At 45.3% G+C, this 72,089-nt stretch overlaps 3 protein-coding genes and 1 pseudogene across 8 annotated transcripts; 2 read left to right on the top strand and 2 right to left on the bottom strand.

Moving 5' to 3' along the window:
- The first annotated feature begins 30,306 nt into the window (after positions 1–30,306).
- Positions 30,307–40,385, top strand: LOC125541849 (putative disease resistance protein RGA4). Of its 6 annotated transcripts, none has more exons than XM_048705128.1 (5): positions 30,307–30,506; positions 30,965–33,110; positions 34,958–39,162; positions 39,328–39,441; positions 39,830–40,385. In XM_048705128.1, the coding sequence occupies exons 3-4, from the start codon at positions 34,986–34,988 to the stop codon at positions 39,435–39,437; spliced, it is 4,287 nt and encodes a 1,428-aa protein (XP_048561085.1). In that variant the 5' UTR covers positions 30,307–30,506; positions 30,965–33,110; positions 34,958–34,985; the 3' UTR covers positions 39,438–39,441; positions 39,830–40,385. The 6 variants fall into 6 exon arrangements, with proteins under 6 accessions (XP_048561085.1, XP_048561083.1, XP_048561081.1 ...); XM_048705126.1 differs by having other exon boundaries at positions 39,754–40,385; XM_048705124.1 differs by having other exon boundaries at positions 39,787–40,384.
- A 5,491-nt stretch (positions 40,386–45,876) lies between these two features.
- Positions 45,877–53,428, bottom strand: LOC125532481 (disease resistance protein RGA4-like). Its single transcript, XM_048696560.1, has 2 exons — positions 52,475–53,428; positions 45,877–48,171 (listed from the first exon to the last, which is right to left on the bottom strand). The coding sequence occupies exons 1-2, from the start codon at positions 53,314–53,316 to the stop codon at positions 46,125–46,127; spliced, it is 2,889 nt and encodes a 962-aa protein (XP_048552517.1). The 5' UTR covers positions 53,317–53,428; the 3' UTR covers positions 45,877–46,124.
- A 691-nt stretch (positions 53,429–54,119) lies between these two features.
- Positions 54,120–60,582, top strand: LOC125532504 (disease resistance protein Pik-2-like). Its single transcript, XM_048696548.1, has 3 exons — positions 54,120–54,880; positions 56,919–57,032; positions 58,829–60,582. Exons 1-3 carry the CDS (start codon positions 54,120–54,122, stop codon positions 60,459–60,461), a joined length of 2,508 nt encoding a protein of 835 aa, XP_048552505.1. The 3' UTR covers positions 60,462–60,582.
- A 1,612-nt stretch (positions 60,583–62,194) lies between these two features.
- Positions 62,195–63,403, bottom strand: LOC125532503 (annotated as a pseudogene).
- Between the last annotated feature and the right edge of the window lie 8,686 nt (positions 63,404–72,089).

Raw genomic sequence — 72,089 nt, 5'->3', positions numbered from 1 at the left:
TCGCCAGTGAACGAAGTCTGTGAAGGTTTGGGAGTCTACCTTGAAGACTTACCAGAGTGATTGGGCGAGGACTATGTGACCTTAGCTCAAGGAGAATACGGTGAGGACTTGGTGTCCTGAGCTGCGTGTTCAGGACTGGGTGTCCGGGACTGTGTGTCCTAAGGTTTAAATACCTAGCCGCTCCAACCAGACGTACAGTTGTCACAGCAACTGGAACTGGTCCAACACATCATTGTCTTCAACGAGTCACTGGTTTCATCTTCACTTCCTTTTACTTACTGATTACTCATTGTGAAGTCATTGCATGTCTGTTCTATCTTTTGTCTTCACAACGTGAGTGAATGATCTGTTTGGCTTCATAACATCTTCCTACCTGATCCTTATTACACTACAGCTATTTGTCACTGTGCTTTCACTCTGTTGATACTTGACCATGGCTTGCCTAGTGTAGTCTACCTTCCGCTGCATGGTAATAGGCATATCTCTACTGTTTGTCTTCATAACTTCCACGTTTTGAAGACTTTCATAAAAATCGCCTATTCACCCCCCCTCTAGTCGATATAACGCACTTTCAATTGGTATCAGAGCAAGGTGCTCCCTTGTTCTGTGTGATTCGGTTTAACCACCTGGAGTTTTAGCTATGTCGACTGCAGGGATAATTAAAGTCTCCGCTGCGTGCCCCGTCTTCGATGGAACTGAATATCCCTACTGGAAGAATAAGATGCGTATGCATCTTGAAGCCATTGACGTCGACCTATGGTATGTCGTCGAGAACGGCGTTCCCAAGGCTGGAGAAGGTGTCACTGCTGCTGATGTCAAGAAATTCGTTCAACTGGACTCTACTGCCAAGAACATCATCTGTGGTCATCTGACCAAAGGACAGTATGGCCGTGTGAGTGCCTTGAAGACATCCAAGCTGGTCTGGGACTGGCTCTCCAAGGTCAATGAAGGCATCTCAACCCAGAGAGATCAAAGAATCAGTGTCCTTCGCAACCTCTTCAACCGCTTCAAGCGAAATGACAATGAGAATGTCCAGCACACATTTGACCGACTCACTGACATCACAAATGAGCTTCAAGCCCTCGGCGCCACTGAGATTACCAAACACGAAGTCGTCAAGACACTGCTGAGATCACTTGATAGTTCGTTTGACATCCTGGCCCTGATGATCGAAGAACGTCCTGATTTCAAGACACTCGATCCGTCTGACATACTTGAGAGGCTCAATACACATGAGTTTCAGCTTTCGGGAAAAAGAGATATCTACGGTCCAAACTATGGGCGAACTCGTGCCTTGAAGGCAAAAGCTGTCTCCTCATCTGAAGAAGAATCTGATAGCAGTTCTGATGATCCTGAAGACATTGGAAGGGAACTTGCTATGCTTGTCAAGAAGTTCCAAAAATTCACGAAGAAGAAAGGTTTCAGAAAGTCTTCCCGATCAAGTTCAAGGAATGATGAAGCTCCTGCTCATGACTACAAGAAGAAAACATGTCACAAGTGCAAGATACTTGGCCACTTCATCTCTGAGTGTCCATAGTGGGACAATGAGAACAAAAAGAAGAAGAAGAGCAAGGAATATGACTCTGACAACAACAACAAGAAGAAGAAATACTCAAAGTCTTCTTCCAAGTGTTCCTCAAAGTCTTCATCACACAAGAAGAGATCATCTGGCAAGGCACGTGGGTTTGTTGGCAAGGAAATGGATTCAGAGGAGGAGTCTGCTTCTGAGGAGGCGGAGGTGGAGTCTGAAGAGGAATCCGACTCAGGCGTCACAAGTCTGGCTACAGCATACGTTGCCAAGTCCATCTTCAACACTGAAGACAATGACTTCATCACCGACACCGATGCAAATGACAAGGACTGCTCCACTTCTACCTACTACTTCATGGCACGCGGTGCCTAAGGTAAACACATGCACTACTCACTATCAAACATCTAGTGACGATGACTCTGATTGTGTTTCAAAACCTAGCTACAAAACACTTGCTAAAATTGCAACTGAACAACAGAAAGCTATGGAACATATTCAAAAACTGTTAGACAGAAGCAATGATCTGTTGGGTGCTGAAATGACTCGATCTGAATCCTTAATTGAAGACATAAAAAATCTTCACGTTAAATATCAGGAACTTGAAAATCGTCATGAAACTCTCTCAACAACTCATGAAAAGCTTTCCTATGATTATCTTCAAAGGAAGCAAGATCTTGAGAAATTGAGAGCGGTTCATGAAGATCTTCAAACGGAAAACGAGTCACTTCGCGCCAAACAGATCAGTCCCGCTCAGGAAGGATTTGAACCACCATGTCTTAAATGCATTGAGCGTGATAATGCTACTTCTGTTGCTGAATGTTCTACTGCTACTGCTGTTGCAATATCTTCAACTGTTGATGCGGTAACTAACCCCTCTGTTGAGGATACCACCGCTATTGCTGATGAGAATGCTAGGTTGAAGACATTGCTTGAAACAGGGATGTACAAAAGTCTTCAAGGGCATCAGACACTATGTGATGTCCTCAAAAAGCAGATTCTGAACCGAAACCCTAGGAAAGAGGGTGTTGGGTTCGTAAGGAAAATGAATGCAGATGGCTCTTACTGGAAACCTGAGCAGTACCCCAGAACCATGTGGGTTGCTGCAAAGGAACCTTCAGCAGATCCATCCAATCTAACTGGCTTCACTTGTGCTAACCCCATTATCATTGATGAATCCTTTGATGCAAACTATATACTGTTTAAGAATCAGAATGGTGAAGTGTTTGCCAGGTACATTGGTACTAACCGCAGGAATGGACCGCCTATGAAGAAGATCTGGGTTCCGAAAAAGTGTCTGGAAAATCTTCCTGTGAATGTCTTCATGACACCTCACTTGAAGAAGACAAACCTCAGACCAAAGGCTTCATACGGTCCAAAGGCTTCATACAAACAGAGGACTCACCTGAGTCACACTAACGCAAATGTTTTGCAGGGAGACCATACTCAGTCATATGAATATGAGAGCGGTTCATCAAACCGCTATGTTCATAAGACCAAGAACTATTCTGCTTATTCTTATGAGTACTATTGTCCACCTGCAAGACTGTTTGCTAAGGCTTCAAAGCCAAAATTCTCAGATGCTGCACTTAGACTTATTGCTTCTAAGCCACCCTTGAAGATGTGGGTGGTTAAGAAGGCTTAACTCTCTTTTTCAGGGAATGGTCTCCAGCAGAAAAACCAAATCGTCTGACGCTATTGCTGGGGACCTTAAACATCTTGTAGGGCGCAAGATCAAATGCCCAAATGGTCTTACTATGTACTTCGTACCTGAATCGCTTTCATAACCCACTGGTTCGTCAAATGTTTTTGCTTCACAATGCTCTTGGTGAAGCCTATCCCCCTAACTGCACTGTAGGGTACGACACCAGCGTCTTCAGAATGGATTATTGATAGTGGGTGTACAAATCACATGACTGGCAAAAGAAGTCTTCTTATGGACTCAACCTTACGTCCATCCGACAAGAGTCACATCACATTTGCTGACACTGGTAAAAGTAAGGTATTGGGTCTAGGTAGAGTTGCAATCTCAAGGGATCAACACATGGATAAAGTCATGCTTGTTGAATCCCTTGGCTTCAACTTAATGTCTGTCTCAATGCTTTGCGATTTGAACATGATTGTAATGTTTGGAAAATATCGTTGCCTTGTACTAATGGAATCTGACAAGTCTCTAGTGTTTGAAGGGCATCGAAAAGATGATCTGTACGTGGTAGATTTCTCAGCAGGGCCACAGCTTGCAGTATGTCTTGTATCAAAGGCTTCAGAATGCTGGCTATGGCATCGGAGGCTTGGACATGCTGGCATGAGGAACCTCCACACCCTCACGAAGAAGAAGCATGTCATAGGCATCGAGGGCGTCAAGTTCAAGAAAGACCATTTATGCGGTGCCTGTGAAGTAGGGAAAATGACGAGGGCCAAACATCCCTCGAAGACAATCATGACTATTACTCAACCCTTCGAACTGCTCCACATGGATCTTTTCGGTCCCACTCATTACTCAACTCTAACTACTACTGCTTGCCTCTATGGCTTCGTTATTGTTGATGATTATTCTAGATATACTTGGGTGCACATAATCCTTTACAAGACTGAAGTGCAGGATGTCTTCAAACGCTTCGCCAATCGTGCTATGAACAATTTTGGCGCCAAGATAAAGCACATCAGAAGTGACAATGGCACTGAATTCAAGAACACTGGCCTTGATACATATCTTGATACCTTGGGCATCACACATGAATTCTTAGCCCCGTACACGTCACAGCAGAATGGCGTCATCGAACGCAAGAACAGAACACTAATTGAGATGGCCAGAACGATGCTAGATGAATACAAGACTCCAAGAAAATTCTGGCCCGAAGCCATTGATACTGCATGTCATACAATCAATCGTGTTTATCTTCACAAGCTACTGAACAAGACATCTTATGAGCTCCTTACTGGCAAAAAGCCAAATGTCAGTTACTTCAGAGTATTTGGCGCAAGGTGCTGGATCAAGGACCCACATCACACCTTAAAATTTGCACCAAAAGCACATGAGGGTTTTATGCTTGGATATGGAAAGGATTCGCACTCCTACAGAGTCTTCAATCTCTTTCATTACAAAGTGGTTGAAACAGTGGATGTGCGGTTCGATGAGACCAACGGATCACAAAGAGAGCAGCTGCCAAGTGTGCTAGATGAAGTTCCATCCAGTGAATCAATCGAGCTAATGGGAACTGGAGAGATTATACCTTCTGAGGCTCATCCTGAAGAAGAACTTATCATTTCAGCACCTGATCAACATGAAGACATTGCTCAGCCTGAAGACATTCCTTCCAACAACGACAGTGAACAGCAAGAGCAAAGTCTTCGCCCTGTACATCCTCGCGTTGCCAATGAAGTGCAGATTGAAAGAATAATTGATAGCATCAATGCACCTGGTCCACTCACTCGTTCAAGGGAAACTCAGCTAGCAAATTTCTATGGGCACTTCGCATTCGTCTCAATATCAGAACCCAAGAAAGTTGAAGAAGCCTTCATGGAACCTGAATGGATTCAAGCTATGCAAGAAGAGCTTCAACAGTTTGAGCTGAATAATGTATGGGAACTGGTTAAGCGTCCTGATCCACGGAAGCACAACATAATAGGCACCAAATGGATATACCGCAACAAGCAAGATGAGCATGGTCAAGTTGTCAGAAACAAAGCTCGTCTTGTTGCTCAAGGATATACTCAAGTGGAAGGCATTGACTTCGATGAAACATTTGCTCCTGTGGCTAGGCTTGAAGCCATACGCATACTGCTGGCCTATGCAAATCATCATAACATACTTCTATATCAAATGGATGTGAAGAGTGCCTTTCTCAATGGCAAGATTGAAGAAGAAGTGTATGTTGCACAACCGCCTGGCTTTGAAAATCCAAAACATCCTGACATGGTATACAAGCTCGACAAGGCACTGTATGGCCTCAAACAAGCCCCTAGGGCCTGGTATGACACACTCAAATACTTCCTGAAGAGCAAAGGCTTTATACCTGGTTCCCTAGATCCCACTCTTTTCACGAAGACATATGATGGTGAACTGTTTGTGTGCCAAATATATGTGGATGACATTATCTTCGGCTGCACCAATCAGAAGTACAGTGAAGAGTTTGGATATATGATGCAAGAGCAATATCAGATGTCCATGATGGGGGAGCTGAAGTTCTTCCTTGGTCTTCAAATACAACAACAACGCAATGGCATCTTCATATCTCAAGAGAAGTATCTCAAAGATTTCCTGAAGAAGTTCGGTATGCAAGACTGCAAAGGCTTCACAACACCAATGCCAGCCAAACATCATCTGGGTCCTGACGACAATGGTAAAGAGTTCGATCAAAAGGTATACCGCTCCATGATTGGTTCTTTACTTTATCTATGTGCATCTAGGCCAGATATTATGCTTAGTGTTTGCATGTGTGCTCGATTTCAAGCGGCACCAAAGGAGTCGCATCACTTAGCTGTGAAGCGAATTCTTCGATATTTGGCTCACACCCCAACTCTAGGATTATGGTATCCAAAGGGCTCAGAGTTTGATTTGGTTGGATTATAGGATGCTGATTATGCTGGTGACAAAGTTGATAGCAAGTCTACATCAGGCACATGTCACTTTCTGGGACGATCACTTGTATGTTGGTCTTCAAAGAAGCAGAACTGTGTATCTCTCTCCACTGCTGAATCTGAATACATTGCTGCTGGATCTTGCTGCGCTCAGCTTCTGTGGATGAAGCGAACACTCAAGGACTATGGCATTCATCTGAAGCAAGTGCCACTTTACTGCGACAACGAAAGCGCCATCAAGATTGCCAACAACCCAGTTCAGCACTCGAAGACAAAGCACATTGAAATTCGTCATCACTTTTTCAGAGATCATGTTGTGAAGGAAGACATTGATATCATACACGTCAACACTGAAGAGCAATTGGCAGATATCTTCACCAAGCCCTTGGATGAGAAGAGGTTTTGCAAGTTACAGTGTGAGCTAAATATCCTGGAATCCTCAAATGTCCTATGATCAGGCACACATCCTAACCCTTATGCATATTGATGACTTAGATGTGCAACACACGAAGTAAAGTATATCTTCAATCAATGAAGACATACATTCTAAGTGTGAATACATTAATGTGGAATTTTACTTTGGAGCGCCACGATAATTATGCGCCGTGTCTGGGTCTAATACTTCCTATACGGTGGGCAACGCCACCACCAAACGTTCTATTTTGAAGTGTTTCTCTCATGGCGTTACCTTGCAATGTCTTCACATTTGGTTTGGCTTTGAACTCAACATATTTTCATGATTATCTTCACTATCTTGACTATATATATATATATATATATATGCTAGTGTTCTGTCCTCTACAACATTCACTTATAGCTATGTCTTCGTGTTGAATCTTTTGAACTAAGTGAATGTGATCGGACCCCAAACTTCTCTATGCTTTCTATCTCAAACTCTATCTCTCTAAGTCATATGCATTCTATTGAAACTATCAAATGTCTTCACTGCGTCCTTGTCAGCAGAAGATATGGAGACAACCATAAAGTCCGTTTTCAATGCTCATTCCTCCACATAAAATCCGGAGAAGCAGGAACGATCACCCGACAATCCAGGCGTGCGTGGGACGTGGAACAAACCCCAAACTTCCGCAAACTGGCCACGCGTTCCTCAGATGCGAATCGCCAGGGCACCTGTGTAATAGCACAGTGCCGCCCTTGTGCCTATAAATACACACTCACAGCGGTAACTATCTCTTCTTCCACCCTCGCACGAACCCTAGCGCCACCGCTAGCTCTCGACGACGCCGGAGACGAAGCGCTTCGCTGCCGCAACCTCTTCGACGCCGTCTTCACGCCGACCGCGGACATCGTCCTCTCCACCGTCGCCGTAGGTCTCCTCCGTCGCCAAGTTAGGGCACGGACGAGTGAACTGCTCGGCCTCATCTCTCGCTCCGTCTAGCAGTTCTTAGTGTGGTAAATAAAACTGCCTTTTTACAGCACCGTTGATCCTATTGATCTATCACTTTCTACCACAAGAAGTTTCTGTTCACACAAGCTAGATCTCTCTCAAACTGCATCTCATAACATGCCTAGTATATTCACTTGTGCTTCACAAAGTAGTTAGATTCCTCACTTGTACTGATCTGTGGATTCGTACAAATCTGGAACCAACTTCTTATCTATGAGTGAATGTTTTCGCACGATGAGGTCAATGTCTTCTACACTGATTTATCTTCAAAATCTTCTGAGAATCCATATGACCTCTTCCCCTTCCCTCGCACCTTAATGCTGTCACAGGTACATGTCCGTGGGAGAATCCTTTGGTTCTCATAGTCTGCATTCATTTGCAGAATTCTTACATCATCACATAAATTCTCCTGAAGCCAGTTCCTGTTGGTCCAGCAAGAGAAAGCCTTTGAAGCCTTTGAACGTCTTGAAGCCTTTCAAGTTAAAGTTTATGGATTCAGAGAAAGCAGCAAGGAAGGGGGGCAGAGGTGGAACATCCAAAGATCTGCCTGATGAACTCGCAGAAATGTATAAGATAGATCCTGAAGAGGATTATGGTCAGCGCAAGACCCGAATCCAATGGATTCGACGCTATTGGGCAGAACAATGGTTCAAGTACCGCTTCACAACCCAAGAGTATGCTGAGAAAAGCGCCATCAAAAGACCGTGGGGAGACATCTTATACAAGAATCTCCAACCCAAGTCCAGAGATGAAGCTATTGCCCAAAGCTTCTATCCATGCATGGTTCGTGGGCCACAGCCTGATGATGCACATCCGTCGTCACTACTCTGGTGTCGTGACGACAATCTGTTCAAGCGCAACTTCCAGTTTGCCCAAAACTCAGCGAAGCAGAACAAGAAGAAATTTGGGTTAGACTTCAACCCTGGTCCCTTAGCACCAAGGGCAGATGGCACACGAGAAGCAGAACCCAATGTCATCGGTCCGTATGCCAACGTTGAAGGCCTCATCACCTACATCTTGGTTCAAGGGACTGTAGTGAATGAGCCTGCAGCTGACACTGAGTCTGATGAAGCGCCTGCAGTGCCTACAGTGTCGAAGCCGAAGCAGTTGAAGAAGCCAAAAGCTTCAAAGCCAGCCCCTTCACCAAAAATCTCAAAGGAGAAGCCATTGGCGACTGCACCTCCTAAAGACAGTGTGCAGTCTGAAGACTTATCACGCGTCTCAAGGCACCAGAAGGCCAAGATGCCTCTGTCTCACACTGGCAAAGAGCTCATAGCTGCTGCCATCCTGCGCAGTGAAGCCATTGATCTGTCAAGTGATGAAGATCTTGGAGATGACGCTCTTGAGCAACTCATCAAGAGCAAAGAAGAAGCAGAAATCTTCAACAATCTGCCTCTCTTTGATGTCACCATCATCCACAACTTCATTGACGAGTGGTTTGCCACACCAAACATCAGCTTTGAAGATCTACAGCTGCCCGTTGGCCTCAGCGTCGCCTTCCAAGGCGCTATTGCTTCAGAACTTGCTATTGCCCAGCGCATTGTTGAACTGAAGCAGAAAATTGATCATGAAAAGGCTCAGTTCAAGAAGCATATGGCCAAGCTCAGCGTGCAAGAAGTGAAGAGCTTCAAGATCATGTTGCATGAGCTAAAGGAAAACTTTCTGAAGAAGCGTGTAGAAGCTCAGGGTTCACGTGAGCGGATGAAGACTCTGGCTGACAGATGTGTGCAAGCCTACAATGAGGCTGAGAAGCGCAAGGCACTTGGGCGTCATGGCATCGACCCCAAGATGGCCGCAAAGAAAAAGAAGAAGACTGTTCCAGCTGAACCAGAGGCACCAAGGCAGGAAGCAGTTCCGCTTGTCTTCCCAACTGCAACGACTGGCTCGAAGCCAAAGAGCCAGTCAACCGCTTCAGAGCTCAAGAAGACGAGAACTGCAGAGGCTGAAGCCAGGAAGAGGAAACACTCTGAAGCCTCTCCTTCTGCCCCCACTCAGAAAAAGCGAAAGATCAAGAAAGCTCGGGCTGCTCCCACAGAGCCCTTGATAGTTGAACCTATTTCTATGGTTCACCCTGACGCAGAACATCAACTGACGGTTCATGAGCCTGCTTCCACAGAGGCTCCTGAAGCTGAAGACATTCCAGTAGCTGATCCCATCGCTGCTGAAGACATTGGTCATTGTGACAATGTAGAAGATGATGCAGCCCTTCCTCAGTTAGAACACAGCGAACTCATCAGCATTGGTCGTCCACTGACGCTAATTGCACAGGATGCTTCATGGGCGGATCGCCCTCAAGAGGAAGAAGACTATGAGGCCCAGCCCACTCCAACCCCACAGGCGTCGTCTGCGTTCCGCAGGCTTCGCAAAGGTCCAAGGCCTCAAGTCTATGCTGAAGACATTCCGGCTGCATCAGCCACAAAAGAAGCACCACAAGAGCCCACTCCTCTGCTCCACCAAGAAACAGTTCTCCAGGAGAACATGCTTGTGACCGACCCTCCAGCTAGTCAAGCGGAGGATGAAAATCTTGAGGCTGCCATAACCAACAACGAAGCTAATGTGGAGCCCTCCCCAGCAAAAGCTTCAGAAGACAGCGAAGCCACTGAACCCACAACTTCTGTTCCTGAGTCTGCTGCAGGTCCCCAATTCAACTATCATGTTGAGCACAGGCCTCAGGTCCAGAAGCCAATCCCCAGACTGCCAAGGTTTCCAGGTCCTGCATCAGCACCTGGCTCCTTCAACATCAATGGCTTCAGGGCAGACAACACGTTCTTCGATAGCTACAAGAACACCTACTCAAGAGAAAGGATATCATCTGATCGGCTCTGGAGCTATCCTCAGCGAAGCTACTACTCTTGCATTCTTTACAACCAAGGTCGCATCTTTCCACACAAGTGCCTTGACGTTGAAGCTATAGCTGGTCTGCCCTGTCTAGAAGAAGCGTTGGATTGCTTCAAGCAAGTGGGTCTGCTGCAGTTTGTCACTGATGAAGAGCATTGGAATGAAGAGCTGCTGCTACAATTCTATGCCACCCTTCACATCAAAGGATACAGCAGAGATCCGAAGACTTGGATCCTGGAGTGGATGACTGGCAACGTCCATCATGAAGCCAATGCATTTGACATCATTGAGCTCACTGGCTTGCCCACTCCAGGCGATCTTTTTGAGCAAGGCTGTCAACTGCATGCTGAAGCTATTGAGAGCATCTTTCAGCGGCCAGAACCTAATATGAGCCAAATGCTCAGCATGATGAAGCCATTGCCCCCAGATGCTGCGTATCCCACAGAGTTCTTCGTTGAAGACCTTGAGTACCTGCCCAGAACCATCTATCACATCATCCGGCGGACTCTCTGGCCTATCAAAGGGCACTCTCCAAATGCCAAGCTTCAGGGTGCAATGAAGACTTTAGTCTTTAACATACTTCATGGCAAATGATTCAATGCACAGGACTTCTTCATACGCCAACTTGCTGCATCAGGAATGGATCTGTTTGGTTTGAAATTCTACGCCCCTTGGGTCATGCGGCTGATCAAGCTACACTCTGCCATCAAGTATCAGCCCTCAGCCTGCAACCATCGGATCTTCCTGCCTGACGTGGACATGTCAACTGAAGCCATATATTCTGAGCCTGGCAAGCAACCTCTAAGTCTTCAGAATGCAGAACATCAGAGCTTCACTCAGAATGTTGAAGGCGTTGAAGCAGTTTCTCGGGTGTATCCTTTGGCTGGCACTACACGTGCACCACACCCTGCTTCAACTGAAGCCACTGACAGTGCCACTGCTTCAAGACCCAAGAAGCGAACTCGCGTTCTCAACGACCGAGAGCTTCTTGTGGCCCTTCATCAGAAACAAGATAGGCATCATGACTGGCTGAAGCGTCAGATGAAAAGCCTCTTGGTGGATGTTAATCGCACTCGAAATCTTGCCACCAAGAACACTTTCGTTGCCCATGAAACCTGTCACCGCACATGGAAAGGGCTAACGATGATGCTTTCTGAAGCTGATCTTCAAGAGGATGGCTTCACTGAGAGATTCAAATTTGACTCCACACCTCCTCGAAGAGCTGTGCTGCTGGGGACTCCATCTCTTGAAGACTCTGAGTTTTCTTCCTTTGCTGCCACAGTCACTGCCAGAATCATTGAGGAAGAAGACGATGCTACTTCACCACCATCTGCTTCAGCACCTCCAAGCTCTTCTGCACCGCCAAACAACATCAACAACCCTGCTACTTCATCTACTCCTCATGGGAACGAGTACAGGCTCTATGTCTTCAAACCTTTTTGGTCATTACTGACAAAAGGGGGAGAAGCATATGAGATTGATAGTCTTCAAGCGGGTTCATATGGGCGAGTGCCTTATATTTTGCTTCGTGCTTACAACTCTCGTTTTTGCTACATTTGGTTCTTATGAGTTGTAACACTTAAACTAGATGGTCGTCTGCTACTTGTTCGCCACCCTGTTTTGCGAAGATAAATTCCGCATGTGCGACGATAAATTCCGCACTTATCTCATTCTGCAGACGTCCATTTTCCATTATGCATGTCATTATCTTCATATACTTTCACATGCATAGTGGATTGTCATCATAAGCTGAAGTGGATCTCCACAAGTACAACCTGCCATGTGCATTTGCATTCCAAAAGCAAATTAACTTATATGCACATCTTCAGGGGGAGCTCTTGCAACTTATGAAGACAATTCCTTATCCTTTACAATTTCACAGACTATATTCCCCGTTGAAAACTTCAACTAGTTTGTCATCAATCACCAAAAAGGGGGAGATTGTAAGTGCATCTAGTGCCACCCCTAGTTGGTTTTGGAGTATTGACGACAAACCTAGTTGAGGGACTAATGTGTTTGTGAGAATTGCAGGATAACACAGGTAGAAGTCCTTCATTGATTCGGTTTTACTACCAGAGATGACCCCTAAAAATGTATGAAGACATTGAAGTCAAAGGTGGTATATGAAGATATTCACATTGAAGACTATGACAAAAGAAGACATGATATGAAGCCTATGGAGCTCGAAGACTTAGATCTTTCGTAGTTCTTTTTCTTTTGTGTTGAGTCATAGGAACCACCGTACTGTTAAGTGGGGTCCAGGAGAACCAGTCGGAATGACTGAAGTGATGCCTAAACCAAAAAACCTATGTCTTCGAGTGAAGACAATGAGAGCGAATCTTGTCCAGAGCCGGACAAGTCAGCTTTGCTTGTAGCTCAAGTAAAGTTGCCATGAGAGTTTGAAATTTGACCGTTGAGACACATGTCAGTTCCTTAGTGACCCATGGTCATTTCGGACAAATCAGGTCGGGTTGCCAAGTGGCTATAAATAGCCCACCCCCTACAACCATAAACGGGTGGCTGCTCAGATTGAGAGTACGGCTTTTGTCGTTTGAGAGCAACCCACCTCAAAGCCTTTGAGAGAGAATTCCTTGCGAGGATAAAGCCCTAACCACCAGAGCCAGAGAGAATTGGGCATCACTTAAGTCTTCTTGTTTGTGTGATCTGAAGACTTATTACACTTGAGGACTGTGCATCCTCCAGACGGTTAGGCGTCGCGTTCAGAGCATCCAAGAGACATTGTGGATCGCCAGTGAACGAAGTCTGTGAAGGTTTGGGAGTCTACCTTGAAGACTTACCAGAGTGATTGGGCGAGGACTATGTGACCTTAGCTCAAGGAGAATACGGTGAGGACTTGGTGTCCTGAGCTGCGTGTTCAGGACTGGGTGTCCGGGACTGTGTGTCTTAAGGTTTAAATACCTAGCCGCTCCAACCAGACGTACAGTTGTCACAGAAACTGGAACTAGTCCAACACATCATTGTCTTCAACGAGTCACTGGTTTCATCTTCACTTCCTTTTACTTACTGATTACTCATTGTGAAGTCATTGCATGTCTGTTCTATCTTTTGTCCTCACAACGTGAGTGAATGATCTGTTTGGCTTCATAACATCTTCCTACCTGATCCTTATTACACTACAGCTATTTGTCACTGTGCTTTCACTCTGTTGATACTTGACCATGGCTTGCCTAGTGTAGTCTACCTTCCGCTGCATAGTAATAGGCATATCTCTACTATTTGTCTTCATAACTTCCATGTTTTGAAGACTTTCATAAAAATTGCCTATTCACCCCCCTCTAGTCGATATAACGCACTTTCAGAGATGCTTGCTCTAGTCCATAGAAGGATTGCTGGAGCCAGCATACCTTTTAGCATCCTTAGGATCGTCAAAACCTTTTATTGTATCACATACAACTTTTCTTACGAAAACTGGTAAGAAAACTTGTTTTGACATCCATCTGTAAGATTTCATAATCGAAAAATACAACTAATGCTAACATGATTCCGACGGACTTAAGCATCGCTACGGGTGAGAAATTCTCATCGTAGTCAACTCCTTGAACTTGTGAAAAGACTCTTTCCCACAAGTCGAGCTTCATAGACGGTAACATTACCGCCCACGTCCGTCTTCTTCTTAAAGACCCATTTATCTCAATGGCTTGCCGATCATCGGGCAAGTCCAGCAAAGTCCATACTTTGTTCTGATATATGGACCCTATCTCGGATTTCATGGATTCTAACCATTTGCCTGAATACGGGCCCACCATCGCTTCTCCATAGATCGTAGGTTCATTGTTGTCTAACAACATGATATCTAAGACATGATTACCATACCACTTAGGAGTAGTACATATCCTTGTCGACCTACGAGGTTCGATAGCAACTTGATCCGAAGCTTCATGATCACTATCATTAACTTCCTATTCAATAGACGTAGGCGCCACAGGAAACATCTTTCTGTGTTGCGTCACTCTCTGGTTGAAGTAAAGGTTCGACAACCTCATCAAGTTCCATCTTCCTCCCACTCAATTCTTTCAAGAGAAACTCCTTCTCGAGAAAGGACCCGTTCTTAGCGACAAACAATTTGCCCTCGGATCTGAGATAGAAGGTATACCCAACTGTCACCCTTGTGTATCCTATGAAGATGTGTTTGTCCCCTTTGGGTTCGAGCTTCTCTGGTTGAAGCCCTAAGCATCGCATCCCCAAACATTAAGAAACGACACTTTGGTTTCTTGCCAAACCAATGTTCATATGATGTCGTCTCAACGGACTTAGATGGTGTCCTATCTAAAGTGAATGCAGCTGTCTCTAACGCATAACCTCAAAATGAAAACGGTAGATTGGTAAGAGACATCATAGATTGCACCATATCTCATAGGGTTCGATTACGACGTCCGGACACACCATTACCTTGTGGTGTTCTAGGTGGCTTCAACTGTGAAACAATTCCACAATGTCTTAAGTGATTTCCAAACTCATAGCTCAGAAAATCCCCTTTTGATTAGATCGTAGGAACATGATCTTATTGTTATGATGATTCTTAACTTCACTCTGAAATCGCTTGAACTTTTCAAACGTTTCAGACTTGTGCTTCATTAAGTAGACATACCTATATCTACCCAAATCGTCAGTGAAGATGAGAAAATAGCGATATCCACCGCACGCTTCAATTCTCATTGGATCACACGCATCAGCATGCATGATTTCCAACAAGTCACTTGCCCGTTTCATTGTACCTGAAAACGTGGTCTTAGTCATCCTGCCCATGAGGCATGGCTCGCATGTGTCAAGTGATTCAAAATCAAGTGACTCCAAACATCCATCGACATGGAGTTTCTTCATGCATCTTACGCCAATATGACCTAAGCGGCAGTGCCACGAGAAAGTGGTACTATCATTATTAACTCCACATCTTTTTGCGTGAACATGTGTATTACCATGACCGAGATTCAATGAACCATTCACATAGGGTGCATGACCGTGAAAGGTATCATTCATGTAAACAGAATAACCATTATTCTCTAACTTAAATGAATGACCGTATTGCAATGAACATGATCTAATCATATTCATGCTCAATGTAGACACGTGATAACATTTATCTAGGTTCAATACTAATCCTGAAGGCAGATGGATCGTGCAATGGTGATCTCCTCAACTTTGGAAACACTTCCAACACACATCGTCACCTTGCCCTTAGCCAGTCTCCGTTTAGTCCATAGCTTTTGCTTCAAGTTACCAATAATAGTAATTAAACCGGTATCCAATACCCATGTGCTACCAGGAGTACTAGTGAGGTACACATTAATAACACATATATACTTTGAAGTTGCCAGCCTTCTTATCTACCTTGCATTTGGGGTAATTCCGCTACCAGTGACCGTTCCCCTTACAATAGAAGCATTTAGTCTCGGGTTTGGGTTCAACCTTGGGTTCCTTCACTGGAGCGGCAACTGGTTTGCCATCCATGAAGTTTCCCTTCTAGCCCTTGCCCTTCTTGAAACCAGTGGTCTTGTCAAACCATCAACACTTGATGCTCCTTCTTGATTTCTACTTTTGCGGTCTTAAGCACCGTGAACAGCTCCGGGATCAACTCCATCCCTTGCATGTCATAGTTCATCACGAAGATCTAGTAGCTTAGTGATAGTGGCTAGATAACTCTATCAATCACTATCTTATCTGGAAGTTTAACTCCCACTTGATTTAAGTGATTGTAGCACCCAGACATTCTGAGCACATGCTCACTAGCTGAGCTATTCTCCTCCATCTTGTTGGCTAAAGAACTTGTCAGAGGTCTCACACCTCTCAACACAGGCATGAGCCTGAAATCCTAAATTCAGCTCTTGAAACATCTCATATGTTCTATGGCGTTCAAAACGTCATGGAATCCCGATTCTAAGCCATAAAGTATGGTGCACTAAACTATCAAGTAGTCATCAGGACGTGTCTGTCAGGTGTTCACAACATCCACAGACGATGTTGTAGGGGTTTGCACATCGAGCGGTGCATCAAAGACGTAAGCCTTCTGTGTAGCAGTGAGGACACTCCTCGGACTACGGACCTAGTCCGCATCATTGCTTACAATATCTTTCAACCTAATCTTTCTCTAGGAACGTATTGAAGCAGAGAGCTACAACGTGAGCTATTTATCTACAACATATTTGCGAAGACAATTTAGACTATGTTCATGATAATTGAGTTCATCTAATCAAATTAATTTAATGAACTCCCACTCAGATAGACATCCCTCTAGTCATCTAAGTGAAACATGATCCGAGTCAACTAGGCCGTGTCCGATCATCACGTGAGACGGACTAGTCAACATCGGTGAACATCTTCATGTTGATCGTATCTTCTATACGACTCATGCTCGACCTTTCGGTCTTCCGTATTCCGAGGCCATGTCTGTACATGCTAGGCTCGTCAAGTCAACCAAAGTGTATTGCGTGTGTAAATCTGGCTTACACCCGTTGTATTCGAACGTTAGAATCTATCACACCCGATCATCACGTGGTGCTTCGACACAACGAACCTTCGCAACGGTGCAAAGTTAGGGGGAACACTTTCTTGAAATTATTGCGTGGGATCATCTTATTTAAGCTACCATCGTTCTAAGCAAATAAGATGTAAACCATGATAAACATCACATGCAAGCAAATAGTGACATGATATGGCCAATATCATTTTCTCCTTTTGATCTCCATCTTCGGGGCTCCGTGATCATCGTTGTCACCGGCATGACACCATGATCTCCATCATCATGATCTTCATCATCGTGTCTTCTTGAAGTTGTCTCGTCATCTATTACTTCTACTACTATGGCTAACGCTTTAGCAATAAAGTAAAGTAATTACATGACCTTTATGTTGACACGCAGGTCATAAATAAATTAAGACAACTCCTATGGCTCCTGCCGGTTATCATACTCATGGACATGCAAGTCATGATTCCTATTACAAGAACATGATCAATCTCATACATCACATATATCATTCATCACATCCTTTTGGCCATATCACATCACAAGGCACTGTTGGAAATATGCCCTAGAGGCAATAATAAAATGATTATTATTATATTTCCTTGTTCATGATAATCGTTTATTATCCATGCTAGAATTGTATTGATAGGAAACTCAGATACATGTGTGGATACATAGACAACACCATGTCCCTAGTAAGCCTCTAGTTGACTAGCTCGTTGATCAATAGATGGTTACGGTTTCCTGACCATGGACATTGGATGTCGTTGATAACGGGATCACATCATTAGGAGAATGATGTGATGGACAAGACCCAATCCTAAGCATAGCACTAGATCGTGTAGTTCGTATGCTAAAGCTTTTCTAATGTCAAGTATCATTTCCTTAGACCATGAGATTGTGCAACTCCCGGATACCGTAGGAGTGCCTTGGGTGTGCCAAACGTCACAACGTAACTGGGTGGCTATAAAGGTACACTACGGGTATCTCCGAAAGTGTCTGTTGGGTTGGCACGAATCGAGACTGGGATTTGTCACTCCGTGTGACGGAGAGGTATCTCTGGGCCCACTCGGTAGGACACCATCATAATGTGCACAATGTGACCAAGGAGTTGATCACGGGATGATGTGTTACGGAACGAGTAAAGAGACTTGCCGGTAACGAGATTGAACAAGGTATCGGGATACCGACGATCGAATCTCGGGCAAGTATCGTACCGATAGACAAAGGGAATTGTATACGGGATTGATTAAGTCCTTGACATCGTGGTTCATCCGATGAGATCATCGTGGAACATGTGGGAGCCAACATGGGTATCCATATCCCGCTGTTGGTTATTGACCGGAGAGTCATCTCGGTCATGTCTGCATGTCTCCCGAACCCGTAGGGTCTACACACTTAAGGTTCGGTGACGCTAGGGTTATAGAGATATAAGTATGCGGTAACCCGAAAGTTGTTCGGAGTCCCAGATGAGATCCCGGACGTCGAGGAGTTCCGGAATGGTCCAGAGGTAAAGAATTATACATAGGAAGTGCTATTTCAGCCATCGGGACAAGTTTCGGGGTCACCGGTATTATACCGGGACCACCGGAAGGGTCCCGGGGGTCCACCGGGTGGGGCCACCTACCCCGGGGGGCCACATGGGCTGTAGGGGGTGCGCCTTGGCCTACATGGGCCAAGGGAACCAGCCCCTAGAGGCCCATGCGCCAAAGGGACAAGAGGAGGGGAGAGTCCTAAAGGGGGAAGGCACCTCCGAGGTGCCTTGGGGAGGATGGACTCCTCCCCCCTTGGCCGCACCCTTCCTCGGAGGAAGGGGCAAGGCTGCGCCCTCCCCCTCTCCCTTGGCCCTATATATAGTGGGGGGAAGGGAGGGCAACCATACCTGAGCCCTGGCGCCTCCCTCTCCCTCCCATGACACATCTCCCTCCTCCCGCAGCGCTTGGCGAAGCCCTGTTGGAATCCCGCTACTTCCACCACCACGCCGTCGTGCTGTTGGATCTCCATCAACCTCTCCTCCCCCCTTGCTGGATCAAGAAGGAGGAGACGTCGCTGCTCCGTACGTGTGTTGAACGCGGAGGTGCCGTCCGTTCGGCGCTAGGATCATCGGTGATTTGGATCACGACGAGTACGACTCCATCAACCCCGTTCTCTTGAACGCTTCCGCGCGCGATCTACAAGGGTATGTAGATCCACTCCTCCCTCGTAGCTAGATGACTCCATAGATAGATCTTGGTGACACGTTGGAAAATTTTGAATTTATGCTACGTTCCCCAACAGGCATATGCTGCAAAAACAAGTTAGACGTCCTCTAATTGTTGTTGCAAGTTTTTACGTGGCTGCTATAGGTTTCTAGCAAGAACGTTTCTTACCTACGCCAAAACCACAACGTGATATGCCAATTTCTATTTGCCCTTCATAAGGACCCTTTTCATCGAATCCGATCCGACTAAAGTGGAAGAGACAGACACCCGCTAGCCACCTTATGCAACTAGTGCATGTCAGTCGGTGGAACCAGTCTCACATAAGAGTACGTGTAAGGTCGGTCTGGGCCGCTTCATCCCACGATGCCGCCGAATCAAGATAAGACTAGTAACGGCAAGTAAATTGACAAAATCGACGCCCACAACTGCTTTGTGTTCTACTCGTGCATAGAAACTACGCATAGACCTAGCTCTGATACCATTGTTGGGGATCGTAGCAGAAATTTAAAATTTTCTACGCATCACCAAGATCAATCTATGGAGTAATCTAGCAACGAGGGGAAGGAGAGTGCATCTACATACCCTTGTAGATCGCTAAGCGGAAGCGTTGCAAGAACATGGATGAAGGAGTCGTACTCGTAGCAATTCAGATCGCGGTTGATTCCGATCTAAGCGCCGAACCACGACGCCTCCGCGTTCAACACATGTGCAGCCTGGTGACGTCTCCTACGCCTTGATCCAGCAAGGGGAGAAGGAGAGGTTGGGGAAGACCCCATCCAGCAGCAGCACGACGGCATGGTGGTGAAGGACGAGCGTGGCTATCCTGCAGGGCTTCGCCAAGCACCGCAGGAGAAGAGGAGGATTTGGAAGAGGGGGAGGGCTGCGCCAGAACTTGGGTGCGGCTGCCCTCCCACCCCACACATATATATAGGGGCAAGGAAGAGGGGGTCCGGCCCCCTCAGATCCAATCTGAGGAGGGGGCGGCGGCCAGGGGGGTTGCCTTGCCCCCCAAGGCAAGGGGGGCGCCCACTGGTAGAAAAAGGGCATATAGTCCCAGTTCGTAAGGGCCTTTAGTCCCGGTTCCGGAACCGGGACTAAAGTGTCGGTACTAATACCTCCCCCCTTTAGTCCCGGTTAAATCCAGAACCGGGACTAAAGGCCCTCCACGTGGGCAGTGCGCAGAGCCCAGTCAGGAGACCCTTTGGTCCCGGTTGGTAGCACCAACCGGGACCAATAGGCATCCACGCGTCAGCACTTCTGTGGCTGGGGTTTTTGTTTTGTTTTTTGAAAGGGGGGGGGGGGGGGGTTTGGGGGTTTTGGGGGGTTAATTTAGGTGTTTCATATATTGTGTTAGCTAGTTATAATTAATAGAGAGAAGTGTCCTCTGTTATGTCCGTGCTTGGTCGACGCTACGTACTATACATACGTATAGAGAGGACTAGACACGCTAGCTAGCTAGTAAGCAAACGAAGGAAACAGAAGATCGTCATGAACATATATGCATATAGAGAGAAGTGATATCAACCACCTCTCCTTCTCCGAGAGATTAGTCGAACAACAAGTTCTCGTATATCTATCTGACACTACCGGCTACATATATACAATAATTATCTCTTACAAATATAATCATACGGACTCAGGGTCCACATAGAATTCTCCGTCTTCAGGGATCACGTGGTCAAGAAAGAATGTCGCCAATTCCTCTTGAATTGCTCGCATGCGAGCTGGTGCTAGGAGTTCATCCCGCTTCCGAAACATCTAATTTGAAGAAGGGGGTCAATACATATATATATATATATAAATGAATGAAACTCAACACAAATGATGGTAATAAAATAAAATTGTGAATGTTGTTATTTACGTACTTCATATTGTTCGTTAGAGTACCCGCCCCGCTCACAGGTCGTGTGGCGAATGGACTCGCAGATGTAGTATCCACAGAAATCATTCCCTTGTTCCTGCCACAACCACTTTACAAGAAATAGAGGTCAATCAAACTGGTAAGCAAGAATGCTAAATGGTATTGATGAAACTAGCGCTTGAATCACTAGGAGATGCGCGGAACATGCTACTATAGTACTTACTTTCGGGTGTCTAAATTCCAGCTCCTTCGGCAGTCCCGGAACTGTTTTGGTGAATTTTCTCCAAACCCTGCCGGACAAAGAAAACAATTACTTGATATCAGGAAATGAACAAAGTTGCTGATATGGTGGATAATGATCGATTTAACTTACTTCTTGAGGATTTCAGTCATGTACGCATACTCCTTGGGATCTTTTCGTTTAGAGTCCAAGACGGTTACTACTCCCTGCTCAAGCTTAATCTCTAGGAGAATATAGTGGAAACTGCACACACATGCATAACTCATGAATTACAATACTATAACCTTGACTAATATATAAGAGAAATCGAATATGCACAAGACAGTAACACTCACCTGAAGTTGTAAGGAAAGAGTATTATATCTTTGTTTTGATTTATTACGAACGATCGTAGCAAGTTGGCCTCGGTAGCTGCGGCATGAAGTTTAACCTGAGTTGCATCTATGAGATATGTGCTAATGAACCCAATATCACCGACTTGTCTTTTCTTCAATTCGGCGATCTTCAATCTGCATAATATAGTGAGGATGATTATAAATACATGCAATGAAAGAGCTAAGCTATATAGAGAAACTTAATGACAGAAGTAGTACTACTTACAGACAGTAGCAGGCGACCGTTGTTTTATCGAGGGCCAATTGATTGAAAAACTGATAGAACTCCTCAAATGGAACAGGCAACAGATCAATTCCAACGAGGTCATGCTCCTTTTTAACTTTCACATACAAAGTACTCCTCCCCCCAGAGTCTCTGCAGATTTTCAAGTACCAATCATGCAATCTTCGCATCATCGTTGATAGAGATCTTTCATCTTTGACGAGAGGCTTCCCGTACTCGTATCTTTGTATCTGCACGTCCATGGGTTCATAATGTACTTCGTCGGGCAGGTAATCTGCAAGATTGCTATAACCGGGCACCATCCTCGGATCATTAGCGACGTTGTGGCTAGGCACCTTGAGCGGGGGGCACGATTGCTTCGCTTGTTCGCCGAGCTAGGCAATTTGTTTCCCAGCTCGTCGTTCTTTCAGCCTTTGATCACTGACAGTACTTCCCGACCGCTCCGCTTCGGCAAATTCCTTTCCAATAATGCGGTCATAGTTTCCTTTCGGCGGATCAGACTTCGGTGGTTTTGTCAGGGCAGCCAGAGTGCGCTTCACTTTCACCCGATCTACCTTCTCCTCCGGAGGTGGATGTTTCTTTGCTTTCACCCCTTCAAAGAAGTTCCTCACTTCTTCTCGCGCAATCTCGGCGTTCTCCTCCAGGGTCCTCTCATATGGTAACTTCTCTGGAGTCTTCAGAGAAGGACCGAATCTGTATGTCCTCCTGCCTCTGGTTGTACTGCTAGACGCCGATCGAGCAGACGGAGCAGTTGTCTTCTTTACTTTCTTAAGAGGCGGAGGAGAAGGACTACGATGCGCCGGAGCAGCTGGAGCGGCGGCAGGTCTCTTCCGCCCTTGCTGACGAGGCGGAGAAGGAGGAGGCTGGTTGCTCGGGCGCGTCGGCGCAGGCGGAGAAGGAGGCGGAGTGCCGCCACGCGCCGAAGAAGGAGCCGCCCGAGGGCCCTGATCGTCACTCGCCGGAGGAGGAGACGGTGGAGGCGGAGTGCCCTGACTCGCCGGAGGAGGAGGAGGAGGCGGTGGCGTCCAGTTCAGAAGGTTGATGAGCTCCTTCCGCCATAGGCATGGAGTCTTCAGAGCAGACCCCAGCCGAGTCTCCCCTTCACCGGTAGGGTGGTCAAGCTGGAGGTCCTCAAATCCCTCCGTTATCTCATCCACCATCACCCTAGCATATCCTTCTGGAATCGGCCGGCAGTGAAAAGTTGCGCCGGGTTCAGTAGGATAAACAGAGCCAATAGCCGCCTTGACCTTCAAATTCATCCATTGCGTCATAAGGTGGCAATTTTGAGACTCCGTTATAGCATCCACGGGATAGCTGGCAGGAGCCGTCAAGGCATGCTCCAGCTGAAGCAGCTCGGTGGAAGCCATGCTGCTTCTGCGCTGAGATGGCGGGGTAGCTTCGGGGGAGGCTTCGGCAGTACGTTTGCTGCGATTTGCTTCTCGTTCCTCTATCGCGTCTACCCTTGCTTGCAGCGCCTGTATTTGGGTCTGCTGCACTTTTTTCCTCCTCTCATGGGATTTGTAACCGCCTGCGTCCGGAAACCCAACCTTCCACGGAATGGAGCCTGGCGTGCCTCGTGTCCGTCCAGGGTGCTCAGGATTCCCGAGGGCCATTGTGACGTGGGCGTCGAAGCCCGCGCCACTTGTGGGATGTGGGTGTAGTGTCCGACACCGACGGTACATGTATCTCACACCGACGATACTTTCTATTTAGGGTTTCTCCTCTACCGCTCCTCGACCTCTCGACGACCCTCGTTCCCGATAAAATAAAGAGGAAGAAGAAGAAGAAAAAAGAAGAGAAGAAAGAATAGAGGAGAAGACTTCCTCTTCTTCCTCTCCTCTTCTTCTCCCTCTTCTTCCCCTTCTTCCTCGCCTCTCTCATGAATGTCCGGCGTTATCGACCCCCCCCCCACCCTCGACCCCTAGGCGACCGTCGACCCCTCCCGATAAAAAAAGATGAAGAAGAAGAAAAAAAAGAGGAGAAGAAAGAATAGAGGAGAAGGCTCCTCTATTCTTTCTTCTCCTCTTTTTTTTCTTCTTCCTCTTCTTTTTTATCCTCTTCTTCCTCTCATGTTCGACGACCCTCGACCCCGATAACATTTTTTCCCCAATAACATTTTTTTTCTCCGAGATAGTTAGTGTTCCCGAGTGAACCGGAGGGGGACATTGGTCATATCGGATTCGTCATATTTTCTACGAATGTTCTGTATACATACATCCATCGATATCATTCCATACATACATATACATCTACATTATATATGAACAAAAAAATATCAAAATTCATCATACATACATGTACAGTATATATGAACAAAAATTATAAACTTTCTCCCCAACTCATACATACATACATACATCTACATCATATCAATATTTTGCAAATTAAGGAGCAGGGAAGGAAGGAAGGGGGGAGGATGGGGCGGTAGCTACCTCTCCCGGAGGGATCGGGTAGGAGACGCGGGCGGCCGGCGTCGGGGGCGACGGCGACGAGGATGGGCTCGGGGTCGGCGAGGGCGAGGGCGACGGCGGGGCGCGCTCGGCGGCGGCGGACGGGCTCGGGGGCGCAGGGGGTGCTCGGGGGCGGCGGATGGGCTCGGCGGCGCAAGGGGTGCTCGGGGGCGGTGGACGGGCGGCCGGCGACGACGGCGAGGCAGGGCGCGCTCGGGGGCGGGGCAAGGGCAATGGCGGCGACGGCGAGGCGAGCAGAGGGGCAGCCTGGCGGCGACGTTGGGGCGGGATCGAAGGAACTGAACCAAAATTTTCACAAGTGTGGCTTATATAGACGGAGCATTGGTCCCGGTTGGTGGCACAAATCGGGACTAATGCCCCCTTTAGTCCCGGTTGGTGCCACGAACCGGGACCAAAGGCCAATTTTCAGCAGCCCAAAGGGCGGGAAGCGGCGGCCTTTGATCCCGGTTGGTGGAACCAACCGGGACTAAAGGGGGGCATTGGTCCCGGTTGGTGCCACGAACCGTGACCAATGCCCCCCTTTAGTCCCGGTTGGTTCCACCAACCGGGACCAATGGCCTTTGCTGCCCCGAGCCCAAAAGTTCAGTCCCACATCGCTAGCTGAAGGGCGCCGGCACTGGTTTATAAGCGCTGGTGTGCCTACCCATTCGAGCTCCTCTCTAATGCAGGCTTTCGGGCCTAAACTTGCTACTGCCTGTGGGCCTATTGGGCCTTCTGCGGGCCTGAATGCTGGCCCATGTAGGGTTTCTAGTCGTATTCACGCCGTGGAGGCCTAGTAGGAGGCATTTTTTTTGATTTTTTCTTTTTTTATTTCTATATTTTTTTGGTTTTTTATTTTTTATTTCTACTTAAAACTAAATACTTACAGTTTTTTAGTGATTTCTTTTTGCTTTTAGGTCACAAAAATTATAAACTTTCTGTTAGTGCCATTAGTTTTAAATTTTAAATAGTTTAAATTTGAATTTTTAAAAATTTGTGTGAATCACTAGTTTATGAATAACTTTGCTATAAAAATAGATTTTTTTTCTATTTATTTTTTATTTCTAATTACAACTAAATACTTACAGTTTTTTAGTGATTTCTTTTTGCTTTTAGGTCACAAAAATTATAAACTTTCTGTTAGTGCCATTAGTTTTAAATTTTAAATAGTTTAAATTTGAATTTTTAAAAATTTGTGTGAATCACTAGTTTATGAATAACTTTGCTATAAAAATAGATTTTTTTTCTATTTATTTTTTATTTCTAATTACAACTAAATACTTACAGTTTTTTAGTGATTTCTTTTTGCTTTTAGGTCACAAAAATTATAAACTTTCTGTTAGTGCCATTAGTTTTAAATTTTAAATAGTTTAAATTTAAATTTTTAAAAATTTGTGTGAATCACTAGTTTATGAATAACTTTACTATAAAATTAGAAATTTTTTCTTCTTTGCTATTTATTTTTTATTTATACTTACAATTAAATACTTATAGTTTGATTTTAGGTCACAAAAATTATATTCTTTTTGCTATTGAAGAATATTATAGTTTTATTTTAGTTGATCATAACATAATATTTTAATTGATTGTTTTTATTTTCATAAAAGTTTTGTAGTTTATTCTGTTTGCTATTAATTCATTCTTTGAGCTAAATGACTCTGAAATTGGAAAGCATTTCAAAATGAACTCTGAAAAGGTTGAAAGTTGGCATGGTATCATCATTTCACCCACATAGCATGTTCCAAAAAGTAGAGAGGGTTACCACAAAAACTTGATGCACTTCGTGTACAAAATGGACAATCACTTTCGAAGTATCAACATTCGAAAGGATTAATGCCATCCGCGCTTAAAGAAAACCATACATTCCTTGGGTCCTTTGCAAACTCATCCCAGTACTTCCTCTCGATTTTTCTCCACTGCGACCCATCAGCGGGTGCTCTCAACTTCCCATCTTTCTTTCGGTTCTCACTGTGCCATCGCATCAACTTGGCATGCTCTTCGTTTCTGAACAGACGTTTCAACCGTGGTATACCACATCACCTTCGCAGGAACCCTCTTCCTGAGGGGCTCGACGTCAACATCACCAGGGTCATCTCGTCTGATCTTATACCGCAACGCACCGCATACCGGGCATGCGTTCAGATCCTTGTATGCACCGCGGTAGAGGATGCCGTCATTAGGGCATGCATGTATCTTCTCCACCTCCAATCCTAGAGGGCATACGACCTTCTTTGCTGCGTATGTACTGTCGGGCAATTCGTTATCCTTTGGAAGCTTCTTCTTCAATATTTTTAGTAGCTTCTCAAATCCTTTGTCAGCCATAGCATTCTCTGCCTTCCACTGCAGCAATTCCAGTATGGTACCGAGCTTTGTGTTGCCATCTTCGCAATTGGGGTATAACCCTTTTTTGTGATCCTCTAACATGCGATCGAACTTCAGCTTCTCCTTTTGACTAATGCATTGCGTCCTTGCATCGACAATGACCCGGCGGAGATCATCATCATCAGGCACATCGTCTGGTTCCTCTTGATCTTCAGCAGCTTCACCCGTGGCAGCATCATTGGGCACATCGTCTGGTTCCTCTTGATCTTCACCAGCTCCCCCCGTTGCAGCATCACTGTATTCAGGGGGCACATAGTTGTCATCGTACTCTTCTTCTTCACCGTCTTCCATCATAACCCCTATTTCTCCGTGCCTCGTCCAAACATTATAGTGTGGCATGAAACCCTTGTAAAGCAGGTGGGAGTGAAGGATTTTCCGGTTAGAGTAAGACCTCATATTCCCACATTCAGTGCATGGACAACACATAAAACCATTATGCTTGTTTGCCTCAGCCGCATCGAGAAACTCATGCACGCCCTTAATGTACTCGCGGGTGTGTCTGTCGCCGTACATCCATTGCCGGTTCATCTGCGTGCATTATATATAATTAAGTGTCCAAATTAATAGAAGTTCATCATCACATTAAAACCAAAGTGCATACATAGTTCTCATCTAACAACATATAGCTCTCCAGAGCATCTAATTAATTAAACCATACACTGAAACTATGTAAAACATTTCAATGCGAAAACAAATGCGATCATAATCGCAACCAAGGTAACAATTGATCCAACGGCATAATGATACCAAGCCTCGGTATGAATGGCATATTTTCTAATCTTTCTAATCTTCAAGCACATTGCATCCATCTTGATCTTGTGATCATTGACGACATCCGCAACATGCAACTCCAATATCATCTTCTCCTCCTCAATTTTTTTTATTTTTTCCTTCAACAAATTGTTTTCTTCTTCAACTAAATTTAACCTCTCGACAATAGGGTCGGTTGGCATTTCCGATTCACATACATCCTAGATAAATAAAATCTATGTCACGTTGGTCGGCATAATTTTCATAAACAATAAATGAACCAATAGTTATAAATATAATATACATACCAAATCCGAATCATAGACAGGACGAGGGCCGACGGGGGCGGATACCAAAACCATCGCACTATATAAGATGCAATAATAAATGTAAAAAAATGATACAAGTATCCTATCATACATACAAGTAAGGAATATTTTTCCTTTCAGAAAGAAGATAAGAACAGAGGCTCACCACAGTGGTGTCGGTGATGAGATCGGCGCGGGTGATCGACGGCGGTGAAGACGGGGACGGGGCGTGACGGACCGCTAAATCTAGACAAATCTCGAGGAAAATGGAGCTTGGAGGTCGAGCTTCGAGAGGAGAAAGCTTAAGTAGTGTGGCTCGGGCATTCCATCGAACACCTCATGTGCATAGGAGGTGAGCTAGAGCACACAAAGGCCCTCTCCCCCTCGGCCAGAAAAAACAGAGCACTGTGCTCTGCTCTTGCGCGAGGGGGTATATATAGGCACCTCATTGGTCCCGATTGATGACATGAACCGGGACTAAAGGGAAGCCTTTGGTCCCGGTTCAAGCCACCAACCGGGACCAATGGTGGTGGGCCAGAAGCGAGGCCCATTGGTCCCGGTTCGTCCCACCAACCGGGACCAAAAGGTCCAGACGAACCGGGACCAATGGCCCACGTGGCCCGGCCGGCCCCCTGGGCTCACGAACCAGGACCAATGGCCCACGTGGCCCGGCCGGCCCCCTGGGCTCACGAACCAGGACCAATGCCCACATTGGTCCCGTTTCTACACTGAACCGGGACTAATGGGCTGAGCCGGCCTGGACCATAGCCCTGTTTTCTACTAGTGGCCCCCCTTTAGGGTTTCCCCAAACCCTAGGCGCATGGGCCCTAGGGGGGGACGCGCCCAGCCCACTAAGGGGCTGGTTCCTCTCCACACACAGCCCATAAGGCCCTCCGGGGCAGGTGGACCCTCCCGGTGGACCCCCGAAACCTCTCCAGTGGTCCCAGTACAATACCGGTAACCCCCCGAATTATTCCGGTGACCGTATGATGACTTCCCATATATAAATCTTTACCTCCGGACCATTCCGGAACTCCTCGTGACGTCCGGGATCTCATCCGGGACTCCGAACAACATTGGGTAACCACGTATATCTATTCCCTATAACCCTAGCGTCATCGAACCTTAAGTGTGTAGACCCTACGGGCTCGGGAGTCATGCAGACATGGCCGAGACAACTCTCCGGTCAATAACCAACAGCGGGATCTGGATACCCATGTTGGCTCCAACATGCTCCACGATGATCTCATCGGATGAACCACGATGTCAAGGATTCAATCAATCCCGTATACAATTCCCTTTGTCTATCGGTACGATACTTGCCCGAGATTCGATCGTCAGTATCCCGATACCTTGTTCAATCTCGTTACCGACAAGTCTCTTTACTCGTTCCGTAACACATCATTCCGTGATCAACTCCTTGGTCACATTGTGCACATTATGATGATGTTGTACCGAGTGGGCCCAGAGATACCTCTCCGTTTACACAGAGTGACAAATCCCAGTCTCGATTCGTGCCAACCCAACAGACACTTTCGGAGATACCTGTAGTGTACCTTTATAGCCACCCAGTTACGTTGTGACGTTTGGCACACCCAAAGCACTCCTGCGGTATCCGGGAGTTGCACAATCTCATGGTCTAAGGAAATGATACTTGACATTAGAAAAGCTTTAGCATACGAACTACACGATCTTTGTGCTAGGCTTAGGATTGTGTCTTGTCCATCACATCATTCTCCTAATGATGTGATCCTGTTATCAACGACATCCAATGTCCATGGTCAGGAAACCATAACCATCTATTGATCAACGAGCTAGTCAACTAGAGGCTTACTAGAGACATGGTGTTGTCAATGTATCCACACATGTATCTGAGTTTCCTATCAATACAATTCTAGCATGGATAATAAACGATTATCATGAACAATGAAATATAATATAATAATAACTAATTTATTATTGCCTCTAGGGCATATTTCCAACACCGCGGACCACCGCCACCTCCATGATTGTGGGTGAGGGATGACAGTTCAATAATTTTGAAAATTTCATCGATTTTGAATTCTTTTCACCAATTTTGAAAAAAAATCACAATTTTGAAAAATGTTCATCAATTTTTAAAAAATTTACAAACTTTTAAAAATAGTTATTTTTTTGAAAAAGTTCATAAATAGTTCTTCAATTTTTCAAATTTGAAAAAGTTCACCGATTTGGTTTTTAGAAGAGAAACCATGCCCATCGGTAGAGCAGCCATGCCCAGCCCAGCTTTGCATCTCCCTCTCCGCTCTCCTCTTCGCCGAGCTGAGATGAGGACGCCCAGCCCGCCGGACCGCCGCCGGCGCAAGCCACCGCCACCTCCAAGTCCGTCCGTGCTGCTTCATGCTGTGGCTACTCGCCGGCGCAGTCAGTCTCCCGAGCTCCACCACCATCGCTCGCGTTCCGGCCGTCCGTCCATGGCCGCGACAGCCACCGGCATCAGCAGGGCAAGCGCGGCGGGGGGCAACGACATCGGCACCGAGTTTCGGCCTCCAAACCCACATCCCCCCCCCCCCCCCCCCCCCCCCCCCCCCGCCTCAAGGTATTCCGCACCAGTTCCCCTCCCCTCCCCTTCCTTTCCTGCCCCAAATCTCCACCCTAATCGCCATTTTCCCGCAGGTTCCTTAGAAATTAGCGAGGTGAGGTGGAGCGCTTTGGCCAGAGAGTACTCTGGTCCAAGTTTAGCAGAAGGAGGTGAACTAGATAGATAGAGGCTGGGAAATTTGTTTTGATCCCTAGGCTGGAAAATGTTGCTCAACTCTGCACATTCGAACCCAGAAGAGTCGTCCTCCAGATTACAATTGATTCATCATTGTTCATTGGGTATGTATTCTTTCCATTCTCCGTGTTCGATTTGTTCTGCAAAATCTACTGCAAATGTAGGTGATCGGTTGTCATCTGGTTGCCATCTAGCAGGGAGAAATGATATGTACTACTATGTTGATGAAGCATGCCTTTTCCATTTTCAGTCTGCTGTTCAATGGATCCAGTTTATATTTGTCATGCCACTAAATGATGCTTGATGCTTTCGTACATTTTGCATATGTCTGTGTGTGCAACTGTACATCCTTGCGAATCTGTTGAATCTCATGTGGCTTCTGGTGTGACCGACTAATTGTTCGAGACACAGGAGGAATTATGCTCTTGAAGATGCCGAGTAACCTAGTATTTATTTCAGCATGACTTCTTCTGCATGCAAACCACACATTTTTCTCATTCAGTAACACCAATTTAGTATGGTTATCTTTGCAATCAATTTTACTCTCGTTTTTTTGTACCAGAATCTCAAGCGAATTTCTATCGACCAGCCCCTGTACCATTATCGAGCGTGCTTGTCTCTGCGCAGGATCCTAAATTTGGAATGCTCTAATCCATCTGAGAACTCAAGCAGTTAAAGCTTGCTAGGGGCTTGACTCGTGGAATAAGTGATAGAGACCTGAAACCAACCTCAGATGAGCAAATGCAGAGTACAAGCTGCAGTTTCATTACCTTCTTTGTTTGTTTCTCAGTCACCTTGCAATCATCTGGTTTTGGTTTCATAAAATAGAGAGTCAGATGATGACGATTGACGATTGATATTACTTTCAAACCTTATGATCATCTAGTTTTGGTTTCAACAAATACAAAGTCAAATGGTGACGATTGACGATTAATATTACTTTCAATGGTTGCTAGTCTATTATGTTCTCCACATGAATTTAAGAGGCACACCCTTGACATGTATCGCCCGGTAGTGGGTCATAACACTCTGAGCAAGTCATTACAGTATAATATTCACCTCTAGTCACCCAGTAGTATTTTCAATCCATGCTAACTTGCCAATTAATCTCAATACAATACCATGATATATTATGCATTATCGAATGCTGCCATGATGTATTGCTGTGCCTGTGACTATATAGACTTTTTTTTAACCACACATAATCATGTATACATGTTTGAATATTTCCTGAATTATTGTTCTAAATCAGACCACGGTCAGCATTGGTGGTAGGTCGCTCCTCTGTTAGTCAATCGATTGTATTGGTCATGATGAGAATGCAGTTGCTTCAGTTTCGAAAAGAGCACTGACCCATTAGGCTGCATTTCTTATTCCTGTTTTTGTGGCTCGTGTATACGTAAATTAAGTGCTTACATGCTAATTGTTGTTCTCCTGCATAGATAGCCCACATTTAGCATATACACCATACCATTGTATACATCATTTACATTTTACGTTATTCAAACGGTTCCTTTAATGGACTGGTTGCTCAAACTGGAAACTGGTTCCTGCAACTGGACAAGATGAAGGGATGCTTGAATATATTGCTTCCAGTTCGTTTGCACAGGCAACTCATATTCAGGATCATAGATGCCCAGTAGCCAGTGTTTGGTTTTCAAATGACTTGTTAATTTTTTTTTCATTGAAAAAAGGTATTCTACGCATTCTGCTTCATTTCTTAAGTAGATTTGCTTCTACAGAAAGTTACACTCATTGCTTTTTTTTTTTTTGCTTGCTCTCGGAACATCACAGTGTTATTAGTTACATACAAAAGTTCCATCCTGGCGAAGATGGCCCTTTTGGTATATCTGCCAATGCTTGGAAATGCCTATAAAGGCTGTGCTGGTTACTCTGCCATGACATATGACGTGTGCTGGATACTGGTTTATGTTTGCCTTTTATGCTTAGAAATAAATATCGTTCAGTTCTCTCTAACTGCAGCAATCTTCAACTGTCAATCTTGTAGTGCTGGATCTCTGAGACCATTCTTTTTTGGCTTCAAAGAAAATTGAACTTATTTGCACTGAACTTCATTTCTCTGTTCTTCTGATTACTGTTCAGCAATTAAAGTGGATGTTTGTCGTGTTTCATTTTCTAAGGATTATATAGCGCAACTAGGTGTTTATTATTTCTGACCACTATTCTATTTATTAATACCTTCTGCATCATGTTGTTTGTCAAGCATGTTGGTGCTCTGTCCTGAAAAAAAAAACATCTCTTCATCTTCGCATAATACTACAAATGTAGTGGTTGGTTTCCATCTAGCAGGGATGCTATATCTTTTGAAAGTTGTATTGAGCAAGTTGTTGACGAAATATACCACCATAGTTAGTATTTTTGTTTTTGGTGTAAGCATTCCTTGTTTATTCACTCCACTGTTCAATTGGTCCAGTCTAGTTAATTGTGCGATTAAAAGATGCTTTCACACATTTCTATTGATCTTTATCTGTGTGTGCGCAAAAGCTGGTCCTAATGAATATTCTGAATCATGTGTGTTTCCTCTGATAACATTTATTTTGACCTCGTTTGTAAATGATCTGGTTGCTTATTTTGTTTAGGATAATGTGCAGGAGGCTAAGCAAGCACTTCAATTGACAAGAAAGTGGGGAACAATTGATGTAGCTGATGCACTAGAGCTTCTCTCACCAGATTCTGAAAGCGAGGAAGTAAGCTATCTAGCACCTCTTTGCGTGCTTCCATTTTTCTTAGATGTCTGTGTGCTATGAGGTTTTCAGATTTTATCATGGTTTTAAATAGCACGCTAAGGCTCTTAGCGGCGGACCTCTTCTCGCGCTATTTAAAATGCTTGTTCACTTGTTTGGACCAAAGTCTCTTAGCGCAAGACCTTCTGTAAACGCTATAGCGGGCTATAGCGGAGCTATAGCGGGCTATTTAAAACCATGGATTTTATTAGATACGTTGGCACGCTTCCTTGTGAATTAGTCATTAGTAATTATGCAATTTTTGTTGTGGAGTTTCTCATGAAAAATTGCTGTATGACAACATGTGTCCTTTCTTCAAGTCTGTATATCCAGTTTCCGCCATCTTTTACACTTTAATGCTCCCTTCAAATCATATTTTAGTAGAAGTAGGGATACTCACTTTTGTGAACTGTATCTAGTTTAAGCGCTGTTGCTGAGTGGAGACATTTACCTTTAACTTGTTCAGATGCTTTTTGAAACTGTGGTTTTATCCGATTCAATACTTGGGGAGAAATTCTGATAGCGATCTCATATTTGTACATGGGATGAGAGGCTTGCCTCAGTTGTACTGTTCACGCATCTTCTTCATTGATAGAGATAACTTACTGACCGGGGAGAAACCCTAGTGAACAATTTATGTGACCCCAACCCATCTATTAGCATCCCCTTTTCCAAAGAAGCACTCTTTGCCCAAGAAGAGCATCCCCTTTTTTCCAAGGAAGAAAGAATCGAATTCCTTCCCCGCAGGAGAGAGCACGTCTCCTCCAAAATACCTGCTCCCACAGATCCTATTCCCACCGACGACCCATCTGTAAGATAACTACAATTCCATTAGCAGCTAGTTAAACACGCCAAGAACTACACAATAACTATTAAAACGATTAAGAAAAATAATTTCAAAAAGGAAAACAAATAAAAGGAAACAAAAGGATGATAGAAGCAAAATAAGACAAGAAAAATACGAAAAAGTACCTAAATGCACCTAGAAGCTGGAACTGTCATTGCTAAATGTTTTCAGGTCTAATACTGACGGGAATGTTTTCAGGTTTAGTTAGCAACCTGACAAACCTGGAAGGAGAGAGTACTGCCTAGAAATAATATCTAGATAGAGAGAGGAGGATTGGCACTAAAATTTGGCTTTGATGCAAATAAATTCCTCCAACCGCATGACCCCATCCATCCGTCTCCTTTTCTCTTTGCCAAAGAAAGAATCAAATTCCTCCCCACAGACCACATGCATGTATCCCTGAATTCTTTTCCAAAGAAGAGCTTAGCTGCTTTCCCGAATCCTATTCCCAGCTTCCAAAAGCTTTGCTGCTCCCAGAAATCTCAGGCCCACGTATCCGCGCTGCTCTACCTTCACCGGAGCAAACACCTGGTTCCATGTCTCTGCGTCGGTGCCGGCCAGGTTCTGGGTACTGCTGCTGCTGCTGTGACTAGAGCGCCAGAGCCGCTCGGCGTCCACGCGCTGGTGAGGACCACGTCTTCCTTGCTGTTGCTGCGTTGCCGGTCCTGGTTGCTCAGGAGCAAGCTCGTGGAGGTAACTATGGCTGCAATATTTGATTTTGACTTGTAATTGGTTCAAGAACAGATGTCAAGCACTCAAGCAATATTTAGACACGTCTTGCTCACAAGACATCTAACTGGTTCAGGGTGTAGATTTAATTTTAGTATTTATTTCACCCCTGTGGATTCATAAATTTGGAAAAATTAACGAAACATTTCACAAAAAGTTTCAGCCAAGTTCAAATTTAGACAGCACAAATTACAGATCTTGCTGACAACTCTGTCTTCCCCCTTTAATTCTGCAGTGCATTTGTGTTGTGCGTGAGCATTGCAATGGCGGAGCTGGTGGCCACCATGGCGATCCGGCCACTGGTGTCCATGCTGCAGGACAAGGCGTCCAGCTACCTCCTCGACCAGTACAATGTGATGGAGGGAATGGAGAAGCAACACAGGATTCTGAAACGCAGGCTTCCTATCATCTTCGACATCATCACTGACATTGAGAGGGCGACGGCCCACAGAGAAGGGCCGAAAGCCTGGCTCGAGGATCTCAAGACAGTGGCCTATGAGGCAAATGAAGTCTTTGACGAATTCAAGTATGAAGCACTCCGCCGTGAAGCAAAGAAGAATGAACATTGCCGAAAGCTTGGCTTCGATGCGGTTAAACTCTTCCCTACTGAAAACCATGTCGTGTTCCGTCACAGAATGGGTAGAAAGCTTTGCAGGATTCTGGAGGATATCAACGTCCTGATTGCAGAGATGCATGACTTTGGGTTGAGGCAGACATTCTTGGTATCCAATCAGTTAGGGCAGACTCCGGTGTCCAAGGAGTGGAGGCAGACAGATTATGTCATCATCGACACACAAGAAATTGCCAGAAGATCCAGACACGAAGATAAGATTAATATCGTCGACATACTACTTGGTCAAGCTAGCAATGCAGATCTCTCAGTAGTTCCCATTGTTGGAATGGGGGGGCTTGGAAAGACCACATTAGCGCAACTCATATACAATGAACCTGAAATTCAGAAGCATTTTCCGTTGCAGCTCTGGGTCTGCGTCTCTGATACCTTTGATGTGAATTCGGTGGCTAAGAGTATAGTTGAAGCATCCCCCATGAAAAATGATGATACAGACAAACCACCACTGGATAGACTTCAAAAACTTGTCAGCGGGCAGAGGTATCTCCTTGTATTGGGTAATGTCAGGAACAGAGAGTTCCATAAGTGGGAAAGGCTGAAGGTCTGTCTTCAGCATGGTGGCAGGGGTAGTGCAGGGTTGACAACAACCCGTGATAAACAAGTTGCTGAAATTATTGGCACAGATAGAATCTACAATCTCAATGTTTTGAACGATAACTTCATAAAGGAAATTATTGTGTCTAGAGCATTCAGTTTACAGAATGAAAAGCCTCCCGAGCTACACGAGATGGTTGGTGAGATTGTGAACAGATGTCATGGCAATCCTTTAGCTGCAACTGCACTGGGATCTCTGCTTCATACCAAGACCAGCGTGAAAGAATGGAAGGATGTATCATCTAGAAGCAGCATTTGCATCGAGGAAACTGGAATTTTGCCAATACTAATGCTTAGTTACAACGAGTTGCCATCACACCTGAAGGAGTGCTTTGCTTTCTGTGCTCTGTTTCCCAAAAATTACCAGATTGATGTGAAGAAGTTGATCCATCTATGGATTGCAAATGGCTTGATCCCAGAACACAAAGAAGATAGTCTTGAAACCATTGGAAAACATATTTTCAATGAGCTGGCCTCAAGGTCATTCTTTCTGGACATAGAGGAAAGTATAGACATCTATGGGTATTATTCAACTACATGTAAAATCCATGATCTTATGCATGCTATTGCAATGTCTGTTATGAAGAAGCTATCTGTTGTTGCAACCGATGAACCAAGTCAAATCCAATGTCTTCCAGATACTACTCGGCATTTATTTTTGTCACGTGACGAAGCAGAAGGTAGATTCTTCTCACGTGAGGAAACAAAAGGTATTTTGAATGAGTCTCTGCAGAAAAGATCCCCTGTTATCCGAACACTAATATGTGATAGTTTTTCGGGAAGCTCATTGAAGCATCTGTCAAATTACAAGTCTTTGCGTGTCTTGAAGCTCCATATAGGGAGAGAATCCTTTCTACCAAAACCAAAGTATTTGCGTTACCTAAGGTACCTTGATCTCTCCAACAGTTATATCAAAGCACTTCCTGAAGATATAAGTATTCTGTATAACCTTCAAATGTTGGACCTTTCCAACTGCTTTCATCTTGGTCGACTCCCAAGGCAAATGAAGTATATGACTTCCTTGCGTCACCTCTACACTCATGGATGCCCGAAGTTGGAGAGCATGCCTCCAGAACTCGGAAACCTCACTAAGCTGCAGACACTTACATGTTTTGTAGCAGCAGTTACTAGCCCTGATTGTAGTGATGTTGCAGAGCTGCTTTATTTAAACCTTTGTGGTCAGCTAGAGGTATGTCAGGTAGAGAATGTTATAGACGCAGAGGCAAAAGTGCTAAACCTTGGAAACAAGAAGGATCTCAGAGAACTGACACTAAGATGGAATTCTGTTTGTGACAGCAAGGTGCTCGACAATTTCAAACCACATGGTGGGCTGCAGGTTCTGAAGATATATTCCTATGGAGGAAAGTGCATGGGTATGTTGCAAAACATGGTTGAGATCCATCTTTTTCGTTGTGAAAGATTGCAATGTTTGTTCAGATGTGATACATCCTTCACTTTTCCAAAACTGAAAGTGCTTATGCTAGAAGATTTGTTTGGTTTTGAGAGATGGTGGGAAATAGATGAGAGGCAAGAAGAACAGAGAATATTTCCTGTGCTTGAGAAGTTGTTTATTAGTAATTGTGGAAAGTTGGTAGCATTACCTGAAGCACCATTGTTGCAAGGACCTTGTGATGAAGGTGGTTATACATTGGCACGCTCAGCATTTCCTGCCCTAAAGGTGCTCAAAATGAAGAACTTGGAGAGCTTTCAGAGATGGGATGCAGTCAAAGAGACTCAAGGTGAACACGTAGTGTTTCCTTGGCTAGAGGAACTATCAATTGAGGAATGCCCAGAGCTGACAGCATTACCTGAAGCACCATTGCTTCAAGAACCATGTAGTGGGGGTGGTTATAGATCGGTACGCTCAGCGTTTCCTGCCCTCAAGGTGCTCAAAATGAAAGACTTGGAGAGCTTTCAGAGGTGGGATGGAGTCGGAGGGACATTGCTTCCTCAGCTTGAGAAACTGTCAGTTCAGAAGTGCCCAAAGATGATATATTTACCTCAAGCACCAAAACTCATTGTGTTGGAAGTTGAAGATGGCAAGCAAGAGATCTTTCATTTTCTAGACAGATATTTGTCTTCATTGACAAATCTGATTCTGAAGCTAGAAAACATAGAAACAACATCAGAAGCTGAGTGCACTTCAATTGTACCAGTGGACATCAAGGAGAGAAGGAACCAGGAATCCCCTCTTACAGTTATGAAGCTAAGATGTTGCAACTCATTATTTGGAGTAGATGCACTAGAGCCGTGGGACTATTTTGTGCATCTTGAAGAGTTGGAAATTAATAGTTGCGATGTGCTCATCTACTGGCCAGAGAAAGTGTTTGACAGGTTGGTATCCTTGAGGAGATTAGTGATTAAAAATTGCAAAAATCTGATTGGATACACACAAGCTCCTCTTGAGCCATTGGCGTCCGAAAGGAGTCAGCACCTGAGATGCCTGGAGTTTCTTAGATTACAATTTTGTGCAAGTTTGGTCGAGATGTTCAATGTCCCGACATCACTCAAGAGCATTTCTATTTGGGACTGCCCGAAGCTTGAGTACATATTTCGCAAGCAGCAGGGCATGTCAGAGTTGGTCCAAGGATCTTCTTGCAGTGAGGAAATCATGCCTGCAGCTGTATCAGAGTTGCCATCCTCACCCATGAATCAGTTTTGTCCATGCCTAGAAGATCTAACTTTAATAAGATGTGAAAGCTTACCAGCGGTTCTAAATCTGCCTGCATCCTTAAAGACCTTAGGAATTGATGGCTGCAGTAGTATTCAAGTCCTATCATGCCAGCTGGGTGGGCTCCAGAAACCAGAAGTCACTACCTCCATAAGCAGAAGTCCTATCATGCCAGAGCCAGCAGCAGCAGCTGCTACAAGAGAGCATTTACTTCCTCCCCATCTCGAATCTCTAGTAATATGGGACTGTGCTGGCATGTTGGGTGGGACTCTCTGTCTGCCTGCACCCCTCAAGAGACTAGACATTATTGGCAACAGTGGGTTGACATCGCTGGAGTGTCTATCAGGAGAACGCCCCCCATCGCTGGAAGCCCTTTATCTTGAAAGATGCGGTACCCTGGCATTCCTGCCAAATGAGCCACAAGTATACAGGTCTCTCTTGTTTCTTGAAATTAGAGGCTGCCCTGCTATAAAGAAGCTCCCTAGATGCCTGCAGCAGCAACTGGGAAGCATCAACTACAAACGACTAGATGCCTGTTATGAAGGTATGCTTGCAGCATGTCCAGATGCAGTCATCCATTCCATTAAATCTACCACACCAGCATGTCTGTACAAGTTTGTTCTCCATTATTTTACTTTCGTATGGCATAAATTTTTATGTTACATTAGTTAGTACGTGTTTGTTCTGATGCCATTTGCGATATGTGCAGTGATGGCACTTAAACCAAAGACATGGAAGTTGATGCCAAGGCTAGTCCGTGAGCGGAGGAAGGCCGCTCGACAAGCCAGGGAGTGCCAGCAATCCGCCATGCAGGAGTAAACAGGTCGGAAACCACGTAGAAACGGCATGGATTTTGATTCCTCTGAACAATGTACAACATCATGTCGTCACTGTGATCAATAGGCTTTGTTGAGCTTTGGCCTCTACCTTGTTGAGATATTTGTAACACAAATCAAACGGATTTCCCCGGTTCAGTAGAAGTTAGGATAATATACTCACATTTGTGTCGGCGAGCTATCTATGTATTTTTCTGTTTTTTCTTTGCTTAGTTAACTGAGAAGACACTAGCCTTTAACTTGTTCAAGAAACTTTTTCAACTGTGGCTTTATCTGTGGATTTTCTTGGATGATGATAGGCCTGATACCTGGTTGTTGCTCTGCTCTGCTAGGGGAATGGCATGTGATTGCTTCTACAACTTAACTGTGCTGCAGGCACTCTTGGCCGAGAACTGTCGGAGCCTGCAGTTTAGGGCTGGCGACTGCTTGGCGTCGAGCCGAGCATCTTTGAATCAACATCCTAGGCGGAGAGGATCTCATCTTGATCTGGTTTGCTGCTGCCCAGTCAAGCAGAGGAAAACAGGGAAGAAACAACGTAGAAAGGGCATGGTAGTTTCTTTTATTTTTCTTCAGAAATTGTACCAATTTATGTCACGATTGTTATCTGCTCCGTTAAACTCTTATCATTTTCTTGTTAAAGATTCAGATACCTGCCATGTTTAGTAGAAGCTGGGGTACTTGTAATGTGAGCTATATATGTCTTGTTTCAGCCTCGTTGCTTTAGTTCAGAAGACGATGGCTTTTAACTTGTCCAGATGGTACTGCAGTAGTATTTAAACTGTGATTTGTTTATTTGCTCCGGTGCCTTTTCCAAATCAAGTACGAGCTGGGAAAGGCTGAGGTGGTGTTGAACTTCCTGGCCCTGCTTGCTTGATGAGAAGTTTTACCGGCATATAGTGAGGTGCCGGAGCGGGATGGATGCCATCATCTCTGGATTATGCAGATATAATATACAGACAATTAAGCAGCAGTTTCATCTTCTGTATGAGAGGCATTTCCCCTCCTGTGTAAGATGGTTAAGCAGCAGCAGCAGGTGTCAGTCAGGCCAGCAATTGTTGAATGTGATGGCCTATTTACCAACAAACTTACTATAACCTGCTGCTTAACAGTTTCATGTGGCAAGGAGTGACAGTTAAAGTGCTGTGGTGGTACTGAAACTGTATGTTTGCCTGTGGAGGAATGAATTTCAGTTTCAGAATTTGTGATCTACTCCTATCTACGTATGTATGTACTATCTAGTTTCAGCTTCGTTTAGTTCTGGTTGAGTAAACAGTGTTGTTTGACCTTTTAACTTGTTCAGAACACAACACCTGCTATCTGAACCGTGATTTTGTTTTTCTACCTGTTCGATGCTTGTGTGTACAAATCAAGTACTAGTACAAGTTGGGGAGAGAAAAAGCTCAGATCCGTGAACTGTTTGGTTCTGTCTCCTGTATATCAAATGAGTGATTTGTTCATGGACATTTCACCAGGTTTAGTAAGACTTGAGGATATGTACTCACACTTGTGAGCTGTCTATGTGTCTCAGCATCATTTTTTTTTTGAGGAAAGGCCACAGCCAAGACATTATTAATTTTATTTTTGAAAAGGATGATAGCCCTCGGCTTTTGCATCAGAACGATGCATGCAGCCTAATATACAGATTGGAGAATCACACTAAATTCAGATTGGAGAATAGATTGGACATCAGCAACCAACATGTGGTTACCATGGATTCTGGCATGTGCCGCAAGCCCTGATCAAAACAGAACGGAAGTTCCTCATCAGACCTCTAGCATCAGCAATGATAGGAAACAGAGTGGACTGGTTCTGCAATTGATCAGTTTCAATGCATGAGGGGCAATTATATTTTTTTTCTTAGCTCTGAAAGGCCATAGCAAGAACATATTTTTTGTACGAACATCTGCACTACATGGGTCAAGTAGGTTCTGCAACCAGTCCTTTCCAGTATTCCGAAACTTTTCCTCGCCTGGTAATCCCCAAATATCCCTCATTTCCTTCCTTAGTGCTCTACTCTTTTTTTGCATGATATAGTAGCAAGAAATGCATCTTCTTCTTCGTTGCCGCAAATAATAAATGTGCTGTACTTTTCCGGAGTACGTTTCCATTTGTTCTTCTTTGTAGCTAAAGTGCCAGCAGCAACTCTCCACCCAAAGACTCTGATTTTTGGTGGGACTTTTGCCTTCGAGATGATGTCCCAGATGACCGGATTATCCGCATCACAAGTGGAACTCGAGGCTGGTGGGTCGGGTTATCTTGAGATTGAATCAATGTTTGAGCGTCATATTATTAGGTTGAGAAGACAGTGATTAGCCTTCAACTTGTTGAGAAACTTTGTTGTACGGCTTCAGTGCTGGTTACAAGGGAGATAGATGTTGGGGGTTTCTGAGTAAATGGCTGAATCAGCCTTTTGCAGAAGGTAATACAGGTTCAACTCGTTGATAAACTTTGCTGATGGTGGCTCAGGGAGGACGGGCGGCGTGCGGCAGCATTGCCGGCCGCTGCTGGTGGCGTGAGTGGAAAGAAGAAGAAAGAAGAGGGATTTTACTGAAACTGGAGAAAAAAAGGTCGGTCAATTGACCCATAGGTGCTTCTTAGTGCAGGCGTTCGCTGGGCCATCCCTCCCAGCAAACGTTCCCCGGTTAACAATACCGATCTATGTTTCATCTAATTTGGTCCAAATTCGATGTAATGTGTCCGTGATAATTCCGGGGGAGAGGATGTGGATCTTGGATTACCCTGTTTCTGGAGTTTTGTGGCACATGCATACTGTAAGTGCATCATCGTCTATTGGCGGACTGATTCAGTTTCTCTTCCCAACATTGCTGCTGCTACATGCATCGCACGTAGGAGTAAACATAGCCATGGGTGCATAGCATAGAAATCCAATCAATGCACTGAAACACATATGGCAAGTGGATACATGTCGACACTGTATGATAATCATCATTCGCATACAACACGTGCAATCCAAATAGAATAGTAATGGAACATCACAATCACCCTGTTTCCGGAGGTAGATATCACATTAAAGTTTGTTGCTCGACGAGCACAACGTACACAGCCTTACAAATTACTTTATGAATATAAGTATGCTTGGTGGTAGAACAATTAAAACGCAGACCGATGGATCAATCCAACCTGAATACAGGAAGACAGGGGAACGAGACACCCAGCCATGACTTGAGTTTTTTTTTAACGAACCATGACTTGAGTAGCCACACCACAATTTGTAGCTGGAGAACTTGAGGAACAATCATACCTGCTGCTTCTCCACGGAGATCAGATGCTTCAAGGCCGGCGTCGAGGTCGAGACTGGCTGCAAGCTACGCCTCCTCCGCACAGGTCGCGGTGGAGAATTCGCCGCCGCCATGTTCGCCGCCTACTGCGCCGATGAGGGCTTGGGGTGCCAGCTGACGGCGCCCTATTCCCCGCGGCAGAACGGCGTCGTAGAACGATGCAACCAGACCATCGTTGCTGCGGTGAGATGCCTCATGAAGGCGAAGGGGGTGCCGGCGAGATTCTAGGGAAAGGCGGTGGCCACCGCCGTCTATCTCCTCAATCGATCACCTATGAAGAGCGTGGATGGCAAGACTCCCTACGAGGTATGGCATGGGCATAAACCTAATGAGGATCACCTGCGTGTTTTCGGCTGCGTGGCGCATGTCAAGGTGGTGAAGCTGCACGCCGCCAAGCTCGACGACCGGAGCACTCCCATGGTGTTCCTGGGATGTGAGCCTGGAACGGCGGGGTATCGTGTCTACGACCCAGTCCGCAACCGTGTACAAGTGTCTCGTGACGTCGTCTTCGACGAGGCCGCACGGTGGGACTGGGAGAGCAAGGGAGCAGATCCGGTGGCCGTGGAGTTCACCGTCGACACCTACTCCTACACGGTGACATGGCGGCGGCACCGTCTTCATCAAGTGGAGGCGCTCCAAAAGTGGCGAGCGTGGGCTGCGAAAGCGTTGCCCCTGGGACGGCCTCGCGAGGCCCAGTGGAAACGCAGCCGCCGAGCCCAGAGCCCGCCTCGGAGCAGGGCGGGGTTGCAGGCGCCTCCCATGCCAACAATGACGAGGCGCCACGACCACGTCATCCCATGACGACCCGTGCACGAGACGGAGTTGTACAGCCGAATCGGCAGTACGAGGACTATGTTATGCTTGCCCACGATGACGAGCTCTACCTCGGCGAGATTGATGAGCCCAAGACGTTCGCTGAAGCCGAGGGGAAGGGAATCTGGCGCCGCGCCATGGATGAGAAGATGGCCTCAATCGTCTCCAACAACACCTGGTGCCTAGTTGATCTCCCTGCAGGCCACAAGTCGATCGGGCTCAAATGGGTGTACAAACTCAAGCGCGATGTGAACGGCGACATCCAGAAACACAAGGCGCGTCTGGTGGCTAAGGGCTACGTCCAGAGGTAGGGAGTCGACTTCGAGGAAGTGTTCGCTCATGTGGCGAGCCGTGCGGTTGCTGATTGCGTTCGCCGCGCACGAGGGATGGCAAGTTCACCACATGGACGTCAAAAGCGCCTTCCAAAACGGCAATCTGAAGGAGGAGGTGTACGTCGCGCAGCCACCGGGCTACGTCGTCGAGGGCCAGGAGCACAAGGTGCTCCGCCTCGACAAGGCTCTCTATGGGCTGCGGCAAGCACCGCACGCGTGGAACGCGAAGCTCAACCGCTGCCTGCTGGGCCTCGGTTTCAACAGGAGCCCAGCGGAGCACGCCGTCTATGGACGGGGAATGGGGGCGGCGCGCCTGCTCATCGGCGTGTACGTCGATGACCTGATCATCACTGGCAACAACCACGTCGAGATCGGCAAATTCAAGATGGAGATGCAGAAGCTCTTCTACATGAGCGATCTGGGTCTGCTGAGCTTCTACCTCGGCATTGAACTGAAGCAGACGACAAATGGCATCTCCCTCAACCAGGCAGCGTACGCTGGCAAGATCATCGAGAAAGCCGGCCTGCTGGGCTGTAACCCGTGTCACACTCCTATGGAGCTGCGGTTCAAACTCAGCAGGGTGAGCACAGCTCCGGCCACGGACGAGAAGGCGTACAGAAGCGGCGTGGGCGCGCTGCGTTACCTGGTGCACACGCGCCTGAACCTGGCCTACTCTGTGGGGTACTTGAGCCGTTTCATGGAGGCGCCGACGATGGAGCATCTCGCGGCTGTCAAGCAGATCATCAGGTATGTCGCTGGAACACAGCACCACGGCTGCTACTATGCAAGGGGAGCGACCGGGGCATCTCTGGTCGGGTTCAGCGACAGCGACATGCCAGGCGACGTCGACACATGCAAGAGCACGACCGGCGTCCTCTTCCTCCTCGGACGGAGCCTGATCAGCTGGCAGTCACACAAGCAACGGGTGGTGGCCCTGTCCACCTGTGAGGTGGAGTACATCGCCGCCGCAACGGCGGCTTGCCAGGGCGTCTGGCTCGCTCGGCTGCTTGGTGACATCAAGAAAGAAGAGGCCAACCAGGTCATGCTGAAGATCAACAACAAGGCAGCTATCTCCCTTAGCAAGAATCCCGTCTTCCATGATCGCAGGAAGCACATTGATACAAGGTTTCATTTCCTGCGCGAGTGCGTTGAAGATGGGCGTGTTGAGGTTGAGTTCATCGGCACCAGAGGACAGCTCGCCGACATCCTGACAAAGGCGCTCGGGCGCGCCAAGTTTCGGGAGCTCCGAGAAGAAATTGGTGTGGTTCAAATCCAGTAGTGGTTCAGGGTTTAGGGAGGCAATGTCAGTTAAACCCTGAACCGATCGTAGCTGAGCCGGTTTCCCCGGTTCATTAGTTTGCTTTGCATGTAATAAGGTGCATGGTCGCGGTCTGCGCGTGCCATGCGCGACTAGGAGTAGGAAGTGGCCGCGGTGAGCATGCCCTCTTTGTGAACGTGGGATGGCACGTTCGAACGAGCGGGGTGGTGGCATGCGAATCGTCGGGCCTGTTGGGTTCTTACAGAATAAGAGGAAGCAAAAAAACGAGAAAAGCAGCAAGTTGTGCGCTGCGCAAATCATCGTCTCCTCAACTGAGTTCACCGAGAGAGAACACGAGAGCGAGTGAGTGCGAGAGCTGCCTGACAGGTACCTCCCGCACAATGCCCGGCTGCAGCTCCTGTCATGGGGAATCAGGCCATTGGCGAGGTGTGGCCCACCGACGTGCGGGCATCCCTAGGGCAGACGAGCCCAAGAAGCGCATCGCTGATCTGAAGATTGAGCCATACTGTAATTAAGTAAGTGCATCATCGCTTATCTGATCTATTCTGGTGGCTTCCCTTCGCGTGTGGTGAAAAAGAGCCATGGATGAATAGCACGCCAATCTAATCAATGTACTGAAACACTAAGGCAAGTGTATATATATCGATACTCTGGGTAGTTATATTACAGTTCATTCGTATAAAATGCATATAATCAAAATAGAGTAGTCATTAACCAGCATGATATAGTTTACAAACACAATTACCCTGTTTCCGGAGGTACATATCGCATTACTCAAAGATCAAAGTACAATTTTTTTATGAATAAATATGCTGGAAGGTAATTAAAACCCAGATTGATGGATCAATCCAACCTGAGTAGAGGAAGACACGCAAGTAGAGGCCCCGAGGAAGATCCATGAGTTGTCACGCGGCACGCCATAAATTTATAGAGAACTTCAAGAACAACTATGCATGTTTCTTCTCCACATATGGCCTGTTGATGTGTCCCTCTACGAATTTTTTCCATCCTTTCACTGTATCATCAGTAGCATAACGGTGGAGTATCAGCTCACTGAGGTTTGACAGATGTGTTATGCCCGAGACTCCACGAAGTACTGGACAAAGCAGCTCAAGAGAACCCAGAAGGTTCATAGCTCCTTCGTCGATCAGTATAGGCGGGAGCTTTGACGACTGAAAGCACAGCCAGACGAGGCTTTCGAATCCACCAGCTTTCACATGGAAGACGTGATTCCATAATCCATCAACATCCTCTGCGAGCTTGAGATATTGCAGGCAATGCAAGTGCTGCAGCTCTGACAATTCCTCGCTCTTGCGACCAGTTGAGAAGAGGTGCAGCTTCTTGAGATTACTCACCTGTTTTAACTCGGCAGGCTTAGGCAGGCTTCCCAATCCTTGACGAAGTTTGATGGCACTTATAGTGCCGCCGGTCTTGAGAAAATCCAAAAAGGCATTTGGGACACCATTGAAATCAACAGACACAGAGTCGAGATCCATAGAAGGATCCGAATCGATAGAACGCTTCTTAAGAGTGGATTCCAGACCAGTGTGAACCAGATTCCTATCACCAGGGATTGGTTCTGGTATAGAAGTGGCAGGAACTGTGCTGCTCGGAGCTTCCTTGTACCACACCTTTACCTTCTTCAGCTTTGTGGCGTGTTGTACTACATCTACAACAATCTCTAAACATGGTGTCTTGTGGACAGATATTCCACCAAGAGTGTGCAGTTGACTTCTCTTTTCTGAAAAAAACTTGGCAACCTTGTCTCTGTTTTTGTTGTCCACGTTGGTTAGCTCAAACTTACCAAACAGGTAGGCAATCCGTGGGAGCATGATGACTTCCACAGGCAATTTTTCCACCACTGTGCCCCGAGTGTCCAGCGTCTCTAAACATTGGAGCTCCTTCACATTTTCGGGAAGCTCCTTGGTATCTGAATTTCTGAGGCTGAGAAACCTGAGAAGCAGCAACCCACATATGTTACCAAGAACCTCCTTTGTAAGCCCAGTGCAACCTTCGAGGTCCAAGATTCTCACCAGCTTGCATTCCTCAAAATCCAGAATTCTACTATTGAATATTGCCAAGGACCTGAGAACAGACAAATCCATTCCCTCTGGACGTGTGGTGCCTCGTACAAGGGAGCTGGACTGAACAGTGAGCCGGCGGACTTTGCCGGTTCTGCTATGCAGAGCCTTGTCCTCGTGAATCAGACTCGTGAAGTTTCTGGACACTGCTATCTTGATGGTAAACTCGAGCATTATACTATGCACTCGGCACCTCTTGGCAACGTTGGTATAGTTGCGAATGGGAACGGGCTCAATCATACTATGGTCCATCAATTTCCTCAAACACTCGCGGACATCTCCAACAATCAACTGTTGATCTTTGGCTACATCGTCATCTCTAGGAAGCAATCCTTCAGCTATTAATCTTCTGACTAGGGAATTGGTGGTTGTCTGATGACCATGGGATAATATGCTTACATAAAGTAAGCATTCCTTCTCACCATGTTTGAGGTTCTCGTAGGGTTCAACAAGCGCCCTTCTCATTTCCGCAAATGCTGAGAAATCCTCAGAGGAGGTCTCACGACATGCCAGGCAGTCACGAAGTTCTTGGCTCACTTGCTTAAAATCTTTAATTGTCGGATCTGGTCCTTTCTGACGCAAATATTTAGCTGTACTGATCAGCGCCATTGGTAGGCCATCACACTTTTTGGTGATGATATCAACATCATTGTCGCGCAAGTCAAATTCATCTTCGGCTGAGTAGGCATCATCTTGCCAGAACTTTGCCCGGAATAGTCTTCTTGAATTTTCTTCGTCCAGACCTTTCATTGTGTACATATAACTGCCAGGTCTGCCACAGCTTCGCGCCCTGGCGACGGATGGAACGATTGTGCTCAAAATTATTCTGCTGTCCATGACATTTCCGCGGAATGCATTACTTATGTCCTTCCATGGTGTCACTCGCTCCACGTCATCAACAAAGACCAGGTACCTAACAATATTGAGAATGAGTATATCCTTTTATGAGAGCATGTACAAAGATATATATGTGTACTTGTGCAGTATAGCCTACTGATATAGTATTCAAAATGTATCTGTATTATGTTTTATTTACGCAAAAAAGTGGCCGTGTCTTGTCCAGAAATAGTTTCTAAAATCTTTTGCACAACTGCCGTTTACTTAGTCCTGCTATTCATACTTCTTTGGTGTAATTAATTTCAAAGTATTTTTTATTGATTTCTTCTCAAGATGGCAACGGGGACGAAACCCACCGGGTTTTGCTTGCCTAGACCCATCCACGTCCCCGTCAACGTGCGCGGGGTTAAATTTTTGCTCGTCCCCTAAACCCGTCGGGTTTTCTAACCCACGGGAAACCCGTCCCCACAAGCAGTCAATGAAACAACAACATTTAAAAGAAAAACAGGGGCATATTACAGTAGCAGGCGACGACTGGGGGACTTACGTTTAGGTTTAGGTGTTGTGTTGTGCGGGAGAGAGAGGCCTGAGCGAGGGGTTGGTTTGTACTCCAGGGTCTCGACATTGTGGGGCTCGGCCTCTCGGACTCTGTGGCTTTGAAACACCTGAGTCGACATGGATCAGTGCATGCAAAAAAACGTACTTTGACGGGTGTTTTGGGTTTGGGGTTCGGATAGTACTCAAACGGGTTTAAACCCGTGAGATATGCCGAGTTTTATAATGTACCCACGAGCAGCCCCCCGGGGATAGAAAGTCGCACATCCCCGTCCCCTAATAGGGCAAAAACCCGGGGGGGGGGGGGGCGCGGTTTTCGGGGCCTCATTGCCATCTTGAGTTTCTTCTAGATGGGTGAATAGTTTGGACCCTAAAGAACCTATCACAAATTTAGAAGCCAATTTGATCTAGATGTTTTCTGAACAAGGAATGTGAGATTTTGAACCTTTTGGCACAAGTATGACCTTGAACTGACAAAGTTACAGCAAGATATTTAATGTCACACCGAGCTACCTAAAAAGTGCACATGGACCACCTAATTTCGTGTCTGAATGATTGTACTTAGGTTTTTCATTCTTTATCATGGACCACCTAACGACGGGTGAATTGATCTAAATTTCTAATTAAACTTCAAATTGAAAGTGGCATTTTCCCTTTAGATTCATTAGCGGATAACAAAGGAAGGAGGAAAAGATGCAGATTCAATCCCCAGAGGCCTTGTTTAGATTAAATGTTGATTAGGTGCCTCAAAAAAAATGTATTCTAACATTTAGCTTGAATAATCTACTTCTGAGGCAACAGGTCCGTAGAAGTAACTATTTAGCAATATCCCTATCTTTTGAATTACGTGAGCTCCCCAACATGATTCCATCCTCCTTTTGACGATCATATGAGATGCCAACATTGATTATGGTAACTCTATCTTTGATTGTTTCATTATGCTTGATTGATATAATTTTGTTATTATGTTTGAACGATTCAAGGATATATGTGGATATTCAGTTTGGAGCCGAGTTCAGATGCTCATGATATCGGTACCTGTGAGTCATCTTCGAGATTCGAAGGACATGATGTATTACTTTGTGTAAGTCGTATTTCCTCAAAACTGAATTTGGCTCACATCGCCATCCTCTAATCAATGTTACAAATAGCAAGAGCATGTGAGCTCGGGAGCCCAAAACGCTCCCCTCGAATATATGTATATAGTGTATCCTTATTGTCAAGGTTAACCTTGGGCATGCTATGTTGTGTTAACACAAAGAGACGTGTGCATCAGATGAAGTGCATCGAGGGATGCGAATTGCCAAATTGAAAGGACATCTTAGCCCCTAATTTCGTTTTGGTGTTAATGGTGAGTGATTAGTGGGACTACTGTCTTAGCTAGTGTTCAAAGATGATTAGTCCCAAAGCATTGAAAAAAAAGGATGGAGACCTCACAAGCGAAAATCGATATGTGTCGGTGTGTAAATTTCCATCTTTTTTGTTTATTTGAGTCGTCTGAACGTTGCATCATTAAGAGGGTGAAATAAAGTTCAAGGTGGTGTATCATTGATACATATACATCCCATGATATGCATATGGCCTTGATATATTTTTCACCGAGTAAAGGTAACTACTCCAAAGCCTCATTACAACTGTTTCAATGAAGGTCGGGTAGCCTCGGATAGTGATACCTCTTGGATTGGCCTGGAAGTATATGGCATGAGTTACAGATCCTAGGGAAATCCCTTGCTATTTGGTCCAGATTTGAGCCCAAAGGAAGTTGGATTTAAATGGGGGACATTGATGCCCTCTCATGGATCTAGAGGCTGAGGACAAGGAGGGGGAGGTTGTCCAGGCCACGAGGAAGGACAATGTCCCCGAGGAGATTGAGGACAATGACACTGACGACGATATTGTTGGGGCTTTGTCTTATCCTTTGCACATCCCTTGATCTTACAGTGGCAGGCGGCTGATACATGGAGTGATCAAATGCCACACCCTTGGGATGAGTACAAGAGGTATGGCGGTTGTAAAGCTGTAATGATGCATTTAGTTGATAATCTATGAAATATGTTTACTAATCCCTACAAACTCACTAATTAGGGGGGGGGGCGTCACTGTTGTGGTATACACCATCGACGTTGGACTAGTGATGGGTGCCATCCAGAGTTACTGGTGGTATGACCTGCAGTAGTGAGTGACGGATTTTGATTGAATGTTGTGTCTTCTGGACATAACGGAATGTTGATGTGAATACTTGTGAATGCTGATGTCAGTTCTGTTCTGCTAGTTGCAGGAGATATGGCCACAAAAAGCAGGGGAGTGGCGATTTGGTGCTCCAGCACACATGGTCCCAATATCTGGAATGTACATGAGGGCATTGGGACATGTTCCTGGCTGTTTTGGTGGCAGGTACTGTTTGGTAGAAAGTCGATTTAATATGTGGATATGTATGTTGCAGTGGGGTACGATGCTCCCAACAGTGCACTCGTAGTTTAGCGGGTGGTTTCCGTGGATGCGTCACTAGCACGGTGGCATTTGAATTGTGGAAAGAAATACACGGTGCAATCCGCATCTTGAGGGGAGTGTATGGTCCAGATTCCATGTGCAGGTGAGCTCAAGAACCAAATGGAATATCCGACCAGTTGTAGTTATTTTCAACAAATTCCAAGTGAAATTTGTGAAATAAAAGTTGCTTTGGCTCTCTCCAGGGCTGTCATGCATCAATCGTGTAAGAGCATCTACAACGGTCGACGCTAATTTAGGCGCTTACAGAGGGGAAGTGTATTTCAGAAGTTTAAAAACAATCTAAGCGCTCTCTTTCATTGTAGGTTCCGACAAGAGGTGCTAAATATGGATCAGAAACAAGGCCAAGCGCTATCTTGCTTGTGCGTGAAATAAAAGGCAACCGCTCGAAGCATTATTTAGTGATGCGGCCATGCCATGAATTGATGGACACAGTACCTTTGAGGTATTAATCATGAATAAAAATCCATCGAGGTGGTCCTCCCTAAAAGTTGCGCATCAGGAAGTTATAGATACAACATGGTTGTGGGTAGTGGCCGCAAAAGCACCTACCATTATGCAACTGAATGTCATTGTCGGTCGATCAAACTGCCTTACATGGCCTTTTGTGTCCACCTCGGAAAGACTATGTATTAATGAGAAAATTTTCTTTCAATTATGAATTCAAGGGTATAAATTTTATCACACATAACCTATATTTGACTGATTTAATTTATGATCAAACTTTAATTTTACAATCATGTGCATCTTATTCATTGGAATGGAGAGAATATCTATTATGATCCTCTTTCTAGTATGTGGCCTGGTTGGGGCTTCCGGCTTTAGATGTTAGACATTTGTGCGATGTTTGTTTGGTACTAGACTCAAATTATCGGCACCCCTTCATCAAGTCGATATGAGTAGCGACATATGTTGCTAAGATGATGTACTACTATTAAGGTCTTTGTGAATAATTAATAAAATGGCTGCCTCCATCTCCCAGATGCAGAGGCATGGGGTCATCCTCCTTTTTGAATAAAAAAGGTCTGAATCACTACAACAATATTTTGCAAGAGGTAAAAACTACACAAATCTAAATATGATTTTCAAGATATGATCGTGTGTCCTAGCACATGGTATTTTTTTCGTGAACAAATTCAGTTTCTTCGATCTATAACCCTCTAGTTGTAGCCATGTGAGAGATTTTACCTACTTATAATATTAGCACATTATTTGCTCTTTAGTTTTGAATCCTGTGTGATAGATTTTACCTTGTTTTATTATTTTTCCTGAACTAGACGCATATGAGAGAGAGAGAGAGAGAGAGAGAGAGAGACCTTTTGTCTTTTCGGAAATGTTGCACAGCTTTGGAGGTACTCCAGGGGGCTGGTGATAGACGAACCACTCGGAGAATCATGTTTAAAAAACGTTGCAAAGCTTGGGAGATTCTTCCAATTAGTGATGTAGGAATAACTTCTTCGAGGATCTTGTTTAGAATACCCGCAGGGATGTGGTCGGAGGCCACAACCCATGCCTTGTAATGGAAATCCTTGGTGACAGCATCATCTTCATAGAGTGTCCTTGCGAGGGCAGTCTTCCCTGAGCCGCTACATCCGATGATGGAGATGACGCTTAGTCTCCCTCGATTGGGCTCAACGTGTGGCGAGAGAAGCTCCTTAATCTCCATTTTGGGTGCTTGGATGCCCACGAGATCCACCTCTTGAGCATAAGAAATTGGAGCTCTAGTCGATGACGGTGGACTGGCCAACGTTGAAGTTCCCCCGGTCGGTCGTGGCATCGGTTCAAAGCTTTTTGGCAGCTCTTCTATCAGACTCTTGATGCGATCCTTGAAATCGCCAATGAGCTGAATAAGTTGAGGACAAGAGTCTAACCCCACCGCAGCGAGGAAGAAGGAGCGACATGGTCCGGGAACCCAGAGAGCTTGTATGAAGTCATCGATATCAAAAGCCAGCTCCTGCAGCTGCAATTGCATTCCTGGTGCCAGTTGCAGCTGCTTTCTCTTGAAGCGCCCTTCAACATCGATGAGTATCTGGAGATTATTCTTCATGGAAATGAGGCCAACGGCAAGCGAGTCTCTGCGCTCGATGTTTTCCTCTATAAGGTCAGCCAGCGTCTTCATGCACCCCATCACGCTCTTGATCAGGCTGATGACCTCCATTGTTCTCCACTCCGCACATCTCCCTCTCACACCCTATGAGGAAATGACTTCCATCAAGCGTACAGGATGTACACTCAGTAATAGAGGAACGATAGACTGCATATATAAGGAGCATGAGAGTATTATGCCAATCACAATTCTAGCCGGTTGCAAGAGTTCTACATAGATTCTTTTATATGCATTTGTAATTCCTACATAATTTAGTTATCAATAAGTATTTGTAATGAAAATTTACCTTTTTTTTTGCTGCTTTCTCAAAACTTCCTTCCAAAGCAAGGTTGATGGCTGATGTAAACTACATTAAAAATGATCATGCCTAGAGAGAGAGAGAGAGAGAGAGACATAAAGCAAACTGTGTGCGCCAGCACGGAATCTAGTCCTTATACGTGATTCTTTGATAAATCATGCACCATCCCGCAAAATTCTTTGTAGAATTTTCATCCAGGAAAGGTATGTACCTGCACTTAAATGTATCATGCATTCAGGGCCATCTTAGAAATGGTTCCCATAGAACGTTATATTGCTTCAACTCGATGGATATCCCTTGCTAAGTCCACAGCTGCACTTCGTTAAGTAAACATTTTCTAATTAGCGCCCACTAAATACAACTCCCACATGTGGACACACCATCACCCACGCTACGTGTGAAGAATAATCCCATAGGTAGGTTCGTCACCACATGCGAATCACTATGGATATGCTTATATGAACTTGAAGTCTTCATTATAGATACAGCCACACATCCGAGACCGAGAGACAGAGAGAAATAGAGAGGCCAGTAGAGAGAGATTGAGATCTAGATCATGGAGGGTCTACCTTTGGTGTGCTATTCGACAGGGACAATAAATTCCCTTTTGGCCAAGCTCACAAAACTGAAGAATCATTCCAATCCAACAGAAGAGTTTTCCGACCTGACAGAAAACTTCAAGAAAGCTGTGCGGAGCCTTAAGGAGGATTTCTGCGACAAGCTCGGCGTACCCACAGTGTGTATGAAGCAAGTCAGGGAGCTGGTCTTCGAAATCGAAGACTGGATTGATCAGAAGCTGGAGACCGACATGTTGGATCCATCGGACACAAAAGAAATCCAATATTTCATGACCGAGATCAGGGAAGCGCATGAGCGCTTCACATGGTATGGCGATCTTTTCAAGGAGGTGCTCACCGAGCCCGGTCTTGATGTTGTTGCACCCAGCAAAATTACCATCAACCCTCGACTGCCCATCGAGGAGAAATCTTGCCGTGGTATTCTCGATGGCCCAAGACACAAGATCGTCAAACACCTAACAGAAGATAAGGAGGAGATGAGAAAGGTGGTGTCTATTGTCGGAATGGAAGGCCTTGGTAAGACTACTCTTGCCAAGGAGATCTATTCGGAGCTTCAACTTCATCGGCAGTTCGAGTGCCAAGCTTTCGTCTCTGCTGGCAGAAGACCTGCCATGAGGGAGATACTAAATGATATACTCTGTCAAGTAAAGCCTTGGAGTGCTAAATTACGTAGCTACGAGAAAGCTAAGGATGTGGAAGAAATTATCACTGAGCTCCAAGAATACTTCGGCACTAAGAGGTACTAGCAATTACTCCTACATTGTTATATGGTATACCATTGTAACTTCATTCATGGTTCTCCAAATAATGAGATGGTAAAAAACAGATATTCGAAAACAAAATTATTAGGTTCATTATTTCATATTCCCGCCATCCGGAAATACTTGTCGAAGAAATGAATGTATCTAGACGTATTTTAGTTGTAGATACATTCATTTTTATCCGTTTGTGTGACAAATAAATTGGGTCGGAGGGAGTATTAATTTAGCATTCCAATGCCTGATTTTGTCCACCTGAAGTTCATCATAGCCCATACTTTCTCTAAATATGCAGTGGCAGGCCTTGAGGTGAATATCAGTTTACAAAGAAATAGATTGCATAATGTCAAATTTCCGGTTAGGCATTTGCTAGACGTGATATGCAGTACTGTCTTCGTTGGCAAATTTGGCTACTGAACAACATTTTATTATTTTTAGTTAATTATATTTTTTCTCCCTTCTTTTGTTGTGAGTTCGCATGTGTGGTGAGGTGACGTGTCTGCTTATTGAGAAAAATAATATTATTGAAGATCAACTATTTAGGTATACTAGAGATCATACCCACGCGTTGTTGTGGGAATTGATTGCCATTTCAGTGAGATTTGGTTGTATGAAGAAACATTAACATTTTAGATCAATAATATAAGAATTAAAAACAAAATACATATATATATATATATATTATTTTATTTTGTTATTGTTTTTTGACAAAGAGTGGATATAAACATAATGATTACACATACGGCCTCTACATAGTTAGCATGCACACAACCAACACCAACGCGTGCACACAAAAACCCAACGGCAAATAGCAAAGTCATATAAGACCAAAGCTATGCTTAAGCGAGGAAAAAGAAGAAACCCCGAAGCGATCCGATCTGCGATCAGCAAACTACAACAAAGACCATATTTGCACCAACCATCTCATGACACCACAAGGACAACGAGTTTCTTCAACAGCAACACCTCCAGGAGGGGAGTGGCACTCGATCACCACCGTCACCGGGTACAACCACCAAGGCCAGAGTCTAGGTTTTCACCCTAAAGAACCAATCCGAGCATGTCCGAGCAACGCCTTCAACCAGATAATGATGCAAAAGCATTACCATTGCCAGGTCTAGCCAACTTGGATCAGACCTAGATTTTTACCCTGGAACTCGAGACCGGGTACTTGAGAAGTACCATCATCGGAGTCAATTGTGCGTTATCGCCACCACTTTTCCACAATCCTAAGCAGGGGCGGGCCCAGGAATTCAAGACTGTGTATTCAAAATTTCAATTTTTTTGGAAGCCTATAGCCTTCCTCTTGACGCGTATAATCGATTGTAGCAGTATATTGTACTAGTTCTAAAATATATACAAGATATCACATAATATATTATATTCATGAAAATTGATCATAACTTTGGTATTGTTCAACATATCTAAGTAAAAAAAATTAAACATATCATGAGGAAATCTAAGATCTGTAGAGGATAGAAATAGAAATGATAAGAAACCTCATTACACGATAACTTTGCGATCCTTGATGCTTTTAAAATGAGTGGTGATGTCCTGATCCTCATCCGTGTTCTTCCTCTTCATGTTTTACACCTGAAAAGTAAAATTGTTCAAGTTTCAGAGTACTAATCGTTATACATAATGATCCTTGTAACAAATTCAAAATTTGTAAAAGTTCTCACATTACAAACTCAAATGAAAAATAGCAAATTTTCATGTCAAACATTCATAATTGACCACAAACAAGTCTCTAATTTCACTGTAATTAAATAAAAGACAAGTGGTCGGACTAACTTATAGGAGCTCAAACCCTACCCCTCTCTATACTTCAGCAATGCAGCGGCCTGCTGGACAGCGAGAACAAAAGTGTGTCGGTACTCTGCACTTATAGATGAAATTCAGTTTGAATCAGCATGAGGGGAGAGATCCTACTTTCAGAAGTCGAAGGATTGGTACTTCTAATTAGCAATTATACCTTCAATAGATCAATCTGTGGTTCTGGCAGTTGAATTGATTCAGCCTGCTGCCCGCTGTCGGCTTGAAGGACCAGAAGTTCAGAAGGGAAGAAAGGCAGGAAGCGAGGGATGGATTCATCGCGGTGGTGCGCTGTGCCGACGCGCGATCTTCGATCAGGTGAGGCGACGGCAACAGCTCTGGCCAGCCGGCGGCAGAGTGGCGGCTCGTGTGGGAACGAAACGGTCGATGCGTGGGTCAGGGGAAGAGAGGCAAGTGCCCATTCATCATTTTTTTTAGAACAGGTGCCCATTCCATTCATACATGCCTCTGATCGATCGATGGAGGTTTTTTTGGGGCGATGATGGACGTGTGCGTACATGCGATGCTACTGGACCAACCGACCAAGTCGTGGACTCGTGGTGTCGAGGGAAATAGATGTTGGGCTACTGGGCCAACTGGCTAGTAGTGGGCTTGTGGTGGACGTGTTCCCATTTCATTTTTCCTTATATACAGAACAATATATATAGTATATATACCTAGTATTTTTCCCAAAATAATGGGTATTCAGTTGAATACCCTTGACTTGAGCTGGGCCCGCCCCTGATCCTAAGAGTTGTATGTACCGGGCTAGAAACCCCACCGCTGCCACTGCACGATCATGTCCTCTGCATCAAGCCGTCATTTATAGATTGCATCTCACTACTGAAGGCAACCACTAGATTTGAAGAGGGTAACCCTCATAAAGAACTTTCAACGGTCACTGCAGTCCGCAAGGAGGTTGCTGCCACTGGCCGAAGTGGTCACCATGGATAGACGCTGACAGCAAAGCACCTCACCCCAACTGCAATATTACCGGAGAGAGCCCTACCAAGACCAGTCGGCCCAGGGCCGACATGACCAGATCTGGAGCACGAAGGGCAGATCTGTCCGCTGGTCAAAAACTAGAGCACCGTAGCCCGCCTGGCTGCACCACCCACAGCCCCGACCAATCTCCACTAAAGCAGTCAACACCAAGCGCCATCCACTGGAGCAGCCGACCATGATCAGGGGACTAGGCCATCAAATCTGCGACCTGAAGCGCCAAATAAGCGCCCATACACGACGCCTCAGACTGCCGCGGCCTTTTCGGCATTCCCTGGTGCTGCACTGCCATGCCGTTGCTCGCAACCAAGTAAAGGAGCATAAGATTGCCAAACTTTGCTGTATTTGAGAGCGAACACCTATGGTTGCAGGCGCGGCCCCTCCATGGACCGAGACGCGCCGGCCAAATCTGCTCGCTTCCGCTCGCCACGCCATCCACGCATTGAATTTTTGGTTGCCAGAGCACGATGAGCTCACAGATGGCTCCAAGTGACAGGTTCCTTCCCAGGTGCCGCATCCACACCAATCATCATTCAGCGCCTGGGCGATAGAGAGCCCATTTATCATGCAGTGGCTGAAGAACTCCGGGTATGCCATGTCGAAGCTCCAAGAGTTCCTCCATGGGTCATGCCAGAATGATGCCCGGTTCCCGTCCCCCAGGTGGATGGTGTGGACGCGCTAAAGAATGCCCTGACCTTGTTGTCAACCTATAGTGGAAGGCCAGCCAGAGCCATCGTGCACACAACGTCGAGCTCTGAGCCCCAAGGATGGTGATGATGCCCAGGCCCCGACCTCCTTCGCCCTACACACCGCCTTTTAGTTGACAAGGCACTTGCCTCCTGAAGCCGCCACTTTGCTTTCCAAGGGAAATCCCCCGTGCTCCTTATTTATGCTCTTGGCGAGCCACACCGGCATACCAATGGAGATCAGCTGAAAATTTGCTACTACGTTGATTGTAAGTAACTATCATTAGTCATTACAGAACCAGTATATCTGTCTTTTTGGCCTCTTTATGTTCGATTTCATTCATTTTATGTATTTTCAAACGTCAATTACTTTGAATTGATGTGGTAGTTGATAATAATTACTTTACTTTGAATTATATTTTTTAGGTACTTCATCATAGTCGATGGCATATGGAGTATGCGGGCTTGGAAAGTTATCAATTGTGCTTTGCCAAATAACCTTGGAAGTAGGGTCTTGATTACAACTTGCATCATGGATGTAGGGAAATCTTGTTCAATATATCGTAACGATCTTATCTACGAGATGGAGGCACTTAGCAAGAAGAATTCTGAAATCTTATTTCTTAGAAGCATAGGTCGTCGAGGAGAAAGAGTGTCAGATTTTGAAGAAGTTTGTGGTAACATGTTGTTGGATATGTGTGATGGCATGCCATTGGCCATAATTGTTGCAGCCAACTTATTAGCCAGGAAATCTGAAGAAATAACAGAGCTGAAGATGCTTGGGAAATCTATTATATCATCAATGAAGCAATATCCCCCCACTAAAGGAATGACAAAGATACTGCACATGAGTTTTGCTGATCTATCTCTTCCTTTGAGGTCTTGTTTTCTGTATCTTGGTCTTATTCCACAAGATTATACCATAAAAAAAGATCGTTTAATACGGTTATGGGGAGCTGAAGGATTTATCCCAAGAACAAATAGAGAATGCTTGTGGGCAACAGGGGAGAGGTTCTTCAATGAGCTTATAAGTAGAAGACTGATTCAACCGGTGTTTGACTACACTGATGACCAAGCATTTGGATGTACCATTCATGGTGTGATTTTTGATTTCATCAGATCCATGTCCAGAGAAGAGAACTTTGCTACAAGGGCTGCAGAATTATGTTTTGGTCCATTTCCGTGTGACACCATTCGGCGGTTATCGCTCGACAGTAGTAATGAAGACGAAGTTGTCACCTTCTCTGCAAGGACCCCGCACTTATCAAGGATGCGATCACTCATATTTTTCGAAGATGTTAATGATGAAGAGGAGATGCATGTTCCACTGTCCATAAGAGCTTCTGTGGATATTCTTTGGGGCTTCAAACTTCTGCAGGTGCTAGATCTAGAAGATAGAAAGGGGTTAGAAGATCACCATCTGGCAGGCATTGGAGAATTGGTCCTACTGAGATACCTGGGACTGGCAGGGACTGGTATCAGGGGGTTACCAGAGGAGATCGGAGAACTGGAGCAGCTAGAGACCCTAGATTTGAGGCGGAACTGGTACTTTGGGACGACTTTACCTGCATCTATATTTAAATTGCAAAAGTTGAAGCATCTGCTGCTTTTCCTGCTTGATGTAGACGTCAAGAGAATTAGGGTGATGCATGAATTAGAAGAAGCAAACAGTTTTGCCGACGGAAGCAACTCACTTCGTATGATGGCACAACTGCTGAGGGAGTCTGAATGCCTAAGGATACTAGATGTAAGGTTGGGTGCATCACCAGTAACCAGTCTCATGTATTTTTTTCGTGAGGTTGTGAAGTCCAAGCTCCACTCCCTATCTCTTAATTGTGAGAATTTTGATGATAAAGAAGTTTCCCTACTGGTGGATTCATGGGCTGAAGTCACAGCTCCACCAGAAAATACATTTGATCCCCCAAGAGTTGAGCTCGTACTACTTGATCTTCCTCTCGGGCGAGTTCCACCTAATATGGGATCACTCTCCAGCCTTACCCACTTGCACATTCAACTCGAGCAAGCAAAAGCAGAAGATTTCCATGTCCTCGGGCCTTGATTAATCTAGTCCTACTCAACTTGGTTGCAAACAGTTGTTTCCTAGAAGGAAGCAGGTTCATCATCAAGAAGGGTACCTTTCTGCATCTGAAGGTGTTTTCTTTACTAATCCGGGATAGCTGGATGGGCCTGGAGTTCAAAGAAGGATCCGCCCGGGATCGATTTGAATATCTGGATGTTGGCACCGAGCACCTCACATGCACAATAATCCATGTGATGATCAATTGCACAGATGCTACTTATTTGCAGGTGGGTGCCGCCGAAGCTGCCATCAGAGCCAAAATATCTGAACCCACGTTAGTATTGAGCAGAATCAATGAAACAGGTATGAAGGACGAAGGGCAACTTTCAATACAACAGGATGAGGGCCACTCACTAGACTGGCACAAAGATGATGACGACGAGATGTTTAAGGCATGGGAGAAGATAGGAAAAAGTAGCTTACAATCAATACGGAGAAAACGTGTGTTGCCTAGTGTTTTTCTCTAAGCAGATTGTTATTTCTCGGATACTCTGTTTAGTAGATGGTAAACGAGTAGGCCCCCAAAAAAACACATGGCAACACGACGGCCATGGCTTAGTTCACCATTAGCCGATAACAGCCCAAAAAACACACGGCTTCCAATAAACACTCAGTATATTCTACTACCAAAAACACCGGGCTTACACGAGTCTCGACGAAGCCCCTGGAATTTGAGCATGCAATCCAAGTTGATCGCTACCGATGAATGGTAGGACTAGCTTTGGAAGATATCCACAAACTGTGAAGATGATGAGATGTGTAAGTGGTACATTTTCCCGAGCAAAGTGAATATCAAGCTCTATATGCTTAGGGCATTTCTAACCAATCCCGCAAAAGTTAACGGAGTATCCGGCAGAGTAAAGTTAGTGGAGTAAATTTTTACTCCACTAATAGTGGCGGCACCTAGTCGATCCCCTGTAGTTAGTGGAGTAAAAATAAAATTGTGTAAATTTTGTGTCCTAGCCGCACGAGCTTCAAACACTACACAATACATACACTAGTAGAAAACAGACATTTAGTCCCGGTTCCAGAGGGCTTTTAGTCCTAGTTCTGCAACCGGGACAAAACAATTGGGACTAAAGGCCCCCACTTTTAGTCCCGGTTGGGTTACCAACCGGGACTAAAGGGGCTCCACGTGGAGTGGGGGATGGAGGACCTTTAGTCCCGGGACTAAAGGAAGGTGGAGCCTTTAGTCCCGGTTGGTAACACCAACTGGGACTAAATACTTTTTTCGAAAAAAATATATGTTTCTTTTAATTTTTTTATTTTGTTCCGATTTTTAAATCTTTGAATTATTTGAGAATTTAATCTCTAATCACCCCTCCTCACCGCTCCAGCGTGGTCTAACCTTTAGTCTCGGTTGGAGACACCAACCGAGACTAAAGGGCATCGCACCCTTTACTCCTGGTTGGTGTCTACAACCGGGACTAAAGGACCCATTTGAACCGGGACTGATGCCTGCCGAGCCCCGACCGGCGCCCTAGCTGCTCGAACCGGGACTAATGCTCACATTAGTCCCGGTTCGTAATGCAACCGGGACTGATGTGTAGATCGATCTTGGACCAAAGCCATGTTTTCTACTAGTGATATTTTAAAAACATTCAAATGAAAACATGCATAGCATAACCGTCATAACATAAAGTTTCATCATCGCATTTTTCAAATTAAAACATGTGAAGTTCACTCAAAAGACATCACTTCAAACACAATGTTTAATCCAAAATCACCATAGCATGCATATGTTGTGGATCAAGCCAACCAATGGCATGCACCACCACCCCCTCGGCCACCGCCACTCAAATGATGTCGTCGGTGAATAAATCAACTCCACCATCCTCTCAGCCACCATGACCAGCGCTGTCCTCTTGACCATCACCAACATCAACACCGCCATCCTCCCGGCCACCAACATACACATCATCACCACCACCACACCCTCGGCCACCACCATCAACACCACCACCTTGGCCACCACCAACATTCCGAAGAGAGCCTTCCAAGATCTTTCCATGAGTGAGCTCCCAATACTTCTTGTGGTTTCATCCATTGTGATTGGATTTTCATGAACATTATAGCACGTTCTCCGGCCTTCTTTGCATCATGAATCCTCTCCGCCTCAAGTGCAAGCCTACGCTCCTCCGCCTTCAACTTTCTCTCTTTGTCCGTCGACTTGGTCTTCCATTTCTCATCCTCCAATGGCTTGCGCTCATTACACCTCACCATCTTCTCTTCTTTGCATTCGTCTGCCAACATCTTCTTGGTCTTGATCATTGCCACAAGTTCTTCTTTGTAAGTGCCACCGAATTCATTTCCTTTTTTTCTTTTGCAATCTTGTTTCCTTCCGGTCTATTGTTGGCCTCTTCGTCAATCTCGTCATCCTCCTCAACGGAAATGCTCAACCTTGATCTCTTTGGAGTTGTCTCTGCGATTCTTTGGATCCACTTCTCGTTTTTGTATAGCTCTCTTGTAGCAATGATGCAACATGAAGGGCTTGTGACTGAACTTGGTGTTTCAATGCTTGAATAGTTCTCCGATGTAGGGGCCATACTCCACCACTTGCACAGCGCTCGGTGGTGCATGATTCACTTGGTTGATGCAACCGGACCATCGGTTGCATTGGTCATGAATGGTGCTCCAACGATACCAAGGAGAACCTTGAGTACGACTTGATCGCAGATCCACGGAGTTGTTATAGGGGTCGGTAATTCTCTCCTAAAACATGGTCTTGGTTTGATCCGTTCCATCGTTGTATCCGTGGAGATCGCACAGCAAGCATCGCAAGGAGAAATATCCTCCTTCTAGTTGTAGTTTTGGGTGCGGCACCTTGACACCTTCGTGCTAGCATCGGTCACCTCCACAACCTCCTCTTCCTCGGCCACCACCTCTTTGGCCTCCTCTTCCCCGATCACCTCTTGCTCCATGTCTTGGGTGGCCTCTGAATGATCAAAAAATGAGTCATAGTTGAGCTCATCAAGTACAATGGTGGCCAATGACTACAAGGGGGCGAGGAACTTGATTGTGTTCATTTTCGCACTACAATAAACAAAGCAAACACGACCAACAATCACTATCGGATACCAACAACATGTGAGGTTTTTTGTTTTTACCTGGTAGGCATTTCATCGAGCACTCGGCGATCGTGATCCTTGTTGCCGGCTGCGGCAGTCGCCCACGCCGGAGTAGTTGCACGAGGAGCCGGTCTAGGACAAGGCGCCACTTTGGACTTCTTCATCTTCTTCTTGGTGGGCGCATGGGCAAGCGCCGACGCCCCCGTCGTCCGCTTTCTAGCTTGTTTGGTGCCGGCTGGTGCAGCGGGAGGGCGGCAGGCCATTGCTAGAGAGGCAGTGGCCACCCAGAGGCCATTGGGGCGGTTGGAGGAGAGCTTGGACATGGTGTTTTTTTTCATCCCCAAACTCTTCTTCAGCGCGTACGGCGGTGCATGGGTGATTTTCGGTGGTGGTGTCTGGCGGGTGAGGGAAGGGTCCAGGCTATCCATTTCGGCTGGCCGGATGGTCATCGGTGGCGACGGTGGGGCGTAGCATCTCCGGCAGCGGGATACATGGTGGCGCACGGTGGGAGAAAGAGAGAGGCATCAGTTTTACTAGGCCACCGCAAGAGTGAGTAAATTTAGAAAGATATGGGAGCATATTGGGAGTTGGAGTAAAAAAATTACTCCACTAAGCCGGATAGGGGATCGACTAGTTGTGCAATAAGGGAGTATAACCAAAATTTTACTCCCTTATGGCCTTTTAGGGGATCGGTTAGAAAATCCCTTAGTCAGGTGATGCTAAACTAGCTTGGATAATTGATGCGTCTCCAACGTATCTATAATTTTTGATTGCTCCATGATATATTATCTACTGTTTTGGGCAATATTGGGCTTTATTATCCACTTTCCTGTTTTATGCCTATTTCAGTGTTTCGAGAAAAAGGAATATCAAACGGAGTCAAAACGGAACGAAATCAACTGGAAAAGTTATTTTTGGAAGGAAACCTACCGGATAGACTTGGACCCTACGTCAGAAGATGAAGGAGGTGCTCACGAGGGTAGGGGCGTGCCCACCCCCCTAGGGCGCACCCCCCTGCCTCGTGGCCCCCCCTTCGGTCCACCGACGTACCCCTTGTACCCATATATACCTACGTATCGTAAAACTTCCAGGGAACACAATAGATCGGGAGTTCCGCCGCCAGAAGCCTCCGTAGCCACCGAAAACCAATCTAGACCCGTTCCGGCACCCTGCCGGAGGGGGCAATCCCTCTCCGATGGCCATCTTCATCATCCCAATGCTCTCCCTCGGGGCTGAGGGTATGTACCAGTAGCTATGTGTTTGATCTCTCTCTCTCTCTCTCGTGTTCTTGATTTGGCACGATCTTGATGTATCGCGAGCTTTTCTATTATAGTTGGATCTTATGTTTCTCCTCCACCTCTTCTCTCTTGTAATGAATTGAGTTTCCCCTTTGAAGTAATCTTATCAGATTGAGTCTTTAAAGATTTGAGAACACTTGATGTATGTCTTGCCGTGCGTATCTGTGGTGACAATGGGATATCACATGATTCACTTGATGTATGTTTTGGTGATCAACTTGCGGGTTCCGCCCATGAACCTATGCATAGGGGTTGGCACACGTTTTCGTCGTGATTCTCCGGTAGAACTTTGGGGCACTCTTTAAGGTCCTTTGTGTTGGTTGAATAGATGGATCTGAGATTGTGTGATGCATATCGTATAATCATACCCATGGATACTTGAGGTGACATTGGAGTATCTAGGTGACATTAGGGTTTTGATTGATTTGTGTCTTAAGGTGTTATTCTAGTACGAACTCTATATTTGAGCTGGATATGGGGGGTGCCGGTCATCCTAGGCGTTTGAGAGCCATTTGAGGGTCTGTCTGGGTCAAAAAATCGTGACCGAGCAGTCACCGGGCGGCCCGTCTGGACGAATGAGGCGAGTTTGAAAGGTCCGGTTGTAGATGCTCTCACAACTCTAGCCGTCTGCGATAACCATGGAATGTTAGCAACCTACATCCAGCACCGTAAAATGTATCCTACACATTCTAGCTTCATTTCTCACGAATAGTTTTGTTTCAACTGAAAGTTAAGTTGTTTATTTGAGTCAATTATTTCTTCTAAGATTTTGTCGAAACATCATGGTATTACAAATTGCCTACAGAAGTTCTAGCCCACCTCACCACCAAGCTCGACTTCCGCAACCCTCGCCACCAAGTTGCGTTGCTGTACGTACCAATACCCTATTTTTCCCCTATCTAGGTAGTTCCCACCTAGAATTATTTGCCAACTTGTTTGTCAGTATGTCTTTCCAATTGAATCTAGCAAATGCGTTAATTCATTCACCACGTCCACTAGAAAGAAATCTTATGAACTCCTGGTGATTTGAGCTTTGACATGTTCTTAGATTAAGAAAAGGGGTTGTTGCTTCTGATTTAACTCAGATCCCAATGTCCATTATTTACTGAAGCTTGATGGCTCAGACCCCACTCTGCTACTAGTAAGTGTGCACGTGCAACGCATGTCTATTTGAACTAATAAGTGTGCATGTGCGACACGCGTCTATTTGGATTAACACATCATACTAAACTTAATACAAGACAATTTATTCTTAAATTTGAACTTTCTGTATAAAATACACAATCTCTTATTTCCAACTCGTACAAATAACTTGCAATATCGTTTCTCCTTAGTCAACATGTCTCCTGTATTAAAAGACCATTCGGTGTTCCTAATGTATAAAACTCAAAATTATTTAGAAGATTCATCACGATTCTTCATATGCACACATTTATGAAAGTATAATCACACATGAAAATGTCACTTAGGACAAGCTAAGGAACCATTTCAGTGCCAACAAACTTCAGTCAAGAATTATTATTACAATTGAGAGTCAAACATAATAGTGGGAAGAGACCTCTATGTTTGTTGAAAAGAGGAAGCCATTGTCAGATAGAGAAGTGTAGAGATGTCTTGACTGCATAGAATTAGCTGTGAAACAAGACAAAAAAAATGCTAGTTGGACCATCCGATTCTACTATTGCACACAAGTGTCGTAATGTCTGCAGACAGGAAAAGTGACTTACTTTATTATGAAAATAGAACATGTAAACCAAATAAAATTATAGTGATAAATTACATAATCATACTTGTTATTCACTGGACAAAAGCATTAATACGACAACTTGGAACAGTTACTTGAGTACTACACATTTCTTTAAGGGCTCAACATTCTAAAATTTTGACAATATAACAAATATCCTCTCAGTTTGTAGTAATAATGATATGACGATAAATAATTGGGAAATGGTCTTCAACATGCTTAGGCTACCACTTTGTAATAATAACAGTGGCAAAAAAAAGGCCAACAAATGCCGGTTTAGAAAGAAAAAACTACAGACATGCTTCCAATTTTAGCAACTCTGGTGGATAAAACATACCTTACCTCTCAAGTCAGGAAATAGTCAAATGAAAAAACGTATTTCTTATAAGTAGTAGAGATGAAGTCATAAGGATCATGATTCAAGATATTCGGAGAAACATGGTTGGTATCTCTGTATGATGCGAACTCGTCACCTCTACCAAAGTGGTCATACATAGTATGTAATGTAGAGTGCAATATTGAAATAAAATAAATGATATGAGAATTTATCATGACCACAAAATATCCTACATTCGTCATCATCATAATCAACATGCATTTTTTGCTTTTTGTCCAAGTTTTCTATTGGGAAACCATGTTAACTCAACTGTAGATAAGGACGGTATGAAAATGCTCATGTAAAATTACAATTGCCATGTATTTGCTGGACAAACAAATACACTTATGCAAACTTCAGGCTTTTTTAGGAAAACTTATAAGAACTTCAGTTTTCTTTTCACTAAAACTTATGCAAACTTCTGGGTCTTGATTCAGCGAATTTGTCTGTGAGTTCACTGTGTAGTCGTGAGTTGGCCATGTAATGACCGGTAGTTAGTACTTAAAAAAACAGGGATGTCTGTTGCAGGTACGCGAAAATCAGTGAAAAATAAAGAAAGAAAGAAGGCATTGGTTGTCTGAAACCCAACTGTGTGTGCTCCCGCGCGCCTCTGTTTCTCATTGCCTCATCTCTAGTTCATGTACTTCTAGATGTGTCACCACCGGCGAGGTAGCGATGACAGTAAAAAAACAACACTCTGTACTTACCTGATTAGTCCGTGCGTGCGACGCGTTCGCGTGAAGGCACTAGTAGAAAATAGGGCTTTGGTCCAGGCCGGGTCAGCCCATTAGTCCTGGTTCAGTCTAGAACCGGGACCAATGTGGGCATTGGTCCCGGTTCGTGAGCCCAGGGGGCCGGCCGGGCCACGTGGGCCATTGGTCCCGGTTCATCTGGACCTTTTGGTCCCGGTTGGTGGGATGAGCCGGGACCAATAGGCCTCGCTCCTGGCCCACCACCATTGGTCCCGGTTGGTGGCTTGAACCGGGACCAAAGGCTCCCCTTTAGTCCCGGCTCATGTCATCAACCGGGACCAATGAGGTGCCTATATATACCCCCTTGCGCAAGAGTAGAGCACAGTGCTCTGTTTTTTCTGGCCGAGGGGGAGAGGGCTTTGTGGTGCTCTAGCTCACCTCCTATGCACATGAGGTGTTCGATGGAATGCCCGAGCCACACTACTTAAGCTTTCTCCTCTCGAAGCTCGACCTCCAAGCTCCATTTTCCTCGAGATTTGTCTAGATTTAGCGGTCCGTCACGCCCCGTCCCCGTCTTCACCGCCGTCGATCACCCGCGCCGATCTCATCACCGACACCACCGTGGTGAGCCTCTTGTTCTTATCTTCTTTCTGAAAGGAAAAATATTCTTACTTGTATGTTTAGATAGATACTTGTATCATTTTCTTACATTTATTATTCCATCTTATATAGTGTGATGGTTTTGGTATCCGCCCCCGTCGGCCCTCGTCCTGTCTATGATTCGAATGTGGTATGTATATTATCTTTATAACTATTGGTTCATTTATTGTTTATGAAAATTATGCCGACCAACATGACCTAGATTTTATTTATCTAGGATGTATGTGAATCGGAAATGCCAACCGACCCTATTGTCGAGAGGTTAAATTTAGTTGAAGAAGAAAACAATTTGTTGAAGGAAAAAATAAAAAAAATTGAGGAGGAGAAGATGATATTGGAGTTGCATGTTGCGGATGTCGTCGATGATCACAAGATCAAGATGGATGCAATGCGCTTGAAGATTAGAAAGATTAGAAAATATGCCATTCATACCGAGGCTTGGTGTCATTATGACGTTGGATCAATTGTTACCTTGGCTGCGATTATGATCGCATTTGTTTTTGCATTGAAATGTTTTACATAGTTTCAATGTATGGTTTAATTAATTAGATGCTCTGGAGAGCTATATGTTGTTAGATGAGAACTATGTATGCACTTTGGTTTTAATGTGATGATGAACTTCTATTAATTTGGACACTTAATTATATATAATGCACGCAGATGAACCGGCAATGGATGTACGGTGACAGACACACCCGCGAGTACATTAAGGGCGTGCATGAGTTTCTCGATGCGGCTGAGGCAAACAAGCAGAATGGTTTTATGTGTTGTCCATGCACTGAATGTGGGAATACGAGGTCTTACTCTAACCGGAAAATCCTTCACTCCCACCTGCTTTACAAGGGTTTCATGCCACACTATAATGTTTGGACGAGGCACGGAGAAATAGGGGTTATGATGGAAGACGGCGAAGAAGAAGACTACGATGACAACTATGTGCCCCCTGAATACGGTGATGCTGCAACTGGGGGAGCTGGTGAAGATCAAGAGGAACCAGACGATGTGCCCAATGATGCTGCAACGGGTGAAGCTGCTGAAGATCAAGAGGAACCAGACGATGTGCCCGATGATGATGATCTCCGCCGGGTCATTGTCGATGCAAGGACGCAATGCATTAGTCAAAAGGAGAAGCTGAAGTTCGATCGCATGTTAGAGGATCACAAAAAAGGGTTATACCCCAATTGCGAAGATGGCAACACAAAGCTCGGTACCGTACTAGAATTGCTGCAGTGGAAGGCAGAGAATGCTGTGGCTGACAAAGGATTGGAGAAGCTACTGAAAATATTGAAGAAGAAGCTTCCAAAGGATAACGAATTGCCCGACAGTACATACGCAACAAAGAAGGTCATATGCCCTCTAGGATTGGAGGTGGAGAAGATACATGCATGCCCTAATGACTGCATCCTCTACCGCGGTGCATACAAGGATCTGAACGCATGTCCGGTATGCGGTGCATTGCGGTATAAGATCAGACGAGATGACCTTGGTGATGTTGACGGCGAGCCCCCAGGAAGAGGGTTCCTGCGAAGGTGATGTGGTATGCTCCTATAATAGCACGGTTGAAACGTCTGTTCAAAAACGTAGAGCATGCCAAGTTGATGCGATGGCACAGTGAGAACCGAAAGAAAGATGGGAAGTTGAGAGCACCCGCTGACGGGTCGCAGTGGAGAAAAATCGAGAGAAAGTACTGGGATGAGTTTGCAAAGGACCCAAGGAATGTATGGTTTGCTTTAAGCGCGGATGGCATTAATCCTTTCGGGGAGCAGAGCAGCAATCACAACACCTGGCCCGTGACTCTATGTATGTATAACCTTCCTCCTTGGATGTGTATGAAGCGGAAGTTCATTATGATGCCAGTTCTCATCCAAGGCCCTAAGCAACCCGGCAACGAAATTGATGTGTACCTAAGGCCATTAGTTGAAGAACTTTTACAGCTGTGGAATGAAAACGGTGTATGTACGTGGGATGAGCATAGACAAGAGGAATTTAACCTTAAGGCGTTGCTATTCGTGACCATCAACGATTGGCCCGCTCTCAGTAACCTTTCAGGATAGACAAACAAAGGATACCACGCATGCACGCACTGTTTAGATGACACTGAAAGTATATAACTGGACAAATGCAGGAAGAATGTGTACCTGGGCCATCGTCGATTTCTTCCGACCAACCATCAATGTCGAAAGAAAGGCAAGCATTTCAAAGGCGAGGCAAATCACCGGAAGAAGCCCGCCATGCGCACCGGTGATCACGTGCTTGCTATGGTCAATGATTTACACTACGTAATCTTTGGAAAGGGTCCCGGTGGACTAGCTGTTCCGAATGACGCTGAGGGACACGCACCCATGTGGAAGAAGAAATCTATATTTTGGGACCTACCCTACTAGAAAGACCTAGAGGTCCGCTCCTCAATCGACGTGATGCACGTGACGAAGAACCTTTGCGTGAACCTGCTAGGCTTCTTGGGCGTGTATGGGAAGACAAAAGATACACCTGAGGCACGGGAGAACCTGCAACGTTTGCACGAAAAAGACGGCATGCCTCCGAAGCAGTATAAAGGTCCTGCCAGCTACGCTCTTACGAAAGAAGAGAAATAAATCTTCTTTGAATGCCTTCTCAGTATGAAGGTCACGACTGGCTTCTCGTCGAATATAAAGGGAATAATAAATATGCCAGAGAAAAAGTTTCAAAACCTAAAGTCTCATGACTGCCACGTGATTATGACGCAACTGCTTCCGGTTGCATTGAGGGGGCTTCTATCGGAAAACGTCCGATTAGCCATTGTGAAGCTATGTGCATTCCTCAATGCAATCTCTCAGAAGGTGATCGATCCAGAAATCGTACCAAGGCTAAGGAGTGATGTGGCACAATGTCTTGTCAGTTTCGAGCTGGTGTTCCCACCATCCTTCTTCAATATCATGACGCACGTCCTAGTTCATCTAGTCGACGAGATTGTCATCCTGGGGCCCGTATTTCTACACAATATGTTCCCCTTTGAGAGGTTCATGGGAGTCCTAAAGAAATATGTCCGTAATCGCGCTAGGCCAGAAGGAAGCATCTCCATGGGCCATCAAACAGAGGATGTTATCAGGTTTTGTGTTGACTTCATTCCTGGCCTTAACAAGATAGGTCTCCCTAAATCGCGGTATGAGGGGAGACTGACTGGAAAAGGCACTCTTGGAAGAGACTCAATAATATGCCGGGATGGATATTCTTGGTCTCAAGCACACTACACAGTTCTACAGAACTCTACCTTGGTGACCCCGTATGTCGATGAACACAAGAACAGTCTGCGCTCCAAACACCCAGAGCAGTGCGACGACTAGATTACATGTGAACACATCAGGACTTTCAGCAGTTGGTTGGAAACACGTCTCAGAGGTGACAACACTGTTTGTGATGAGTTGTACTTGTTGTCCAGGGGACCATCTTTGACTGTATTGACTTACAAAGGATACGAGATAAATGGGAATACATTTTACACGATCGCCCAAGATCAAAAGAGCACCAACCAAAACAGCGGTGTCCGCTTTGATGCAGCAACCGAGAGCGGAAAGGATACATATTATGGTTACATAGTGGACATATGGGAACTTGACTACGGACCTGATTTTAAGGTCCCTTTGTTTAAGTGCAAATGGGTCAATCTGTTAGGCGGCGGGGTACAGGTAGACCCACAGTACGGAATGACAACAGTGGATCTGAAAAATCTTGGGTACACTGACGAACCGTTCGTCTTAGCCAATGATGTGGCACAGGTTATCCATGTGAA

This window comes from Triticum urartu, chromosome 1, assembly GCF_003073215.2.
Source record: "Triticum urartu cultivar G1812 chromosome 1, Tu2.1, whole genome shotgun sequence".
Lineage (NCBI taxonomy): Eukaryota > Viridiplantae > Streptophyta > Magnoliopsida > Poales > Poaceae > Triticum > Triticum urartu.
This window is presented reverse-complemented; position numbering and strand designations above follow the sequence as displayed.

What these genes read in the sequence shown, in the direction of transcription:
- LOC125541849 (XM_048705128.1), top strand. Translation starts at nt 34,986, where the DNA reads ATGGCGGAGCTGGTGGCCACCATGGCGATCCGGCCACTGGTGTCCATG. An exon ending in ACTAGATGCCTGTTATGAAG is followed by an intron (nt 39,163 to 39,327) that starts GTATGCTTGCAG and finishes CGATATGTGCAG; the next exon opens with TGATGGCACTTAAACCAAAG.
- LOC125532481 (XM_048696560.1), bottom strand. Translation starts at nt 53,316, where the DNA reads ATGGAGGTCATCAGCCTGATCAAGAGCGTGATGGGGTGCATGAAGACG. An exon ending in CATTTCCGAAAAGACAAAAG is followed by an intron (nt 48,172 to 52,474) that starts GTCTCTCTCTCT and finishes CAATATTGTTAG; the next exon opens with GTACCTGGTCTTTGTTGATG.
- LOC125532504 (XM_048696548.1), top strand. Translation starts at nt 54,120, where the DNA reads ATGGAGGGTCTACCTTTGGTGTGCTATTCGACAGGGACAATAAATTCC. An exon ending in GAATACTTCGGCACTAAGAG is followed by an intron (nt 54,881 to 56,918) that starts GTACTAGCAATT and finishes GAATTGATTCAG; the next exon opens with CCTGCTGCCCGCTGTCGGCT. An exon ending in GACGCGCGATCTTCGATCAG is followed by an intron (nt 57,033 to 58,828) that starts GTGAGGCGACGG and finishes TATATTTTTTAG; the next exon opens with GTACTTCATCATAGTCGATG.